The following is a 72,089-nucleotide window of genomic DNA, read 5'->3' as shown; positions in this document are numbered from 1 at the left end:
CAGACTGCACTTTGGGTAGGTTACTATCCCAGTCGGTACTGTGGATGACAATATCGTCCAGGTAAGCTGAAGCGTACCGACTATGTGGACGCAGCACTATATCCATAAGCCGTTGAAAAGTGGCAGGGACACCATGCAGATCAAAGGGTAGCACCTTGTACTGATACAGTCCTTCAGGTGTGATGAAGGCAGTTTTCTCTTTGGCAGCCTCCGTTAAAGGGTTTCTATCATTCGGTATCACATATTTAGGTGTCAGACATTAGCGATCCGCTAGTGTCTGCTCTAACAAACCATCCTAATATGATAGGTTTTGGGGCAGCCGTTTTGCTAAAATAACAACTTATATCTATATGCTAATGAGCCTCTAGGTGCTATGGGGGCGTCATTAGCACCTAGAGGCTCCGTCTACCTTCCTAAACTGCCGCCGTCCAGCGTGTCCCTCCAGCCCGCCCATCTCCTGCTGAATGCGATCCTCTCCGTGCGCGTCTCTGTTCTGCGCATGCGCAGTGAATGTCTGACCGCTTCCCTGCTCAGACATCTCCACTGCGCCTGCGCCGATGACATCATAGTGCTCCGAGGAACAGGCGCAGTGGAGATGTCTGAGCAGGGAAGCGGTCAGACATTCACTGCGCATGCGCAGAACAGAGACGCGCACGGAGAGGATCGCATTCAGCAGGAGATGGGCTTGTTAGGATGGTTTGTTAGAGCAGACACTAGCGGATCGCTAGTGTCTGACACCTAAATATGTGATACCAAGTGATAGAAACCCTTTAAGGGCACCTGCCAGTACCCTTTCGTGAGGTCCAAACAGAAAAATACCGGGCTTGTCCTAACCTCTCGATAAGCTGGCATGGGATACGCATCAAATTTAGAAATCTTGTTCAGTTTTTCAAAAATCGTTACAGAACCGTAACGTCCTGTCTGGCTTGGGTATTAACACTATAGGACTCGCCCACTCACTTTTAGACTCCTCAATTAAATCTAGTTGCAGCATTAACTGCAGTTCCTCCGAGATGTGTTGTCGCCGAGCCTCGGATTCCTGGTATGGTTTTAACCGGACTTTGGCCTGAGGTTCCGTGACAATGTCATGCTGGATTGTGGAAGTGTGTCCAGGGAGGTCCGAGAACACATCGAACTCCCTGGCCTCCTTAGCCTGTTTAGAGGAGAGGCTGTCAGCAACTTTTACGGCGGCAACCGCTTCCATGGCATCAGACAAAGGGGCCGGAACCTCTTCCCCTAGAAAATCCGGACCCGGGCTGTCTTCCGTAGAGGTCTCCCTATCCTTCCACGGCTTAAGTAAATTAACATGGTAGATCTGTTCTGGCTTTTGCCGCCCTGGCTGGTGTACCTTGTAGTTCACATCTCCAACTTTCTCGAGTATCTCGTAGGGCCCCTGCCACCTAGCCAGGACCTTACTGTCTATGGTCGGTACCAGAACCAAAACCCGATCACCCGGGTTAAAAGATCTGGACCCGAGCCTGCTGATTATAGACCTGACTCTGGGCTCGCTGAGCTGCCTCTATATGCTCCCTAACAAGAGGCAACACTGTTTCTATCTGTTCTTGCATCTGGGTAATGTACTCAATAACACTTTTATACGGAGTGGGCTGTTCCCATGCCTCTTTGACTACATTCAAGACACTGCGAGGGTGTCTGCCATATAGCAGTTCAAAGGGCGAGATCCCAGTAGAGGGGTTCCTCTCGCACTGCAAACATGATAGGGCAGAAAAAGGTCCCAGTCCTTCCCATCTTTAGCCACCACCCTTTTCAACATATTTTTTTAAGGTTTCGTTAAACCTTTCTACTAGACCGTCTGTTTGCGGATGGTAAACTTACTTCCGTAGCTGTTTTAATGTGCAGCAACTTACAGAGTTCCCTCATCACCTTGGACATAAAAGGGGTCCCCTGATCAGTCGGAACCTTCACTCGGGAGAACATATCCATTAGCTCCTTAGCTATCATTTTAGCCGAGGTATGTCGCAGTGGTACCGCCTCTGGGTACCGAGTGGTGTAGTCTAGGATGACCAAGATGTGTTGGTGTCCTCTAGCGGACTTCGGTACTGGGCCTACAAGGTCCATAGCGATATGCTCAAACGGTACCTCGATGATCGGGAGAGGTACCAAGGGACTACAGAAAAGTTGCTGGGGGCTAGTTGCCTGGCAGGTCGGGCAAGAATTACAGAATTCTGGGCCAGTAAAACTGTTGTAGAATCCGGTCCTGTGTTTTCTGTATTCCCAGATGACCCCTGAGACCATGTTGGTTGGCTAACTCTAATATGAGTTTGTTATAAGCCTGGGGCACCACCAACTGTTCAATGGGTTCACCCCGCAGCTGGTTTACTCGATACAACATATCCTGCTGAACCACAAAATGGGGGAACACCGACTCTGCCCCAGCTTGTTGTGGTTCACCATCTACTATTAATACATTTTCCCAGGCTTGGGATAGGGTGGGGTCCCGGAGGTCTGCCAGCTCAGGCCCCGGCGGCAAGTCCTCCACGTCTCCCACCATTACACTCAGTGAGGTTGTCTCCCCCTCTTCCACCAAAGTGGCGGTCACCCCTACCGCTGGCCCTTCGGACTCAGGTTCCTAGGGTTCTGGCCTCCCCCGGAGCAAGGCCACTCTGCTGGGGTTACCCCTGTCTCATGGGTATCAGTCACTTTCATAGCAGGCCACAGTGCCGGGAAACCAAGGAAGTCTCTCCCTATTATAAGTTCTTAGTGTAAGTTTCTGGCAACTGCCATTTCGTGAGTCCACCTGCCGGCCCCCGTGGTTAGAGACACCAGGTCGGTGTGATAGTCTTTTAAGTCCCCATGAATGCTCATGACACCGACTTTCCGGCCAGTATACTCAGCGGACCGTACCAGGGGAGCCCTTACTAGGGACACCAGACTCCCCAAGTCCAGCAGGGCCGCCGCTGGAGTGTCTCACACTTCCACCTGGCACAAGTGATTTAGAGCTTCTGGGGTACCCACTGCACACAGCTTCCTGGCATATAACGATAGTTCGTGTCCATGGGTTCCACCTGATGTGGACATTCAGCTCGTACATAGCCAGGCTACCGACACCTCCAACAGACTAGCGGAGCCGGGTCCATAGGTGGTAAATCCCGGGCGTGTTTGGTTGACACAAGTTGCCAGGTCTGGCGTGGAGATTTTACTGCCATCCCCTCTCAAAAGAACCCCCCTGTAGATTCCGGGTAGCCTCATAGCGTTCCACCAGGTCAACCATCTCAAGGGCATTACCTGTAGAGACCTGGCCGATCCATTGCTGGAGAGGGGGTGGCAAAGCTCTTCAGAACATATCAGCCAATAGTCTATCCAGCATAGCCATGGGACTCAGCACCTCAGGCTGTAGCCACTTTTGCAAAAGGTGGAGTAAGTCATAATACTGGGGTCTCGCAGGCTCAGCTGGCCTAAACACCCACTGATGTACCAGCGGGGCCCATACCAACCCGTTCACCCCCAGCCTTGCCAAAACCTCACCCTTCAATTTTTGGTAGTCGGCCGTTTGATCGTCCGGCAAGTCGAAATACACCCGCTGGGAATCGGATGTCAGGAACGGAGCGACGACCTCAGCCCACTGGTCTCAGTGTAGCTTCTCCCTTGTGGCCACTTTCTCATACATCACCAGGTAGGTTTCGATGTCGTCTGTGGGTGTCATCTTAGGAATTGCCACAAGGACAGCCTTCCGGGCATCGTGGACGCTCGGGGTTGCCTCTGCTGTCTGCAAAGCCATCACATGTTGTAGCAGCAACTAGTTGGTATCTTGCTGCTGCTTGTTAGCCTCCCATTGTTGCAGGTTTGTCTCTCGCTGCTGCAGATTAGCCTCCATTAGGGCCTTCACAACAGCCTCCATTTTGTTGTGGGACACGGGTTGTAATTCCGCAGGTTTGATGACATACAACCATGCCCAAAAATGCAAACAAAAAATATTTTGCCGTTCACGCCAGCCTCACTACTCATGCGCGCATCCTCCACAAATTGTGGGGATTCGCTCTGGCAGTTAGGATAAGCAGGCACAGTACAGAGGCAAAATACAAGTTCTTAATTCAAACTTCAGTGTTTATTCACACATGATGCCAAAAACAAAACGTCACTTTTGCAGTGTTGGTGTTATTTCACACCCAATGGCAAGTTAATATGACAAAAGTCACCTTGGTGGCAGTTCTGCCTAAGAAAGTTTAAATTCAGGCTTTAGACAGCCTGTTCCCCTGACACACGGGTCTCCACTCTCCAGCAAAGGCCTCAGATCCCAGAACACAGACCTCCTGAGCTCCACTATCAGACAGAGGTAATACTCTCCACTTGGCAGTGCTGGCTGGTTTTATGCCTGGCAAAACCAGGCTTGGAACGTGGGGAGTAGTCACCCACCCAGCACTTTGAGTACTTCCAGTAAGAGCTGTCCCGGATCAGCTATTACAGACAGGCTAAGTACCAAGGTGTCAAAAAGCAACTGCTGCTGACACATAAAAACCGGCTCTTACTCCACAAGGCCAGGAACCTCGGTGACACGTACCTATCATCCACAATGATTCCTTGTACCTTCTTACAACATATATATAACACAATTCCAGCAAGTGTGAACAGCACAGCAGTGGTGCCAGCGGCTGATGAAGCGATCCAAAACTTCAAACATACCAAAATCCAAGAGAATCCACGGCAGTTCCTTGCGTAAAATATGTAATTTATTCACCAAACAGCAATGTTTCGGTTCGCACACTGGAACCTTTCTCAAGCAGTGATACAAAAAGGTGAGGTGCATATAGTGTATATACATCATGTTACATATCAATTAATCAGTGAACATAATTAGGTATAAAGCATGATAAACTTCATAAATTCATGTGTAAAAAGCCAAGTAAACATGATTCAAAGACAAGTGTGATATATGTGCAATCCATACGTGACACAAGTATATATCCCAAACATATTTTGGACATAAAAACAGCTCTAAGTCATATTTCATTCTAATTGAAACATTCAACAATACCCAGGTGATTATATGCATACATGATTAAAAACAATAGTTCAGCGTTTGTGACCTGATGTGGATCTGAGCAACACATGGGGGTCTGGCGTGGTGCATCGACAACTGCGCCTGCGCGCCGATGTTGTGCATTCGTCAGCGGTATAAGTCATCTTCCACGGACACTCGTATTACCTGATCGCCAGATCAGCTGATCACAAAGTCATGTGACCGGAGTATTGCAGTCACATGTGGACTGTTTGTAAGCGTTACTGTGGAGACGATCTGATATTCTCTCTGAACTTAGTTCGGAGAGATAGACATGGGGGCAAATCCGCTCTGTCTTTACAGTTTAAGTCTGTGCTTTTATGGGGGGTTGGCTGGCACGACGATACTTGCGCTTGGGGACAAGTGCGGTATGGCCTGAGCCGCCTACTGATACAACTGGTGACGTTTAGCGATGTCCTCAGATGTTGAAGACCCCTTTAGTGCATAATTGTGATCTGACACTCATGCTCTGTCGGCCGATATTACTTTCAATTGAGATTCCTTTCTGAGGTCCGTGATTCTGCGGTGGAGGATAGAGAGCACGAACTTGGGGTGATGGAAACTATCTCTACCTCGTATTAAGCTGGCTTCAATGTCTTAAGAAGGAAAATACAATATAGATCCTGTGAAAGCTCTACCTGAAACTACAGGACCTGAGACATGTGATCGCCTCCACAGTAACGCTTACAAACAGTCCACATGTGACTGCAATACTCCGGTCACATGACTTTGTGATCAGCTGACCTGGCGATCAGGTGATACGAGTGTCCGTGGAAGATGACTTATACCGCTGACGAATGCACAACATCGTCGCGCAGGCGCAGTTGTCGAGGCACCACGCCAGACCCCCATGTGTTGCTCGGATCCACATGAGGTCACAAACGCTCAACTATTGTTTTTAATCATGTATGCATATAATCACCTGGGTATTGTTGAATGTTTCAATTAGAATGAAATATGACTTAGAGCTGTTTTTATGTCCAAAATATGTTTGGGATATATACTTGTGTCACGTATGGATTGCACATATATCACACTTGTCTTTGAATCATGTTTACTTGGCTTTTTACACATGAATTTATGAAGTTTATCATGCTTTATACCTAATTATGTTCACTGATTAATTGATATGTAACATGATATACACTCACCTAAAGAATTATTAGGAACACCATACTAATACGGTGTTGGATCCCCTTTTGCCTTCAGAACTACCTTAATTCTACGTGGCATTGATTCAACAAGGTGCTGATAGCATTCTTTAGAAATGTTGGCCCATATTGATAGGATAGCATCTTGCAGTTGATGGAGATTTGAGGGATGCACATCCAGGGCACGAAGCTCCCGTTCCACCACATCCCAAAGATGCTCTATTGGGTTGAGATCTGGTGACTGTGGGGGCCATTTTAGTACAGTGAACTCATTGTCATGTTCAAGAAACCAATTTGAAATGATTCGAGCTTTGTGACATGGTGCATTATCCTGCTGGAAGTAGCCATCAGAGGATGGATACATGTTCTCATTCTGTTTACGCCAAATTCGGACTCTACCATTTGAATGTCTCAACAGAAATCGAGACTCATCAGACCAGGCAACATTTTTCCAGTCTTCAACAGTCCAATTTGGTGAGCTCGTGCAAATTGTAGCCTCTTTTTCCTATTTGTAGTGGAGATGAGTGGTACCCGGTGGGGTCTTCTTATGTTGTAGCCCATGCGCCTCAAGGTTGTGCATGTTGTGGCTTCACAAATGCTTTGCTGCATACCTCGGTTGTAACGAGTGGTTATTTCAGTCAACATTCCTCTTCTATCAGCTTGAATCAGTATGCCCATTCTCCTCTGACCTCTAGCATCCACAAGGCATTTTTGCCCACAGGACTGCCGCATACTGGATGTGTGAAAATCCCAGTAACTGAGCAGATTGTGAAATACTCAGACCGGCCCGTCTGGCACCAACAACCATGCCACGCTCAAAATTGCTTAAATCACCTTTCTTTCCCATTCTGACATTCAGTTTGGAGTTCAGGAGATTGTCTTGACCAGGACCACACCCCTAAATGCATTGAAGAAACTGCCATGTGATTGGTTGACTAAATAATTGCATTAATGAGAAATAGAACAGGTGTTCCTAATAATTCTTTAGGTGAGTGTATATACACACTGTATGCACCTCGCCTTTTTGTATCACTGCTTGAGAAAGGTTCCAGTGTGCGAACCGAAACGTTGCTGTTTGGTGAATAAATTACATATTTTACGCAAGGAAGTGCCGTGGATTCTCTTGGATATATATATATATATATATATATATATACACACTGCTCAAAAAAATAAAGGGAACACTTAAACAACACAATGTAACTTCAAGTCAATCTCACTTCTGTGAAATCAAACTGTCCACTTAGGAAGCAACACTGAGTGACAATCAATTTCACATGCTGTTGTGCAAGTGGGATAGACAACAGGTGGAAATTATAGGCAATTAGCAAGACACCCCCAATAAAGGAGTGGTTCTGCAGGTGGTAACCACAGACCACTTCTCAATTGCTATGCTTCCTGGCTGATGTTTTGGTCACTTTTGAATGCTGGCGGTGCTTTCACTCTAGTGGTAGCATGAGACGGAGTCTACAACCCACACAAGTGGCTCAGGTAGTGCAGCTTATCCAGGATGGCACATCAATGCGAGCTATGGCAAGAAGGTTTGCTGTGTCTGTCAGCGTAGTGTCCAGAGCATGGAGGCGCTACCAGGAGACAGGCCAGTACATCAGGAGACGTGGAGGAGGCCGTAGGAGGGCAACAACCCTGCAGCAGGACCGCTACATCCGCCTTTGTGCAAGGAGGAACAGGAGGAGCACTGCCAGAGCCCTGCAAAATGACCTCCAGCAGGCCACAAATGTGCATGTGTCTGCTCAAACAGTCAGAAACAGACTCCATGGGGGTGATATGAGGGTCGACGTCCACAGGTGGGGGTTGTGCTTACAGCCCAGCACCGTGCAGGACGTTTGGCATTTGCCAGAGAACACCAAGATTGGCAAATTCGCCACTGGCGTCCTGTGCTCTTCACAGATGAAAGCAGGTTCACACTGAGCACATGTGACAGATGTGACAGAGTCTGGAGACGCCGTGGAGAACGTTCTGCTGCCTGCAACATCCTCCAGCATGACCGGTTTGGCATTGGGTCAGTAATGGTGTGGGGTGGCATTTCTTTGGAGGGCCGCACAGCCCTCCATGTGCTCGCCAGAGGTAGCCTGACTGCCATTAGGTACCGAGATGAGATCCTCAGACCCCTTGTGAGACCATATACTGGTGTGGTTGGCCCTGGGTTCTTCCTAATGCAAGACAATGCTAGACCTCTTGTGGCTGGAGTGTGTCAGCAGTTCCTGCAAGACGAAGGCATTGATGCTATGGACTGGCCCGCCCGTTCCCCAGACCTGAATCCAATTGAGCACATCTGGGACATCATGTCTCGCTCTTGCAGCACAGACTGTCCAGGAGTTGGCAGATGCTTTAGTCCAGGTCTGGGAGGAGATCCCTCAGGAGACCGTCCGCCACCTCATCAGGAGCATGCACAGGCGTTGTAGGGAGCTCATACAGGCACGTGGAGGCCACACACACACTACTGAGCCTCATTTTGACTTGTTTTAAGGACATTACATCAAAGTTGGATCAGCCTGTAGTGTGTTTTTCCACTTTAATTTTGAGTGTGACTCCAAATCCAGACCTCCATGGGTTAAAAAAATTTGATTTCCATTTTTTAGTTTTTGTGCGATTTTGTTGTCAGCACATTCAACTATGTAAAGAACAAAGTATTTCAGAAAAATATTTAATTAATTCAAATCTAGGATGTGTTATTTTTGTGTTCCCTTTATTTTTTTGAGCAGTGTATATATATATATATATTATAGATGTGTAGCCAATGAATTTTCTTCATTCTAAAAATCACATACCAGCATTACAGAACACGCATTTAAGAATTTGCTGCACATTAACATTATTATTCTTAAGACTCCACAATGTTTTTTTCTGTATAAATCTTGTCATTTTATTTAGTATCAGTAAAATGTAAAAAGTAGTATTTTTCCTATCAATGTATTTTGTCTTTCGATTTAGGAAGCAGGGAACAGGTTTCCATGGGTGTTTATGACATATTTAGTGCTAGGCTCAGTTTCTAAGAGTTCCTTTTTTATCTCCGTGCCTACTGCTGACTGAGGAAAGTGCAGGTTTAGCTCTGTATAATGGCTGTCATTACACCCTCTGCATCTTCTTCACAGCGCCAGCCTTTCAAATGAACAACATATTATACCTAGATAAGACTCAAAGAGCAGCTTAATATCAGGGTTTGGTAGAACTGTAATAAATGGTTCAAAATCAAAAGGGTGAAACCAAAAGAAATGCTCAATAAGGTAGAATATCTGAGAGTAAGGTGTCCAACGTATGGGTCACAAACAACTGATGACTCTTAAGATAAAGAAGTAGTTTAGCTAAGATTGACCTTTTGTATGCATATATAGGAAACGGTAGATAATTAATCAAAGGGTAACAAACATTTCATTTCAAACAGTAAAAAGAAAAAATATATCTCAATAAATAAAAAGTAAATAAAAATGTATCTAAATAAATAAAAAAAATATCAACAGAGTGAGGAAGTGGAAGAGAAGGTGGTGGACGATGAGGTCACTAACTCAACCTGGGACAGTGGCAAGCCGAGCGAGGAGAGCAGTACAGGAGGGGAGGGATCTGCAGCACCGCAACAGGCTGGAAGAGGCAGAGGGGTAGCAAAAGATAGAAGGCAGGCCACACCAAGCAGGTCCGCAACTTTTCCGCGAACAGATTAAGAGGTGCGATATACCTGCTTACACAAAATACTGATTAAGGGGTTTGATAAACCAGCTTCCACAAAATACTGATTGAGTGGTGTCATACTCCGGCTTCCACAAATTTTTTATTGAGGACTGCAATACACCGGCTTCCACCAAATATTGATAAAGGGATTTGATATACCAGCTTCCAGAAAATACTCAGGCAGGCCTGCCTCTTCTTCTCCTCCTCCTACTCCTTCCTCCGTCTCCTCCTCGGCTGACTCCTCCTTTTTCACTGCTAACGCCTCTTCCGCTGCACCCCCCAATCTCCTCAGAACCTAATCGACATGCCAGGTGAGATGTTGCCATGCTGTGCTGTGGCTGTTGTGCATGGAAGCCAAGAGCCACACCGGTCCTGCACTGCTTTCAGCTCTGCGGTCACAGGCCGATTAGTGGCTAACCCCACTCAATTTGACAGTTGGTAAAGTGGTGTGCGACAACGGTGCCAATCTGCTCCGCGTGCTGAAACAGGGCAAAATGACACACATGCCATGCATGGCACATCTCCTGATCTTAGCCGTGCAGAGATTCATTGCCAAATACCCCGGGGTCCAGGACGTCTTGCGGCAGGCCAGGAAATCTGTGGCCATTTTAGAAGATCTTACACGGCCATGGCTCTCCTTGCAGATGTTCAGCAGCGACACCACCTGCCTATCAGATGTCTGATTTGTCACAGCCCGATGCACTGGAACTCCACCTTGTATATGCTTGATAAGCTGCTCCAGCAGAAATGTACCGTTAACGACTACCTGTACGAACTCTGCAGCAGGACAGGTTCTGGAGAGCTTGGTTTCTTTTCACCGTGCCAGTGGCTGCTCATGCGTGATGCATGCGGACTTCTGATGAGATCACCAAACTGGTCAGTCGCAGCCAGGGCACCATCAGTGACATTGTACCTTAAGCCGCCTTTCTGGAGCATGAATTGTGTTGTGTCATTAATCAAGCCTTCGAGGAGCAGGAGCTGGAAGATGAGGAAGTTGCAATGCTGAATGAATTCCCGGGGGGCTACTCCATCTGAGACAAGTCAGCAGGAGTCTGAAGAGGAGTCAGAGGAGGATAGTGGCTGGGCGGAGGAGAAGCAAGAAGAGCAGGCTTTAAACTTTTCGGGGATCCCTGGTGTTGTCCGTGAATGGGGGAAGGAGACCAAGGACGACATTCTCCTGGGCGATAAGCAGGAGCCAGAGCGCTCCACAGCTTCCAATTAAGTGCAAATTGGGGACTTCATGCTCCAGTGTTTGAACAGGGACCCGCGTATAAAAAGCATAAAGGACAAGGACCTGTACTTAGTGGCAACGTACTTAGACCCCCAGTACAAACACAAAATGGCAGACATGTTACCAGCATCACAGAGCGCTGTCAGAATGCAGCATTTCCAGGCCTTGTTGCGAGAGATGCTGCATTCTGCTGTTGCGGGTGCTGACAGAGGAATTTCCACCCATAGAGAAACAGGTGCGTGTACCAATCCTACCGCGCCTGCAAGAAAAGAGCTGTTTGAAGATGTGTCGTTCACTTCAGATATGAGATCATTCTTGCAGCCAACCCATCGACATCCGCCCTCCAGATCAAGCCACAGGGAACACCTAGACCGACAGGTGTCCGACTAAATTGGGTTAACGACCGATATGGACGCTCTGAGAAGCGAGGAACCCCTAAACTACTGGGTGTGAAAGCTTGACCTGTGGCCAGAGCTGGCACAATTTGCCATGGAACTCTTGGATTTCCCCTCGAGTGTCCTGTCCGAAAGGACGTTCAGCACAGCAGGGGGGGATCGTGACTGATAAGCGCACTCGCCTAGCTCACGACAGTGTGGACTACCTCACATTGCTAAAAATTAATGAGGCATGGATCTCGCACAAATTCAACACCTGTGACGACCAAGTTTAATTGAATTTCCTCATGCCAGCCCACACATATCCGCCACACCAGAGAACAAAGAATGGTCCGTCTTATGTAAATACAGCCGCATAAAAGGCCTTTTCTGTTCGTTGAATGCTTAATGTTCTTTTCTGAACGGTAAATGCCTAATTATTGTGGCCTCGGATGAATTCAACACCTGTGACAACCACGTGTTATCAAATTTCACCTATCATTTGGGGTTTATTCAAGAGGGGATTTCTTTAGCCATGTTTTCATGTTTTTAATCCAATTTTATATTTTTAGTTCTATTAAACATATGTATTTAACATGTATTTGTAGTGGACTACAGTAAAATCGTTATTCAATGACCATCTAATATACCTCCAGTCACATAATCACTTGATCTTTTCTGTACGGTGAATACATAATTTTTGGAGCCTGTAATCTAACTGGCCGACAATAAAATTGTTATACGGTGACCGCCTAATGTACTTCAAGCCACATAATCTTTTCTGTATGGTGAATGCCTAATTGTTGGGGCCTCGGAGGAATTCAACACCTGTGACGATCATGTGTTATTGAATTTCACCTATTATCATTTGGGATTTATTCAAGAGGGGGGGATTTTGTTAGCCATGTTTTTATCCAATTTTATATTTTTAGTTCTTTTAAACATATGTATTTGACATGTATTTGTACTGGTCTACAGTAAAATTGTTATCCAATGACCGTCTAATACACCTCTGTCACGTACGGGAATCACCCTGTCGCGTGACCCGGGTGCGACTGCCAAGGGTCGATCTATTTTGCGCAATCTCTCGCGCCCCTAGATACACGCCTCAGATTGAGCCTCAATTACACCCTGCCACAGCCATTCGTGCACCCAATAGTGCAATAAGACATACATAAACATGCACAAAACAGTATAAAAATGAAAGAATAAAAAGAAGAAAGGTTCTTACTCAACGATTTGTGTGGTCATAGTTCCTTCTGGTTTCCGAGGACAGGAGGATAATGGAGCACAACCCAATGCTGATCGGATCCCCAAATTGTGTCAAAGAAATGTTCCCAATAGTTCATTTTTATCCCCATTTGGCAGAGGGTGGAGCTGAAAGGAGTCTCCCTCCTATTCTGCCCCAGCCTTCTGGGATGGCCCTTATGACCTGTGCATGCTCTACCTCTCTTACTTCGCTGGCAGATATGAAATGAAAACATTATAGAAATATTATCAACACTAATAGATATTCGGGACCCAGCATGTTTTAATAATGTATATTTTATGCAGCTGGTCATTTTGATACCACACATGACCGGTGTGGTTGTCCCAGAAGGTGAGATACTGGTTATGTGGGAATGCTGGCTTATCAGGGATGGGGTGTTTAGACCCCCTACGATGCCCACATCACGCGGAATACAATGATGTTGTATCAGAGATGAGGTATTGCTTATGAGATATTTTCTTCATCCCATGGCAGTGTATTTGAAAAGCTTCTGGACCCCTGTGGGGTGAGGGTCCAGGCTGTCTGAGTGTCTGCATTTGCAGGAACCACCTTCATTACCACTTGCAAAAGGGCTAATTTTTTAACAATCAGGTGATAAACTGATTTCCTCAAAGGGCAATGCGTATTCCACCTGCAGGCCCAGACAGAACGGCACAGAATGGAAAATATATAGGATCACACGACAATATAAACATATAAATAAAGTTATGAGAATTGTTGTCCGTTTCTCACACCTCGCCCCTTTATGATGTGCCACGGGAACTGACTACAAGTTGGTTCCCAAGCACATCTCCATGACAGGGTCTCTGGCTTGACCACCATCTGGATGTCAAGTTCATCACTGCCGATGACCAACTCAAAGAATTATGAGGGGATACCAGCCGACCTTTCGCACAGAGGTCGATCAGATGTAGTCCACTCAGAGCCATCATAACCAAGTTCATGTAGCAATACTGCAGCAGACGTCCCATGAGCTTAAGCAAGTCCTCTTTCCACACATATGGAAACGTCTAATAAAGGGGACCTCTCAAGATCCTTGCTGTGTATCACATTGCAGAAGAGATAACATCCACTGCGCTGACAATCGCAGAGAGGGGCTTGCCTACAATCATCATGTCCGTGATAAAAGTCTCCCGGCTGTTCCTCACCTCGGTATGCACCATTGCCTGCTCTGCAGTGATGTCAGACAATTTTCTTTCTCCTCCCATCTGTAATTTTATCCAGTCCATCCAAGGCTTGTAAAAATCCGGTAGGTCAGTTTTAATGTTTAGGGAATTATCATCCATCTTGAATTTTATCTTCTCTCGAGGTATCTGGGGAACAAGTCTTTCCAGACAGGCCAACATCCACAATATCTTGCAGTGTACTCTTAGTGTCCGCATTCAGTCCAAACTCAGGGTCCATAAGGTTGGGGTTATTTACTAGCTGCTTGTTTGACCTTGGAAGAGTCACTACTTCCTTTATTGGCAGTTCATTTGGTTCGGGACATAGGACCTGTTGGATCTCTGTCACCTTATCGATCTCCACAGTGAAAGAAAAATGGGTAATTGAAGACATGACTAGTCCACCATCAGATAACTCAAATAGATTAGCCGATTGGTTCACATCCGGTGACCCATCTGCGGAGTCCATATTAAAAAAGGCTCTGGCTGGTTCTGTCAGCTGTGTGGCTTCATTGCCCTCCTGACCAGAAGCTTTAGTGGTCAAAGTGAGGTCATCATCTGCTATGGTTGTCTCTTCTGCTACATCCAATGCGGTATCATTAACTAGGTCATTATTATCAGTCACATTTGTAAGTCCATCATATTGATGCAGTGACTCTGCCTTCAGTCCTTGCGCCATGATGACTGCTGGATAAATTGATGGGGTCTCGCTGCATAGCTCCTCCTTGCTAAGCCCCATTTTCAGCTTCGCTACAGAGAGATTGTCCTTCTCCACCACATTAACATAATTTACAGTCTCTGCCTCAAGGGATTCTTTTGTGGCTTCACTGTCTTCCATTTTGTTATCTGAATGGTCAATAACATCCTCTGAAATAATGTCCATACCTTCCTCTCGTGGTCCTTAGACAACGAAATCCTCAGCAGAACTTTCATTCTATTCTGCAACCCAAACAGAATCTTCAGCCGTGGCATCAAGGTTCCCTTTGATGCTATTATTGCCTCCCATGTCACTACCTGCTTTGTCAATGGGATCCTCTGCAATAATGTTCATATCTCCATGTCCAGGTTCTTGGACAATAGAGTTCTCAACAAGATTGTCTTCTTGTAACTCGCAGGACTCTGCTATAGCGCTGCCACTTTCCACTTTGTATGGAAGTTTTGACAAGGTTTGCTCTTCTGGAACTTTACGTTCACCAATATGATTCTCAAGACATAGTACATTTAGACTCTGTGTGTCCTCCATGCTGGGTGTAGACACATACTGGGATACCATATACCCCAAGTCAGTTCCCAGCAATACGTTAGTAGGGATGGCGTTGGTCACTCCCACAGTCCGGATTCCCTGACCAGGACCCCAATCCAGGTATAATATTGCCATGGGAATCGCAGGGTTCATCCCTCCTACTCCTTTCACAGCCAGGGTTTGTCCAAGGAGTACATCCTTTGGGCTTACTAGCTCGGGACTCACAAGGGTAACTTCTGCCCCCGTATCTTGAAGTCCGAAGTCCGTATTCTTGCGATCTGCCCCAGCCACTTACAAAACAGAGGGAATAGTCATAGGTGGCTTTGGCTAGGTGGGGCTCTTCCTTTTGGCAGGGCAGTTGCTATGTAAGTGTCCTACTTGGTTGCAGGTAAAACATCGGTGGCCATCAAAGACTGGCCTATGGGGGACAGGAGGGGCAACCCCCCTGAGGGTCGACCGATGGAGAGAAGAATACCCAGAGTGGGCTTGCCTCCTCTCCAGATGGCACCAGGAGGCTTTCATAGTGCTGAGTCAGGGTTGGCAACATAAGTATCTGCCAGTGTTGCCACCTGGGTGGCATCCTTGGGCTCCCGGTCCATAATGAATTGTCGCACTTCCAAGGGGCAAAGGTGTAAAAACCTATCTTTCATCATTAAATCCTGCACTTCCTCAAAGGTGGTGATGGATAATCCACTGACCCACTGATGAAGGTTAGTCCTCAGGCCATCTAGTAGATCCGAATAGCTATCATTGGGTCCACGTTGCAGTGTCCTGAATCTTTTGCGATAAACCTGTGGGGTGAGGTTGTATTTCCTGATCAGGGCTTGATTTATGGCATCATAGTCGCCATCCTGGTCATGAGGAAGAGCTGCAAACACCTCAAGGGCTTTTCCCATGAGGCCTGGTGTCAAGAATCGGGCCCACTGCTCCCTTGGTAGCTGGTACTGTCGGCAAGTCTTTTCAAATCCCTGCAGGAAAGTGTCCAATTCAGCATCCTTGTCCATCGTAGGGAAGTGCTCTGGACAAGGCTTGAACACAGTGGTGCTGCTGGACTCCCTGCTCCCTGATGAAGTAGAACCAGTACTTTGGAGTTGGGCTAAGTCCAGCTGGTACTGTCTCTCGGCTTGTCTATCTGCAGCCTCCCGCTCTGCAATCCTATCTGCAGCTTTTTTCTCCTGACATTCTTGCATCAACTATAACTTTGTATCAAGATCCACAAGGCCAAGAAATTTTAAAACACTTTTTAGATAAGCCTACATAGCAATATCCGTACGTGAACTGTGACAGTTCTCAGAAAATGTTTCACCTGCTGGGGTATCTTCCACAGCCATTCCAGTTTCTGAAGCAGGACTGCAACCTCCCTCGTCCCACTGGCGGATCCGGGGGGGGGCACCGGGGCAATTGCCCCGCCCCTGAGCTGCTCAGAAGTGGAGGGCGGCGGCCACAGGGCACAGGGAGATGAGCGCTTCCATTGTGGAAGCGCTCATCTCCATAGACATCTGTATTGCCGTCCTCAGGACAGCAATACAGATGCCTGTGCTACGACAGGGGAGGGAGAGGAGTGTCCCTTCCCCTTCCTCTGATAGGCTGCCGGCCTAGTGCCTGCAGCCTATCAGAGGCCAGCGCAGGTGGCGTGATGACATCATCGCGCCGCCTGAGCCGTACAGCGCGAGACACAGGCCGGAAGAGGCCTGCATCGCATCGCTGACATGGAGGTAAGTATAAGTGTTTTTATATATATATATATATATATACACACTCACCTAAAGAATTATTAAGAACACCTGTTCCATTTCTCATTAATGCAATTATCTAGTCAAATCACATGGCAGTTGCTTCAATGCATTTAGGGGTGTGGTCCTGGTCAAGACAATCTCCTGAACTCCAAACTGAATGTCAGAATGGGAGAGAAAGGTGATTTAAGCAATTTTGAGCATGGCATGGTTGTTGGTGCCAGACGGGCCGGTCTGAGTATTTCACAATCTGCTCAGTTACTGGGATTTTCACGCACAACCATTTCTAGGGTTTACAAAGAATGGTGTGAAAAGGGAAAAACATCCAGTATGCGGCAGTCCTGTGGGCAAAAATGCCTTGTGGATGCTAGAGGTCAGAGGAGAATGGGCCGACTGATTCAAGCTGATAGAAGAGCAATGTTGACTGAAATAACCACTCGTTACAACCGAGGTATGCAGCAAAGCATTTGTGAAGCCACAACACGCACAACCTTGAGGCGGATGGGCTACAACAGCAGAAGACCCCACCGGGTACCACTCATCTCCACTACAAATAGAAAAAAGAGGCTACAATTTGCACGAGCTCACCAAAATTGGACTGTTGAAGACTGGAAAAATGTTGCCTGGTCTGATGAGTCTCGATTTCTGTTGAGACATTCAAATGGTAGAGTCCGAATTTGGCGTAAACAGAATGAGAACATGTATCCATCCTCTGACGGCTACACCCAGCAGGATAATGCACCATGTCACAAAGCTCGAATCATTTCAAATTGGTTTCTTGAACATGACAATGAGTTCACTGTACTAAAATGGCCCCCACAGTCACCAGATCTCAACCTAATAGAGCATCTTTGGGATGTGGTGGAATGGGAGCTTCATGCCCTGGATGTGCATTCCTCAAATCTCCATCAACTGCAAGATGCTATCCCATCAATATGGGCCAACATTTCTAAAGAATGCTATCAGCAACTTGTTGAATCAATGCCACGTAGAATTTAGAATTAAGGTAGTTCTGAAGGCGAAAGGGGGTCCAACACCGTATTAGTATGGTGTACTAATAATTCTTTAGGTGAGTGTGTGTGTATATATATATATATATATATATATATATATATACACACACAGTACAGACCAAAAGTTTGGACACACCTTCTCATTTAAAGAGTTTTCTTTATTTTCATGACTATGAAGGCATCAAAACTATGAATTAACACATGCGGAATTATATACATAACAAACAAGTGTGAAACAACTGAAAATATGTCATATTCTAGGTTCTTCAAAGAAGCCACATTTTGCTTTGATTACTGCTTTGCACACTCTTGGCATTCTCTTGATGAGCTTCAAGAGGTAGTCCCCTGAAATGGTCTTCCAACAGTCTTGAAGGAGTTCCCAGAGATGCTTAGCACTTGTTGGCCCTTTTGCCTTCACTCTGCGGTCCAGCTCTCCCCAAACCATCTCGATTCGGTTCAGGTCTGGTGACTGTGGAGGCCAGGTCATCTGGAGCAGCACCCCATCACTCTCCTTCATGGTCAAATAGCCCTTACTTTCAAAGTTTTCCCAATTTTTCGGCTGACTGACTGACCTCCATTTCTTAAAGTAATGATGGCCACTCGTTTTTCTTTACTTAGCTGCTTTTTTCTTGCCATAATACAAATTCTAACAGTCTATTCAGTATTCAGTATTCTGATAGAGCTGTGTATCCACCTGACTTCTCCTCAACGCAACTGATGGTCGCAACCCCATTTATAAAGGCAAGAAATCCCATTTATTAAACCTGACAGGGCACACCTGTGAAGTGAAAACCATTTCAGGGGACTACCTCTTGAAGCTCATCAAGAGAATGCCAAGAGTGTGCAAAGCAGTAATCAAAGCAAAAGGTGGCTACTTTGAAGAACCTAGAATATGACATATTTTTAGTTGTTTCACACTTGTTTGTTATGTATATAATTCCACATGAGTCAATTCATAGTTTTGATGCCTTCAGTGTGAATCTACAATTTTCATAGTCATGAAAATAAAGAAAACTCATTGGCCCCTTTCACACGGGCGAGTATTCCGCGCGGATGCGATGCGTGAGGTGAACGCATTGCACCCGCACTGAATACCGACCCATTAATTTCTATGGGGCTGTTCAGATGAGCGGTGATTTTCACGCATCACTTATGCGTTGCGTGAAAATCGCAGCATGCTCTGTATTCTGCGTGTGCGGATGCGGATGCGGATGCAAGTGCGGATGCGGTGCGATTTTCACGCACGGTTGCTAGGAGACAATTGGGATGTAGACCCGATCATTATTATTTTCCCTTATAACATGGTTATAAGGGATAATAATAGCATTCTGAATATAGAATGCATAGTAAAATAGGGCTGGAGGGGTTAAAAAAAATAAAATAAAAATTTAACTCACCTTAGTCCACTTGATCGCACTGCCGGCATCTCCTTCTGTCTCCTTTGTTGACTAGGACCTGTGGTGAGCATTAAATACAGTTACAGGACCTTTGATGACGTCACTCCGGTCATCACATGGTACGTCACATGATCTTTTACCATGGTGATGGATCATGAGATAACCGGAATGAAGTCACCAAAGGTCCTGTTGCTGCACAGAGATCAGATGAAGCCAGAAGGAGATGCCGGGCCGCGAACAAGTGGACTAAGGTGAGTTAAATATATTTTTTTTAACCCCTCCAGCGATGTTTTACTATGCATTCTGTATTCAGAATGCTATTATTTTCCCTTATAACCATGTTATAAGGGAAAATAATACCATCTACAGAACACCGATCCCAAGCCCGAACTTCTGTGAAGAAGATCGGGTTTGGGTACCAAAGACGCGTGATTTTTCTCACGCGAGTGCAAAACGCATTACAATGTTTTGCACTCGTGCGGAAAAATCGTGGGTGTTCCCGTAACGCACCCGCACATTTTCCCGCAACGCCCGTGTGAAAGGGGCCTTTGAATGAGAAGGTGTCTCCAAACTTTTGGTCTGTACTGTGTATATATATGTACAATAGTTTTACTGGCACATTAGGGGGTGGCCCTCCTGTTACTGGCACATTGCGGGGGCCTCTTGTAGCTGGTACATGATGGGGGATGCCTATTACTGGCACATGATGGGGGGGCTCTTATTACTGGCACATTATTGGGGCACTTATTACTGGCACATTATTGGTGGGCACTATACTAGAAGGGGCATTTTATATGGGGGCTCTGTACAGTAGCATTTTATACAGGGAAACATTATGGTGGGTACTATGGGGAAGGGGGGAGAGGAGTACTATGGTGTCATCTACGGGGGCACTAGGAAAGGGGTATTTTATACTTGCAAATTATGGGGGACACTGAAGGAATCTACTGGGGCATTATATATGGGGCATTTTATACTGGTACATTAAGGGGGGCACTAGGAGGAAGGGGGAGAGGAGCACTATGGGGGCATTTACTGGGGGCACTATATAGGGGTATTTTATACTGGAACATTATGGGGGCACTATGGGGACATTAGCTCAACTGGGGGCTTTACAAGGGGGTATTTTTTTGCACTGTCACATTAGGAGAATTATTTCTACTGGGAGGGCATTATGGTGGGCTTTATTACTCCCCCATGGTATGACCCCCTATTAGCAGCACCAGCCTCTCCCTGCTCTGCTATCCCTCTGCCCCTCCAAATCCTTATTATGAAATCTTTCTTATTGGATAAAAACACAACTTCAGCTCCACCAAACCCCCCAGCCAAAGTGTTGAAGTGGTGTCCGAAATCCCCAAGGGCCAAGCCAAGTAATTGTAAGCTTCCATGTGAAATATGTTTATGTTATACGCAAATAACATACACTGTGCCATACACAATATACAGTTTACCTCTACACTGTGTAGTCTGTTCTATAAGCACCATTGTTTTGTGACGGCAGACAGAAAATAATCTGGAAGTGCCCCTCCCGAGACCAGGCCCTGGATCCGCCACTGCCAGGTCCAGAGTACTCTCTTGGGTCTGATCCTCCCTAACAAAGGCTTTGATTAGCTGCTCTTTAGTGTCAGGAATAATTGCGTAAACTAAGCACTAACACACCAGTCAAAGAAAAACAAATGACTATCCCACCGCTGCACACCAATTTATGTCATTTACAGGAACCGCCCTGTCACGTGACCTAGATGCGACTGCCAAAGGTCGATCTACAGGGTGGGCCATTTATATGGCTACACCTTAATAAAATGGGAATGGTTGGTGATATTAACTTCCTGTTTGTGGCACATTAGTATATGTGAGGGGGGAAACTTTTCAAGATGGGTGGTGACCATGGTGGCCATTTTGAAGTCGGCCATTTTGAATCCAACTTTTGGGAATTTCACAAGAAAAACAATGGTGTGTTTGGTTTTAACGTAACTTTATTCTTTCATGAGTTATTTACAAGTTTCTGACCACTTATAAAATGTGTTCAATGTGCTGCCCATTGTGTTGGATTGTCAATGCAACCCTCTTCTCCCCCTCTTCACACACTGATAGCAACACCGCAGGAGAAATGCTAGCACAGGCTTCCAGTATCCGTAGTTTCAGGTGCTGCACATCTCGTATCTTCACAGCATAGACAATTGCCTTCAGATGACCCCAAAGATAAAAGTCTAAGGGGGTCAGATCGGGAGACCTTGGGGGCCATTCAACTGGCCCACGACGACCAATCCACTTTCCAGGAAACTGTTCATCTAGGAATGCTCGGACCTGACACCCATAATGTGGTGGTGCACCATCTTGCTGGAAAACTCAGGGAACGTGCCAGCTTCAGTGCATAAAGAGGGAAATACATCATCATGTAGCAATTTCGCATATCTAGTGGCCTTGAGGTTTCCATTGATGAAGAATGGCCCCACTATCTTTGTACCCCATATACCACACCATACCATCAATTTTTTTGTTCCAACAGTCTTAAAGGGATCTATCCAATGTGGGTTAGTGTCAGACCAATAGCGGTGGTTTTGTTTGTTAACTTCACCATTCACATAAAAGTTTGCCTCATCACTGAACAAAATCTTCTGCGTAAACTGAGGGTCCTGTTCCAATTTTTGTTTTGCCCATTCTGCAAATTCAGTGCGCCGATCTGGGTCATCCTCGTTGAGATGCTGCAGTAGCTGGAGTTTGTAAAGGTGCCATTTGTGAGTAGCTAATATCCGCCGAAGGGATGTTCGACTAATGCCACTCTCCAGTGACATGCGGCAGGTGCTACGCTGTGGGTTCTTGCTGAATGAAGCTAGGACAGCCACTGATGTTTCTTCATTAGAGACAGATTTCATGCGTCCACATTTTGGCAAATCCAACACTGAACCAGTTTCACGAAACTTAGCAAGCAGTTTGTTAACTGTAGCATGGGAGATGGGTGGTCTCGTAGGGTGTCTTGCATTGAAATCTGCTGCAATGACCCGGTTACTGCGTTCACCAGACATCAACACAATTTCTATCTGCTCCTCACGTGTTAACCTCGGCGACATGTCAATGGCTGTAAACAAAGAATCGCCTGATCCTCGCTAGATACGTCGAGGAAGGTAAGAGCGTCTTAGCTGAAGTCATAAGCCACAAATACATGGGGACTTAATTATAAAAATCACTAACTACTATTGGAGCACTCAAATTAAGAGACGGATCTCCCAAACTATTTCTGGAATATTTGAGTTCCTGAATACCTGCAGAGCAACCATTTGGGATACACACCCATATTCATATATATATGGACGTATCTCCAAGGGATCGTAACTAATACTATCCACAATTGGAGTACAATAGAGTTGAGCACTGTGCGAATTAGGAACTATTTCAACAGCAACTTTAACATCTTGTGGACTTTGCTGGACTCTACTGTTAGCTTTATGAAGTATATACCCTACAGATGGTCTTTTATTAGATTTTATTAGATTTTTAAGCATTTTACTATTGTTTTATTTTCCTATGTTATACACGTGTACTACTATTGTGTGATTTAATTAAATTTTATTCACATTGCCAAATGAAGTGTGCTCGCCTATCACTATAGTTTGCATTTCTTTGTTTCTAGAGGGTGGGTGTCCTTCTAATTAGGCTAGTAGCACCTGTTCCTACATTTCGTTTGAAGTGAGCCACCACCTTTGATTCTTAGATTATATCCGGCTGGTCATTTTGATACCACACATGACCGGTGTGGTTGTCCCAGAAGGTGAGATACTGGTTATTTGGGAATGCTGGCTATCAGGGATGGGGTGTTTAGACCCCCTACGATGCCCACATCATGTGGAATACAATGATCACAATTATTAATACTTGAGTTGTATCAGAGATGAGGTATTGCTTATGAGATATTTTCTTCATCCCCTGGCACTGTATTTGAAAAGCTTCTGGACCCCCACGGGTTAGGGTCCAGGCTGTCTGAGTGTTTGCATTTCCAGGAACCACCTTCATTACCACTTGCAAAAGGGCTAGTTTTTTAACATTCAGGTGATAAACTGATTTCCTCAAAGGGCAATGCGTATTCCACCTGCAGGCCCAGACAGAACAGCACGAACAATCACAGAATGGAAAATATATAGGATCACACGACAGTTATAAAAACATAAACAGATAAATAAAGTTATGATAATTGTTGTCCATTTCTCACAAACTCCAGCCACATAATCACTTGATGTTTTCTGTACGGTGAATGCCTAATGTTTGGGGCCTATACTCCACTTCTAATATACCTCCAGCCACATAATCACTTGAACTTTTTTGTACATTGAATGCCTAATTGTTGGGGCCTCAGAGTAATTCAACACCTGTGACGACCACGTGTTATCAAATTTCACCTATTATCATTTGGGGTTTATTCAAGAGGGGGGGATTTCGTTAGCCATGTTTTTAATCCAATTATATATTTTTAGTTCTTTTAAACATATGTATTTGACATGTATTTGTACTGGCCTACAGTAAAATTGTTATTCAATGACCGTCTAAAATGCCTTTAGCCACATAATCACTTAATCTTTTCTGTCCGATGAATGCATAATTTTTGGGGCTTGTAATCTAACTGGCCAACAGTAAAATTGTCATATGGTGACCGCCTAATGTACCTCCAGCCACATAATAACTTGTTCTTTTCTGTACGGTGAATACCTAATGTTTGGGGCCTGTACTCCACTGGCCTGCAGTAAAATTGTTATCCAATGACTGTCTAATACACCTCCAGCCACATAATCACTTGATCTTTTCTGTACAGTGAATGCCTAATGTTTGGGGCCTGTACTCCAGTGTGCTACAGTAAAATTTGCATCCATTGACCGCATAATGTACCTCAAGCCACATAATCACTTGTTCTTTTATGTCAGGTGAATGCCTAATTTTTAGGGCCCGTACTCCCGTGGCGTAAAATAAAAAATTTCTAGGCTCCACAGGGCACATTTTTGAGAATTTCCCTTTAAGACGCATAAAAATGGCCGCTGATTAAAATACATATTTTTTATGGGAATTTTTGTCATTGATCCCCCTCTAGTTTGTCACTGTCCCTGTTGTGGGACTATTTGTGCACTTCTAGTAAGCTGAAAATATGACCTGAAGTTTTTCCAGGTTCGTCTGCCATTAAAGTGAATGGGCCCTGGGGCCTGCCGCGAACTTGCTGTTCGCGAACATTTGATCGCATTCACGAACCATTACTAGTTCTGACCAACCAGTTGTAAATCATGCGAAAGATTGTCTAATGATGCACTAACCTTCTGAAAAAGCTGCCACGAAGGAATCAACTTGGTTGGCCACAGGGCTTAGGTAAGCCCTACTGTCCAAACATCCATCTATTGGAATCAAGGTGTGCCAAAAAACTTTCCACACACCAATACTCCATCTACTCCAGCCTGGACTATTCACACCTGATAGGAAGTGCTCATGGGTTCATGTTGCTTGCGCCCCATATGACTAGACAATATTTTTCCACTGTTCAGTGATTGTGTTTCTGCCTCCCTTAGACAGCAAAGATACTCCAAGGATTTGTCTGCTGTTATAGCCCATCCATGATCCATGCTAAGGACCAATGCAGTTTGTTTACATTCAGACATCTTAGTTGGAGCACCAGCATTGTATTTGGTGGCAATTTGTTTGACTGTGCACTGCCTATTTATCAGTATCAGACATTTTTCTCTGACTCCTTTCTTCAATAAGCTGTTTATGTCCTCAGGATCCCCTTTCGTTATATGTTTATCCTCAATTTAACACCATTCTCTATATATTTATAATAAAAAAAAAAAGGATTTCCAAAATGTTGGATGGATAGATTCTCAAGGATGACCATGCCTTGTTCAAAGTCACTCAGATTTATTTTCCAATTCTAATGTAGATTCATGCGGAAACTAATCCACACACAACTTTCTCACTTGAGTTTATGCTGCACTCTGAGGTAGGGCGTACATAGAAATCATTGAACCCCATAGCATGACCTTGCCCCTGGTCCCTCTCAATACCCACCCATAGACCATACCACTACTTGCCTGGCTCTTCCCTGCCCTTCCCTTTTTACCAACAAAGAAAAAATGCACCATTCAATCTTCTCAACTAGCACCCAGCCATTCATGCACTGCAAGTCTGAATTCCCATCAGATGACTTCCCCCACCCCATATTGGATAACTTACCAGCCACTTCCCCTCACCCACCATCATGAACTACTGCAATGTTATCATGCCTCCCCATGAATTGTGTCAATAGTCCCATCAGCTCGATGTGGCTACAGCCTTACGAGCTACCCATAGTAACCCTTAGGGCTCATGCAAACGACAGTTGTTGTTTTGCGGTCCGTTTTTCACTGATCCGTATCTGAGTTTTTTTTATTCTCTGATTTAAGTAATCTTCTGTTCCGTTATTCCACAAAACATATCCGTATGGTTTCAGTATGCGATCGGAAATGGAAACAGTAACTTATTAATCACCAAGCACATGAGCCATATAGGCTGGGCATAGCATTTCTACAGTATGGATCCGCAAAATACGGATGAAATACGGATGTGTTCCGCGTGCGTTCCGTATTTTTTGCTGACCCATTGACTTGAATGGGGCCTCGGACTGTAATTTACGGACAATAATAGGACATGCACTACTTTTTTGAGAAACGAAAATACGGAAACGGAATGCACACGGAGTACCTTCCGTTGTTTTTGCGGACCCATTGAAGTGAATGGTTTCGCATATGGTCCGTAAAAAAAAAAAACTGAATGGAAGCGGAAAGAAAATACAATTGTGTGCATGAGCCCTTAGGCTACATCCATATCTGTTGCAGAGTTTCCAGCAGGATCTTCCATCACAGATTGCAGCAAAAGAACACTGTATGCAGCAGTATTTCATGAGACAAAATGCCTATATTCACGTCTGATCCAGATGGACCCCATTTTTGTGTATGGGATGCAGCGGGTGTCGGCAATATTCAGCATATGCAGGATCCAGTGATTCCGGTATTCTGCTCCTATGCTGGAACAGACTACTGGAATGTGCATGCTGGCAGAGGAATAAGGCTGGGACAAGATAGTTTAGTGCCCTAGACTGATTAGGCAAATGGCGCCACCTTTGTAGAATCAATTAAAGTGACCTTACTTGCTAATAAAATAAATTGTCAAACATTTTACAAGGTGCATACACAGAATACTAAAGTATTTTATCATCATAATACAAACCTCAGCTGCTGAAGAACACAATAATACACACCTCATCTGCTGCAAAACCTCACAATATACACCTCAGCTGCAGCAGAACTTCATAATACACCCCTCAGCTGGTGCAGAACCTCGTAATACACCCATCAGCTAATGCAGAACCTCGTAATACACCCCTCAGCTAGTGCAGAACCTCGTAATACACCCCTCAGCTAGTGCAGAACCTCTTAAAACACCCCTCAGCTGGTGCAGAACCTCGTAATACACCCCTCAGCTGGTGACTGTTACCCAGTCCTTTGGTGCTTTGCACCAGTGTCTCATTGCCGTGGGTCAGCTGCCAACTACAGTGGAACTACTCCAAGAAGTAGCAGTCTGGTGGTTCCCTTACAGAGAAAGCCAGATTGAATGTATAGGGGTTAAAAGGTGAATACCAGCGGACTACCAGGACAACACCCAGTGGCGTACATACAGGGGTCGCAGTTGCAACCGGGCCTGGCACTCCAGGGGGGCCGGCCGCCTGTGGACCCCCTCCCAGGCCGCTGACAAGGGCCCCGCTGTACTCACATGTAATGGAGCACTCTGATGGGGCCCGGCATGAAGTACAGTGGCAATTTCGGGCCCCATCAGAGCGCTCCATGCCTCCATTACATGTATGATATGGGGAGGGGGGGTTAAGGAAGAGTGGGGGGGAGCGCGCACTCACTCACTCACACGGCCAGGCAGTTCCGTTTCCATAGTGAAGCAGGAAAACCTCTCTGCTCCCTTCGTCACTGATCTTCAGAGCTCAGGAGCTCCCCCTGCTGGCCTCACATCGCGCTGCTGGCTGTGGGAGGAGAGCTGAAAGCCCGGGAGTCTGCCTCCTGTCATCAGGGAAGAAGGTAAGTATGTGGTGTTGTTTTTTTGTTTGTTTTTTTAAACTCTGCAGACTGGGGGCGGGAAGGGGGGTGTTTGATGGGCACAACTAGAGTGAGGCGGCACAAAAGTTGGCATATCTAATGAGGGGCACCTAATCTGCCATAACTAATTTGAGGGGGCACCTAATCTGGCATAACTATTGTGAGGTGGGCACATATGAAGGCATAACTACTGTGAGGGGGCATGTAATCTGGCATAACCACTGTGAGGGGCACATAATCTGGCATAACCACTTTGAGGGGGAACATATCTGGGCATATCTACTTTGAGGGGGCACATAACCGGTCATATCTACTTTGAGGGGGCACATAACCAGGCATAAATACTGTGAAGGGGCACATAATCTGGCATTACTACTGTGAGGGGACACATAATCTGGCATAACCACTCTGAGGGGCACATATCTGGGCATATCTACTTTGAGGGGGCACATCATCTGGGCATTACTACTGTGAGGGGGCACATCATCTGGGCATTTCTACTGTGAGGGGCACATATTTGGCATTACTACTGTAAGGGGGCACATAACTGGCCATTACTACTGTAAGGGGACACATATTTGGCATAACTACTATGATGGGGCACATATCTGGGCATAACTACTGTGAAGGGCCACAATGTGGGCATTAGTACTGTATGGTTGCATTTAGAGCAAATGTCCTAGATTATCCTGCTATACATTGGCATGGCTCAGTCTTACAGGCCAGCACAGCGCCCCCTGCTCGTGATTTCACAGGGGCAGTCATTATCCCTTCCTTATGTGATTATTCTATTTTTTCTCACCACAGGGACCTTGTTCTGGATCCAGTGGACATCATGCAGCCAGCCAGTCACAGGGGCAACACATGAGGTGCATGGTGGACCGATGAGAGGCCAAATCATATAACACACAGTTCATCAGTTTACTCACGGTTAGCAGATAGCCTCCCTGGGCTGGCAGCACAGTGTTGAGGTGGACAGCACGAAATCCTCCGGGGCACGCTCTGTGGTAGGAAGGAAGCATCAGCCAAGATGATGGTTGAGGTGCCCTTGATGTTAGAGGTGCTTAGGGTGCTTGTTGCGGCTGAGTCCCTTGATGGTTTTTGTCGTGACGCCAGTACCGTTAATGGTGGTACAACCATAGGTAGTAATAATGAGGTAGATAGTGGTAAGGTGCAACTCACAACTTTTACTTTGGATATCTTTTGGTTGCAGCAGTACAAATATGCAGTCTCTAGATGGTACAGAGTTAATTCTGCAAATCCCCTGTTTTAGGCTGTTTAGGTTTCTTGGTTTTGGAGCAGTGGGTTAGGTGTACCTGGTTCCTTTAGATGTGCTGAATCCTATTCCTTGTCTTTCTCTACAAGCTGAATAATTTAGACAGGAAAACTCAACTGTCTCTCAGAAGTATGGTGTGGCTGCCTGAAGCTATAAAACCTCCACCATGCAAAGGTGTCTGTGGCCCTCAATAATGGCTCTTATCACCGATGAATTCCTAGGAATGCTTGTTTCTTTTCCAGGGAGGCAAACTTTTCTCCTACTGGTCAGGGATGCAAGTATATAGTCCGGCCACAGAAGGAAAACGCTCTTCTGTGCCTCACATCTGAGTATTACCTCCTAGCGAAGTTGGCTCCACTCACTAATCTGTGTTGCGAAGTCTTCACTCTATCTTTCCTCCCACTAACTTGATCTGACGACCTCAGATCTGCTCTCTTCTACATTTTCCTAGCTATCTTGCTCAGCATCTCCCCTGGTATCAACTGTCTAACTAGGCCTGACCTAGGTATATATAGGACCTGAACTTTATCCCCATCTAGTGGTGGGATGTATAAATTACACCTAATAGGCCTGTTAACAGTGATTTTGCAGATACACAAATGCAGTTATACATGACAACCTAGTGCTCTTAATAATGTAAAAAGTGCTTTTAAGCAGTGCCCACACACACGTAGTATGACGCTGCAATCACGCCGACGCCAGTGACACCCTGGATGAGGTAGGACCAGATTTTATTAGGACTGGGCGATTGTAGCCATGCATTGGGCTTAGGGCTCTTTAACACGAGCGGATCCCGTGCGGGTAATCCGCTGCGTGAAAGACAGCCAAGCCCTGTTCCGGACAGCAGAGACACGGAGCATTAACATGATTGATAATGCTCAGTGCCTCTTTGTGATCTTTTTACTACTAAATCACAGTGAGATAAAGTTATCACCATGATTTTGTAGTAAAAAGATCACAGTCAATCATGTTACTGCTCCGTGTCTCTGCCGTCCAGAATGGGGCTTGGCACTCAGTCAAGCAGCGGATTAGCCGCACGGAAAGAGCCCTTAGTAAGAAAATCTGCCGCTTCTTTGTAAAAATGTTTGCACTGTGACCCATAACACTATAGTTACACCACTGGTAGTGGAGGTAGTGTGGGGTGGAGGGTGGATGCAGGTTGTGGGGGGCGACGGGGAGGGGGCCCCATGGATCAGTTTCGCAATGGGGCCCCAGGCATTGTGTGTACGCCACTGACAACACCCTTAATTTTAGCTCAAAGCCAAACTGGTTAGTTGGCACAGTGGGTTCATGCTCACTGCCTGTTACACTTTTATAGTAAGGCAGATTGATGGAGTATCTAGTAAACACAGGCTTTGGACTACTTGGTTTATCTTTCTGACCAGCTGCTGGCAGCCTACTTATCACAATAATATGTTAAAAAGATTAATTAGTAAGGCTAAAGTTCATACTTGGTCACTATATTCAAACAGTTTATTGGATGACTCCGGTAAAAATTAAGCACCTAATCGAGATCTCTCGGCAGCACTGTCTACCTTACCTTAACTCCTTCAACTACTGTGACGTACCCATACATCAGTGGTTGAGGAAATGTATGGAGTGGGCTGCTGCTGTGAGCCCGCTACATATGCAGCAGGTGTCGGCTGTATCATACAACAGGCACCCGACTGCAATAACAGGAATGGCGATCACACCGAACCCCGTCATTTAACCCCTCAGGTACCCCAATCAACGCTGATCGCGGCATCTGTGAGGCACGGCAGAGGGTATTAGCTCCCTCTGCCTTCTGATGTCAGACCCCACAGTGAAATTGTGGGGCTCCGATTGGTTACCATGGCAGCCTGGACGCTGTGTGTAAAAATCCTATTTACCCTAATAGATTTCTATTAGGGTGAATAGGACAAGGGATCAAAAGATCCCAGGTTCTAGCCCACTAAGGGGGGTAATAGTTATTAAATAAAAAGTGAAAAAAGTAAAACTAAAATAAAAAAAAAACATTAAAATGTTAAATGTTTAAATCACCCCTCTTTCCCAATTTTAAAGGTAACAGTATATTAAGAAAAATCACAGAAGAGAGTTGCCTTAGGCCTCATGCACACGACAGTTGTTTTTTGCGTCCGCAAATTGTGCGTCCGCCCCAAAAAACGGATGCGGCATCCTTTTTTTTTGGAGGATCCGGTTTTTTTCACAGATCCCTTGTAATAAATGCCTATCCTTGTCCGCAAATGTGAAAAAAGTAGGACATGCACTATTTTTTTTTGCTGAAGGGAAACACTGACAACGGACGCGGAACACAAACGGATGAACTATCAGCATTTGTTAGCTGACCCATTGAAATGAATGGGTCCCCATCCTATCCGCAAAAAAAACGGAACGGAGGCCGAGAAAAACAACTGTCGTGTGCATGAGGCCTTACTGGGAGGAAATGCATCTACTCTGTGATTTTTCTTGATATGTATTGAATGTGCGGACGCTTATCGTTGGTAACATTCTATTGCACCTGGTAGTCTGTGTCACATGGCCTGCTAAAGGTGGGGCTCGCAGCCTCCTCCTTCTTCCCATTGTATTAGTGATCTTACTTTGGAGATATGTGGGAGTTTGGCTGTGAGTCGGACCTTGGCACCTATCGGACAGTGTTCACACACTATAGGTAGGTTAGCGATAGGTCCCGCGCTACACTGAGATACCTTGGCGGGGTGTGCGGGCTCCGATATGTTCCTGACATGAATGTATTGGCTAAAATCTAATTTTTTTACATCGGTGCGAGGGTTTAGCCTTGTATTGTCAGTTGCATATTAGTGTGGTGCACCATTTGCAGTGATCTATTTACTCTTATATTTTCATCCACACATTATTTCATCTTGTGTAGGATGTTTTTATGGTACATGTGGTCTGCTGCCGGCATCCTCCATTGTATGCATTTTTGATGGGGATTGCCATTAGCAACGGATTACATGTGAAGGATCTGCTCCCCCGGTTATAAATAACAGTATATTAACAATAAAAATTCCTGTGCGGAGAAAGCCGTAAAGGAAAACAAAAAGAAAAAAACACACGAAAAAGTCGCGCGACAGATAGGGCACAACTAGACTGCAACATTTGACGCGCAACACTTTGTCGCACCAATGTCTCCCGACAATTTTTATAATGATAGTCTATGGCGTCGCAATGCGACATGCGACATGCGACATGCTGCGACTGCGACGTGACAGTCGCATAAAAATACATCTCCAATGGATCTTTTACGACTGTCGCGTCGCAGTTGCAGCATGTTGCAGTGCGACACCACAGACTACCATTATAAAAATTGGCACGCGGCATTGGTGCGACAATGTTGTCGTGTAGATCTAGCCCTAGGTCTGTTGGGCATAATACACTGAAATGAAACTATTTATTTTGCAGTGTGTCCTGTCACAGGTGGAAAGAAAAAAATGTAAAGGCAATAGCACCAAATTACACTGATTTAATTGGTAGTTTGCTCTCCATATTTCATAGATGAAAATGCAGTAATGATCCAAACACAGTTCATTGAAATTACACTATTTTCCCGGTGGTTTCATCTCTTTGTATCAAAGATAAAAAAACACTAGACTATTATAATTCTCATTGGCGTACTTTGCAATACTAAAAGTTAAAAAATCAAGAATGATTTTAGACCGAGGAATAATAGCAAAGTGAAGTAAATTTAGAAAGTCAGGAGTCACAAGATTTAATGCACATTAAAGGGAACCAGTCCCCATGAAAATGCAGTGTAATCTGCAGGCAGCATATTACATGGGACAGGAGAACACTACATACACTAACCTAAAGAATTATTAGGAACACTATACTAATACAGTGTTGGACCCCCTTTTGCCTTCAGAACTGCCTTAATTCTAAGTGGCATTGATTCAACAAGGTGCTGATAGCATTCTTTAGAAATGTTGGCCCATATTGATAGGATAGCATCTTGCAGTTGATGGAGATTTGAAGGATGCACATCCAGGGCACGAAGCTCCCGTTCCACCACACCCCAAAGATGCTCTATTGGGTTGAGATCTGGTGACTGTGGGGGCCATTTTAGTACAGTGAACTCATTGTCATGTTCAAGAAACCAATTTGAAATGATTCGAGCTTTGTGATATGGTGCATTATCCTGCTGGAAGTAGCCATCAGAGGATGGATACATGTTCTCATTCTGTTTACGCCAAATTCGGACTCTACGATTTGAATGTCTCAACAGAAATCGAGACTCATCAGACCAGGCAACATTTTTCCAGTCTTCAACAGTCCAATTTTGGTGAGCTCGTGCAAATTGTAGCCTCTTTTTTCTATTTGTAGTGGAGATGAGTGGTACCCGGTGGGGTCTTCTGCTGTTGTAGCCCATCCGCCTCAAGGTTGTGCGTGTTGTGGCTTCACAAATGCTTTGCTGCATACCTCGGTTGTAACGAGTGGTTATTTCAGTCAACGTTGCTCTTCTATCAGCTTGAATCAGTCGGCCCATTCTCCTCTGACCTCTAGCATCCACAAGGCATTTTTGCCCACAGGACTGCCGCATACTGGATGTTTTTCCCTTTTCACACCATTCTTTGTAAACCCTAGAAATGGTTGTGCGTGAAAATCCCAGTAACTGAGCAGATTGTGAGATACTCAGACCGGCCCGTCTGGCACCAACAACCATGCCACGCTCAAAATTGCTTAAATCACCTTTCTTTCCCATTCTGACATTCAGTTTGGAGTTCAGGAGATTGTCTTGACCAGGACCACAACCCTAAATGCATTGAAGCAACTGCCATGTGATTGGTTGCCTAGATAATTGCATTAATGAGAAATAGAACAGGTGTTCCTAATAATTCTTTAGGTGAGTGTATATATAGCAGGTTTATCATCTGTATATGAATCTAGTGACTAAGCAAGACATTGATTAACTAAAACCTTACTGTGACAACAGGACCAAGATTTTACTGCAATTTACCAATTGCAATATACTGTAATGAACAAAACACCTAAATCAGCAGATACAGTTGCAAGTAAAAGTATGTGAACCCTTTGGAATGATATGGATTTCTGCACAAATTGGTCATAAAATGTGATCTGATCTTCATCTAAGTCACAACAATAGACAATCACAGTCTGCTTAAACTAATAACACACAAAGAATTAAATGTCACCATGTTTTTATTGAACACACCATGTAAACATTCACAGTGCAGGTGGAAAAAGTATGTGAACCCTTGGATTTAATAACTGGTTGAACCTCCTTTGGCAGCAATAACTTCAACCAAACGTTTCCTGTAGTTGCAGATCAGACGTGCACAATGGTCAGGAGTAATTCTTGACCATTCCTCTTTACAGAACTGTTTCAGTTCAGCAATATTCTGGGGATGTCTGGTGTGAATCGCTTTCTTGAGGTCATGCCACAGCAGGTCATGTTCACATACGTTTTCCACCTGCACTGTGAATGTTTACATGGTGTGTTCAATAAAAACATGGTAACATTTAATTCTTTGTGTGTTATTAGTTTAAGCAGACTGTGATTGTCTATTGTTGTGACTTAGATGAAGATCAGATCACATTTTATGACCAATTTGTGCAGAAATCCATATCATTCCAAAGGGTTTTTCTTGCAACTGTATGTTCCAAAAATATAATCTGATTTGTTCTTGGGTGTTACAGTGGGAACAATGGAAAGGGACTGCTATGCAGTATGATATATTAGCCAATATAACTTCATAATAGACTAACTTTACTGCTTTTTAAATAGTTAATAGAGATCAGCTAATTTTTCAAAAATTCGATTTGCCGGTTCCCCGAATTTGTGGTTAAAAACTGCTATTTCCTGGCTGCGGAGGGCCTTTATAGTGCTGTAGAACACTGTGCCTTGCAGTAACACGCATAGACATATATATGGAATCAATGGAAAATAAATGGTGGCTCTCTCACTGTTCCACTTCTGGAATGGTGCACTACCCCACAGCACTCCCAGATGCTGGTATATTTAGCATTTCATGCAGTGTATTTCACTTTAGTGCATATATACAACTTAAATTATATAAAATAGATAAAATCCGGAAAAAACGCATGTGCGGTTTTTGTGCGTTTTTGATGCGTTTTTTCAGGAACAGGGCTAAAATGGATCCCAACATAAAACTGGATGCTTGAATCAAGTTAAAAATTGAAGAAATACATTGTACACATATAAAATTTCAGGAATAAAATAGTGCTCTTATATCAATATACATACATATTTTTTTCATATTTTTATACCATACGGCAATGTTGAATGGGGTGTCAGTACTATTCTCGGATTCAATAACTTGATTTCAATTACTTATTTGGATATAACGATGTAAAGGGGACGCTGAGCTGACGGGAGAGAGAGATCTGGGTGCTGGTAAACAGCCTAACACAGATGTCTCTGTCCCACCAGGCCAGACGACCCAACTATAGAAATGCAAATAGTTCTATGTCTGCATTTAGACCTTTTGGCAACAGGGTATTGAACTCAAATATCCTCTTAGATTCTATCCTGGACATCTGGAGGATATGATTGCCTCCTCTCCATGTATATTTGACTTTTTCTAATGCCATATATTTGAGGCTGGATGGGTCACTATCATGATGATCTTTATAATGTTTTGATAATGAATGCAGTTCATATCCCTTTTTAATATTTGCGACATGTTCCGACACCCTCTTTTTCAACGTTCGTTTTGTCCTGCCAATATACTGTTTACGGCACGGACATTCAATTAAATAAATGACACTCGTTGAATCACATGTCAGGCCTTCTTTAATGTCTATAGAAAATGAGTTTTGTGTCGACTGGGCTTTAAAAGTTTTTTTAGGGAAATTAGTGATTTTACAGTTGGAACATCGTCCACATCTGTAAAAACCACTAAAGGCCAACCAATTTTGTTTTTCTGCTATAGTACAATTCTTCTTTTTTACTGATGGGGCAACCTTGAGACCCAAATTGGGGACCCTAGTGTATGTTATTTGAGGTGTGGTGTTTAATAGGGGACCAACTATCTTATCCTCAAGCAGATGATGCCAATATTTCTTAATCACTCTCTCCATGCCTTTATATTGTGCATGGAAAGGTAAAATGATTCTCAGTGTGTCTTCTATTGCCTCCCTCTGCCTGGGGACAAAGAAGTCTTCACGCACAAAAACCGCACATGCGTTTTTTCCGGATTTTATCTATTTTATATAATTTAAGTTGTATATATGCACTAAAGTGAAATACACCGCATGAAATGCTAAATTGAATGACAAATCCACTAATATTGAGACTTTAGAATCAGAAACATATTGAATGCAGATTAGCTATGAGAAAATAATTAGTTTCAATATCTGGATCCAATTTCCTGGTCTTCATGATGTCCCTCACTAGTCCAACCCATGGTTCAATCCATGTCCCAACCCACTTTTGTCAATTATGGACACTATATAAAATGGGACATTACACCTCCACTGTCAAGCCACTGAGGAAAGGGTCTCTTTACCCCGAAACGCGTTTGGTGAATGACAGTGAGGGACCATTAAGAAGAAGAACCTACAATCGCATATCTACATGAGTATGGAATAAGCTATTCACGCTTATGGAGTTTGAAAACCCCGCCTGGAAATACAGATCACCTGACCGCCCAGTAAACCACGTGGGACGCCACACAGGTCCTGGAAGGTCAAAGCGGTAATACAAGCAGCACCGCTACAACGAACATCCGGGGAACTTCATCATAGAGCCGACTCACAGGTCCTTACAGCTCACAACAGAGCATCCCATTTGAAAAATTTGGCGTACAAGCGGACCAGCTACAGGAGCGGTAAAGTACCGTGTATAATGTGGATTTATTGACATCTGTGATTTATCAGTTATAACAGTCTCTGGACTATAGAACGTGCAGCCTACTGGTAATAGTAACAACTCCTGGAAATATACCAGTGTCTTTGCAAATAGCCTTTCAGAGACTCTTAGTGCTATTGAATTATAGGTCTACACCCAATGACCGTCTAGTGCGGTGCTATTTTTATACTATCTTTATACAGTTTTTTATCAATTGATTTTTTATGAAATGTTTTATGTGTAATATTGTAATGTGGTTATTTTCAAACCTATAAAATCTATGTGGATACTCATATCGTGTGTTTGCCTAATATTTGAGTGACCCCCAATCCAAACTTTACATTTACCTCTTTATACCAGCATCTGGGAGTGCTGTGGGGTAGTGCACCATTCCAGAAGTGGAACAGTGAGAGAGCCACCATTTCTTTTCCATTGATTCCATATATATGTCTACAGAACCTGTTCTATTAAATGCTTATACAAGAGTGGAGAGGGTGTCAGCAGTAAGTTTGTGTTGACGTCACTGAATATTTTGCCCTTCCTCTGATCCATCAGAACAATAACCCCCAAAAAACGGATCCTGTCTGTGGAGCATCCTCCTTCACTCGGTCAGCATTTGATCAGTAATCCATCAGTATTGCTAATGCCAAAAAGACAGGAGTGGATCCAAAACAGAGATGACACATGAACGGAATAGTTGCATGTATTCTGTGTTTTGTACCCACTCCTGCTTTTGGCTACCAAATCACAAGCCAATTTTATTTTTATTTTTTTACGGGAAAAAAAAACAATGTTTATTTAACAAACAGGATATTAACACACATTAAATACATACAGAAGGGGCAAAACCACAAGATTTAAAAGACAAACTGGAAAAACAAAGAATGGATTGACGACCAGTGTCGGAGTGACCACGATGGTAATGCATACAGATCAAGAAATGTATGGGGTTATGGCTAATAACTGAAGGACAGTCCAGCAAACAAGCTGACTCCAGCTCATTCTGTGACGAGCTGGGTTGCTGATAAGTGGATTCTAAAGTGTCTGAAGAAATGTGAGTAAAGACATTGGAATAAATTGTCCACTTTCTCCAATGTGACCTTGTCCTTTGATTTATGAATATAATTCCATAAAGTCTTGAAGTCCTCTGCGTGGATAGCATAAGAAATGTCAATGCGAGGTTTGACGGGTACAGAAAAAACAAGCTCTGTGGCCGACACTTATCCAGACACTTCATACCCAGTCCACATCGCTGCTCGCTAAGTAAGGTCCTGAGAACTGAACACTAGAGATGGCCTTGCGGTTCGCCCGGTGGTCATTTTGCGGCAAACTTTGCTCGTTCGTGATTCGCCGAACATATGGCGATATTCGCAAGTGCCTTATTTTTTTGCATAGCGCCGAACTTTGAACCATGACACATCCATCAGGTGGGACAGGACAGCCAATTGAGACGTTTCAGCACATGGACACACCCCCAACCCTATAACAGAACCCGGTCTGGCAGCCATTTTACATTATGTGTTTTGCCAATGTAGAGAGAGGTTGCATTTTGGAGCACGGACAGTTAGGGACACCAAAAGGTAGCTAATAGGACCACAAAAGTCCTTTTAAGGACTGGTATAGGTGTGCTATCGATAGGTGTGATATACTTATAATATACTTTCTAACATAGAAATGATATCATAGTGTATTTGTATTGTGCAGCAGTTGTGGTCGGATCTTCTGCAATACCGCAGCTAGATAGAGGGACAAACGCTATTGGAGTAACGAATTGCAACTGGTGTGATATACCTGTTGTCCCCCAAAAAAACAGCTTGAGGGCTGCAATATACCTTCTTCCACAAAATTCCTTTAGAGGGGTGCTATATACCTGTTTCCGCCAAATACTGATTTAGGGGTGCTATATACCTGTTTCCGCCAAATACTGATTGAGGGGTGCCATATACCTTCTTCCACAAAATTATGATTGAGGGGTGCTATATACCTGTTTCCGCCAAATACTGATTGAGGGGTGCAATACACCATTTTCTGCCAAATACTGATTGAGGGGTGTCATATACCTTCTTCCACTAAATACTGATTGAGGGATGCTATTGCTATATACCTTCTTCCACCAAATACTGATTGAGGGGTGCAATACACCTACTTCCACAAAATACTCATTGAGGGGTGCCATATTTCTGTTTCCGCCAAATACTCATTGACGGGTGCAATTTACCAGTTTCCGCCAAAAACGGATTGAGAGGTGCTATATACCTTCTTCCAGAAAATACTGATTGAGGGGTGCTATATACATGTTTCCACCAAATACTGATTGAGGGGTGCTATTGCTATATACCTTCTTCCACCAAATACTGATTGAGAGGTGCAATACACCTGCTTCCACAAAATACTGATTGAGGGGTGCTATATACCTTCTTCCACAAATACTGCTCTTCTCTACGGACTTAAGGCAGAGGGTCATTTAGAAAATGACAGGCAGATGAAGAGGCAGACCATTCCACAGGAATGGTAGGGGTCGGGCAGGTGCACCAGGCCGGAGCCTAAGTGGGAAATTGGAGAAGGCGCATGCGATAACTTCAAACGGCGCACCAGAGTTGGCTGAGTGGCTCATTCAGCCTTCTGCATCCACCTCATCCTCTGTATCTGCATCCTCCTCACTCTCTGCTGCATGCACACCCAAAGACACCACCACCACCATAGCCCCTCCACTCGAGTCAGAATAATTATTTTCTAATCCATTCACAGACCATACCAATGCGCAGCCATTCTTGGCATCGGATGATGAAGAGGAGGTAGCAACGGCCGCCACCCAGCGGTCTGACGACAGTACCCAGATCGGCCCAAGGATGGTGGTCCCCGCTGTTGCTGCCTACTCCGAGATCTCTAATGTCAGTGCTGGTGAAGGTGACGATGATGACGTGTCGATGGACGTGACGTGGGTGCCCACAAAAGAGGAAGAGGAGGGGAGTTCAGAAGGAGAGACGGAGCAGAACTCGCTGTGCACAGGAGGCAAAAAGCAGACTGCAAATGTATCTGGAGTAAGCCATACATGGTCACATCTTGCGATCCCGGCACATGGCTCCACAGTGTTTTTTTTTTTAACGTGTAAGCTGCTAATAATAGTGTTGCCATCTGCAGCCTGTGCTGTCAACGCATAAGTTTGTACTTATGCTTGTACTTCGAAGCCTGGATCATCACAGAACCACCAGGTAGGATTGGTTCATTTTTATCATTGTTAGTTAATTGTTTATGTAATGATGTACATTCCTTTTTTAACAGTGATTTGGTTATGTCCTTGTCCTTTGATACCAGTGTTTGGTTGCCTGTAATCCATGCAGCCACACGGTGGTTCTTTTTCTTCTTGTTAATTGTTTTAAATGGATACTGATCTTCTGTGTATTCCTTTCTTCGTTTTTGATTCCGGTTTTTCTTAGTATAGTTTGAAGGTCTGGACAACATGCATTGAGCTCCCTGGTTGATGGGGGGTCTTGAGATACACTCACAGCACCAAATACGTATAATAAGTGTGAGAGAGAAATGAAAAAGAGGGAAAAAAAGAGACAACAAAAGGGAAGAAAAAAGAAAAAAGGATATATATAAAAAAGAAAAAAAGATGCGGAGAAGACTAAGGTGGTCTGGACTTTCCTATTTGATGGAGGCCCCCGGGGATATACTCTGTGTGTCTGTGGTAATACACAGAGTCAAAGAAGTAACCGAGGATATACACTGTGCTTCTGTGCCTATACACAGAGTTGGAGAAGTGACTGGGGGGTGCCTGGAATGGGGTATATGTTGTTTTGGGGTTCTTATATGACTATAGTGATGAAATATGAATAGGCGAGTTGGATTTGGATACCATCAATAGAATTTTTTCTTATAGCACTGGCACTGGCACTTTCCTAACACTTCTTCTGTCCTTCACTTTTTTATTTTGAGCACATGCACCAGCACTTTTATTATTGATGGTATTGGAACACATCTGGCGTATGGGTTGCTATTGGAGGGTGGGATCTGCAGAGTATCAACTGGATCCTATATATTAACGTAATGGCCTGGGTGCTTGGATACCTATATGTGGAATATTTGACGATGGTAAACAAACACCTGACCCTTAAAATTGTATAAATATATATAAAAATGTATATACACTGGCTTTTATGTATCATCAACATGATGCAATTTACACTGTGGAATCAAGATAATGTAAATTACACTGTAGCACTTTAGTTAGTTTTTTACTCTGTCCCTTATTGTGTTCATCTATCATGAGGTATATTGTAGTAATCATATTATACTGAATGTATGTTATTTTATTGTACAATGTAGGTAGATTATTAAATTGTATGTGCACAGGTCACTTTTATCACTTGGAGATAATTACTCCACTTCTATGTTTATGTAGAATGTCCAATCTCCGATAATTATATGTATTCAACTATAGTTATGCTTGCTTATATCATCATTATTATATTTAATTGTCTGCAGATATGATAGAGAGTGTTGACAACATACCATATGATGTGGTCTCTATCTGCAAACAATAACATTGCTGTTTTGAGATGCCGCTGGTCCGATCATGTGACCCGCCTCGTGACTCGGTTGCTAGGAAACATGCTGGCCGTGTAGGCGGAGTGGTAGTGCAGAGGGTGACGTCACTCCCTGGCGCCATCGGCTGACGTAGCCGAGTCATGACGCGGATCGCGTGACGGCAGCGGATCATCCGAGCACCACCGGGGATCTAATTTATGCAGCCTTGGGGAGCGATGTGGAGGTAGAGTGTGAGGATAGGTATAACAGTATTCTAGCGCAGGATGAACGGTGCCGCTATATGACCTGGAGAGAGAGGTAGGCGGTGCCGATACCATCCGATCAGGTGACTGATGACGAGTTTGAACACGATTGACTATTGGTTGGGTATGTTCCCCACGGCCAGGAGTAATTGATTTGACTAATCATGGAAAGCTGAGTAGGTATGTGTTGATTGGATGAATGTGGATGTTTGGAGTATATAGGAGATCAGTATGGAGTAGTTCAGTAGGCCCCAAGAGGAAGCACTTTGCGAAACGATCGTCGGGCGGCTGTTTCAGACCAGGGTCAGTAGGTATTTATTGCACTTGCACTTTACTAGTGTTTTATTCCTCCCTTATTTCTTGCAGTCTCCGCTGGTTGTGGGCGGCATCCAGGCTTACACTCCCTTAATTGTTTGGAGTGTTGGTGTATGTATGCTCTGGATGCCTTTATTGCTACATGCGCCCCATCTAGCTGACACTGCGCCATTATATACGGGGGGATATTAGTCCCTTATTGGTTTGGAGCGTACTCTGTTTTTTTATACATTTATTGTAACACTGATCTGTTCCCAGTATGTACTGTCTTTTGTATATGTTTTTTTTAAATTGATATACCATCCATCATGTTGGATATCTAATAAAGAATAATTAATTAGAATTACTCTCTGTGTGGTTGCTCCTTGAGCTGTGTAGGTGATAATAAGTTGCGGTAAGCCCAACACTCAGCCCAGTGGGAGCAACGCCGTAAGAAACCACAAAGCCACACTCCCGGTGCTCCACATCCTGGCTCTACTCCTTCTCCTTCTCGTCTCTCCTCCAATTTGTCCTCCACTCCACCTTTCACCGTGCCATCATTGCGTTCATACGGCACAAGGCAGTCTTCTGTGGCTCAAATGTTCGAGCGTTAAAAAATTATGCCGGATAATCCTCTTGCCCAACGGCTGACCGCTGCCTTGACGGAACTGCTAGCCCTCCAACTACTGCCATATAAATTGGTGGACTCTGAGGCCTTTAGAAAATATGTGGCCATTGGCACACCGCAATGGAAGGTCCCCGGAAGGAAATATTTCTCCCAGAAGGGCATCCCTGAGCTATAAGGCCACATTTAGCGGCAAGTTAATATATATCTGGCACACAGTGTCGGTGCCAAGATGCATCTGACCACAGACACGTGGTCTAGCAAACATGGGCAGGGAAGGTACATAACTTTTACTGCCCACTTGGTAAACCTTCTGACGGCCGTCAAGCATGTAACCCGTGGCATCTGTGTGGATTTGGTGCAGGCAGGGCTGCCTCTTCTTCTCCTCCTCCTTGGCTGACTCCTCCTTTTTCACTGCTACCGCCTCTTCCGCTGCACCCCCTAGCTCCCCAGAACCTATTCGACGTGCCAGGTAAGACTTTGCCATGCTGTGCTGCGGCTGTTGTGCCTGGAAGCCAAGAGCCACACCGGTCCTGCACTGCTTTAAGCTCTGTGGTCACAGGCCAATCAGTGGCTAACCCTGCTCAATTTGACAGTTGGTAAAGTGGTGTGCGACAACGGTGCCAATCTGCTGAGTGCGCAGAAACAGGGCAAAATGACACACGTGCCATGCATGGCACACATCCTGAACTTAGTTGTGCAGCGATTCGTTGCCAAATACTCGGGGGTCCAGAACGTCTTGTGGCAGGCCAGGAAAATCTCTGGCCATTTTAAAAGATCTTACACAGCCATTGCTCACCTTGCTGACGTTCACCGGCAACAGCACTTGCCAGTCAGATGTCTGATTTGTGACTGCCCAACGCGCTGGAACTCCACCTTGTATTTGCTTGATAGGCTGCACCAGCAGAAACGTACCCGTAACGACTACCTATATGAACTCTGCGGCAGGACAGGTTCTGGGAGCTTGTTTTTTTTCACCGCGCCAGACTTCTGCGCCAATTTGATAAAATCGCCAAACTAGTCAGTCGCAGCCAGCACCAAAGGATCATCGACAAGGTGGACGACAAGAGGAAAATGACCACCCCGGGTGTCGCACCGTTGGCACTAAAAAAGTAGGGAGGTGAGCGCCAGTCTCAAGAATATCAGATAAGAAAAGCAGGTACAGTTTAGGATTGCAACACCCACTAACACATGTGAGGTGAATTATAGGTTATGAAAGGAAATGCAAACATTTTTAATAAATTTAAATTAAAATCAATTTAAACTGAATAGATTTAGTTTTTTGACCAAAATACTTTAATAAAGATTTTACCACATAAAACCACAGCGCTGAACGCTGAATAAAATTATTTTTTCGACTGAAATACTTAAAAAAAGATTTTACCATATATAACTGCAGCGCTGAACGCTGAAAAAATTATGTTTTTTGACCGAAATACGTCAAAGGTTTTACCACATATAATTGCAGCGCTTAACGCTGAATAAAAATAGTTTTTCAACCAAAATACATCAATAAAGATTTTACCACATATAACTGCAGCACTGAATGTTGAATAAAATTAGTTTTTCGACCGAAATACGTTAATAAAGTTTTACAACAAATATTACTGCAGCGCTGAACGCTGAATATATTTTGTTTTTGCACTGAAATAATAATGCTCCTTGAGCCCTGCTGGCCAGTGGCGCAAAATTCCAGGGGGCGCTAGCAGGGACGCACCACCAAATAGGCAAAGTGAGGCGCGGCCCTGGTGACAAGTGGGGGGAAGCGGCAGGGCACAGGGAGATGAGCGCTTCCATTGTGGAAGCTCTCATCTTCATAGTCCTCTGTATCGCCGTCCTCACTAAGCCTGCAGCCTTTCAGAGGCTGGTGCAGGGGGCGCGATGACGTCATTGCGCCACCTGAGCCGTACAGCTGTACAGCGCGGGACACAGGCCAGAAGAGGCCTGCATCGCATCACTGCCAGCCTGATGGAGGTAAGTATAAGTGTTTATTTTTTTATATGGTACTACTTACTGGCACATGATTGGGGGGCATATATGGGGGCACTTGTTACTGGCACATGATTGGAGGGCATCTATTGGTGCACTTGTTACTGGCATATGATTGGGGGCATCTATGGGGGCACTTGTTACTGGCACATGATTGGGGGGCATCTATGGGGGCTCCTGTTAATGGCACATGATTGGGGGGCATCTATTGGCGTATTTGTTACTGGCATATGATTGGGGGGCATCTATGGGGGCACTTTTATTAGCACATGATTGGGGGCATCTAGGGGGCACTTGTTACTGGCAGATGATTAGGGGGCATCTATGGGGGTACCTGTTACTGGCACGATTGGTGGGCATCTATGGGGTACTTTTTACTGGCACATGATTGGGGGGCATCTATGGGGTACTTGTTACTGGCACATGATTGGGGGGCATCTATGGGGGAACTTCTTACTGGAACATTATTGGGGGCACTATGGGGGAATCTACTGAGGCCACAAAGAAGGGGTATTTTATATGGGGGGCTCTGTATAGGTGCATTTTATACTGAGGCACATTATGGTGGGTACTATGGAGAAGGGGAGAGAGTACTATGGGCTCATCTATGGGGGGCACTAAGAAGGGGTAGTTTATACTTGCAAATTATGGGGGACACTGAGGGCATCTACTGTGGCACTATATATGGGGCATTTTATACTGGTACATTATGGGGGTAGTGATGTGCGAGCATGCTCAGTCAAATACCTGTTCGGCTCGAGCATTGCTATGCCCGGCACATGGCAGTACTCGGCCGAGTACCACATGTGCTCGAGCTCCATGCTCGAGTCTCCTTCCCGCACATTTTGCGGCTGGTAAGCAGCCAATAAACGTGCAGGTAAGTACTGCCATCACTGTAATGCCAGTAGCAGATAGTGTAAGGAGATTGTGATCGCAATATATTCCAGTGAATAACGTTTCAAAGACCCAAAAGTCCTTTTAAGGACTATTGTGTGTGGTGGCAGCAATTTAATTGTGCAAAGTAGTACTAATATTTTTTTTTTTATACTTTGCGAAATAGCGATTCTTTTACTATATCGATGTCTGCAGTGACTTTTGACATGTGTGCAGTAATACCTTCTGTGTCAGGGGCAGAGATAGGAAGAATATTAGTGAAAACAATTTTTTTCCCATTATCTATACACATTTTTGCTGTCAACGGTGTAATCCGTCAATTGCGTGATCTGTGCTTCAAAACCTTGTGTGGTTGTCAGGCCCAGATATAGTGAAAAAATTATAATACAGAAAACCCTTTTTTAATTTTTTTTATAATCTATCCACATTTTTGCTGTCAACGTGTTGTCACAGCCAGACAGCTGAGAAGCGCTCACAGGAGCTTCTCAGATCCTCCTCCTTGAATTTCTTTGTTTTGGTTTAGTTTCTCATCTCGTTAGTCTATCTCAGCTGTCATGCAGTCAGACTGATCGCTACCCTTTAAGTTCCTCCCCATAATGCAGTAGTGTGCGGCGGATACAACTTCCTGGAGTGTGTGTGCATGCTGTTCCCAGTTCCCTGTTCCCAGTTCCCAGTCGTCAGTCGTCATTCGTCTGCAAGATAAGTGCTGTTTATGTATTTATGATTTTGTCTTTTCTGGATCCAGGTGACCCTGACTCCCTCCGTGTCAGTGTAGGGAGCCGGTGGTCGTGTCCCTTCACTATTGTAGGGTCTTCAGGTAATAGATAGCCGAGGAACGTGGATATGCGGACATCCACATTTGGGGTGTTCGCATAGGCTGAGCAGTGAGGGAGAACGGCAGGTCTATTGCAGGGGTCTCCCTTTGTTCCTTAGTTGTGGATCCAGAGAGACATTGTTTATATGGTATTGTCTTGTTTCCTGTACACCATCCGTGACACGTGTGTAATCCGTGAAATGTGTGATCTGCCCTTCAACACCTTGTGTGGTTGTCAGACCCAGATATAGGGAAAAAATTATAATACAGAAAACACCAATTTTTTTCCCCCATAATCTATCCACACTTTTTCTGTCAACTGTGTAATCCGTGAATTGCGTGATCTGTGCTTCAACACCTTGTGTGGTTGTCAGGCCCAGATATAGGGAAAAATATAAATATAAATATAAAATACATCAGAAAACAGTGTCTGTACTGCAGATTCCAATAATCTGGGCCTAAAAATGTGTCCATATTCTGTGGTGTTCTGTGACATATACTGTCCTGCATCCGAAAACTGTGTCTTTAGCGTACAGTAAAAAAAATCTGTGCCACATCTTGTGACAAAACCATTATTATGAAAAAGGCGAGCACTAAGGGACGGGGAATTGGACGTGATGCTGATGGTGCACGCAGAGGCCGTTACCCTGGGCGCAATGAAACTGTGCCTGCTGCCAGTGCACCAGGAAAAAAAAAATACACCGTACCCAGCTTCATTTCTAACTTAGCTGGGCGGCGCAGGACAACACTGTCCAAGTCGGACCAGTGCGAACAGTTGGTCGGTTGGATTGATGAAGATAATGCTTCCAGTCGGTTAAGCATCACCCTCTCTTCCACCAAGTTCAGTCTCTGTAGCCAAGAATCTGGTCAACCGAGTGCTCACTCTGATCATCGTTCCTGCCACCATGGAGAGGCGTGCCAAACGAGTGATCCCACACTCGGATATTCCGAGGAGCTCTTTCCAGCACCACTATTACATTTGTCCCTCGCGCCCAGCATGCTTGAAGAGGGACCTAAGATTTGTGCCCTGATTCCAAACCTCTTGAGTAGGGATGAGCGAACCCGAACTGTACCGAATTTTGGGGTGTCTGTGACACGGACCCGAACCCGAACATTTTCGTAAAAGTCCGGGTTCGGTGTTCGACGCTTTCTTGGCGCTTTTTGAAAGGCTGCAAAGCAGCCAATCAACAAGCGTCATACTACTTGCCCCAAGAGGCCATCACAGACATGCCTACTATTGGAATGGCTGTGATTGGCCAGTGCAGGATGTGACCCAGCCTCTATATAAGCTTGGGTCACGTAGCGCTGCACGTCACTCTGCTGTTACAAGTGTAGGGAGAGGTTGCAGCTGCGACGTTAGGGCGAGATTAGGCAGTGATTAACTCCTCCAAAACACTTAAGACAGTGATCGATCTACAGCTGTGGATCATTGAACTGCTGCTATTCAATTGCTCACTGTTTTTAGGCTGCCCAGAGCGTTTTTCAGTCACTTTTTTCTGGGGTGATCGGCGGCCATTTTGTGGCTTGTGGTGTGCCAGCACAAGCTGCCACCAAGTCCATTTAACCATCAATAGTGTGGTTATTTTTTGCTATATCCTACATCAGGGGCAAGCTGTCAACAAGTCCATTTAACCATCAATAGTGTGGTTATTTTTTGGCTATATCCTACATCAAGGGCAAGCTGCCACCAAGTCCATTTAACCATCAATAGTGTGGTTATTTTTTGGCTATATCCTACATCAGGGGCAAGCTGCCACCAAGTCCATTTAACCATCAATAGTGTGGTTATTTTTTGGCTATATCCTACATCAGGGGCAAGCTGCCACCAAGTCCATTTAACCATCAATAGTGTGGTTATTTAAATCTATCCCTAAAAGGGTATATTAGATTCAAGGTGCTGATAGGGTCATTCTCAATAACTTCACACACACGCTACTGTGCAATTCCAAGTCTAATTCTGTGTGTAAACGTATACCTGTCACCCAGCGCCTAAAAAATAGGCCTCAAATTTATATTCATCCAAATCTGTCATTATTGCTTTAGCTGGTCAAGTTATTTAGTGTCCGTCAAAGCACAGTTTTTGTTCTGGGTTGAAATACAATTCCCAATTTTGCAATTCTCTAAATTAGTAGTTTCTGATGTATCAGGCCTACTTTAAATCTATCCCTAAAAGGGTATATAAGATTCAAGGTGCAGATAGGGTTATTCTCAATAACTTCACACACACGCTAATGTGCAATTCCAAGTCTAATTCTGTGTGTAAACGTATACCTGTCACCCAGCGCCTAAAAAATAGGCCTCAAATTTATATTCATCCAAATCTGTCATTATTGCTTTAGCTGGTCAAGTTATTTAGTGTCCGTCAAAACACAGTTTTTGTTCTGGGTTGAAATACAATTCCCAATTTTGCAATTCTCTAAATTAGTGGTTTCTGCTGTATCAGGCCTACTTTAAATATATCCCTAAAAGGGTATATAAGATTCAAGGTGCAGATAGGGTTATTCTCAATAACTTCACACACACGCTAATGTGCAATTCCAAATCTAATTCTGTCCGTAAACGTATACCTGTCATCCAGCGTCTAAATACTAGGCCTCAAATTTATATTCAGCTAAATCTGTCGTTACTGCTGTGCCTTTATTAGTGTAATACGGTACCTAAATAGATAGCCAGATAGTGTTAGGTGTCTGTAAAAAAAGCCCTGAATTTGAATTTAATACATTGGGCCAAATAATATTTTTCTTATTGTGGTGAACGGTAACAATGAGGAAAACATCTAGTAAGGGATGCGGACGCGGACATGGTCGTGGTGGTGTTAGTGGACCCTCTGGTGCTGGGAGAGAACGTGGCCGTTCTGCCACAGCCACACATCCTAGTGTACCAACTACCTCGGGTCCCAGTAGCCAGCAGAATTTACAGCGATATTTGGTGGGGCCCAATGCCGTTCTAAGGATGGTAAGGCCTGAGCAGGTACAGGCATTAGTCAATTGGGTGGCCGACAGTGGATCCAGCACGTTCACATTATGTCCCACCCAGTCTTCTGCAGAAAGCGCACAGATGGCGCATGAAAACCAAGCCCATCAGTCTGTCACATCACCCCCATGCATATCAGGGAAACTGTCTGAGCCTCAAGTTATGCAGCAGTCTCTTATGCTGTTTGAAGACTCTGCTGGCAGGGTTTCCTAAGGGCATCCACCTAGCCCTTCCCCAGGGGTGGAAGAGATAGAATGCACTAACGCACAACCACTTATGTTTCCTGATGATGAGGACATGGGAATACCATCTCAGCACGTCTCTGATGATGACAAAACACAGGTGCCAACTGCTGCGTCTTTCTGCAGTGTGAAGACTGAACAGGAGGTCAGGGATCAAGACTGGGTGGAAGACGATGCAGGGGACGATGAGGTCCTAGACCCCACATGGAATGAAGGTCGTGCCACTGACTTTCAGAGTTCGGAGGAAGAGGCAGTGGTGAGACCGAGCCAACAGCGTAGCAAAAGAAGGAGCAGTGGGCAAAATCAGAACACCCGCCACCAAGAGACTCCGCCTGCTACTGACCGCCGCCATCTGGGACCGAGCACCCCAAAGGCAGCTTCAAGGAGTTCCCTGGCATTGCACTTCTTCAAACAATGTGCTGATGACAAGACCCGAGTGGTTTGCACGCTGTGCCATCAGAGCCTGAAGCGAGGCATTAACGTTCTGAACCTTAGCACAACCTGCATGACAAGGCATCTGCATGCAAAGCATGAACTGCAGTGGAGTAAACACCTTAAAAACAAGGAAGTCACTCAGGATCCCCCTCTACCTCTTCTGCTGCTGCTGCCTCGGCCTCTTCTGCTGCTGCCGCCGCCTCGGCCTCTTCCTCCGCCTCTGGAGGAACGTTGGCACCTGCCGCCCAGCAAACATGGGATGTACCACCAACACCACCACCTGCGTCACAAAGCATCTCAACCATGTCACACGGCAGAGTTCAGCTCTCCATCTCACAAACATTTGAGAGAAAGCGTAAATTCCCACCTAGCCACTCTCGATCCCTGGCCCTGAATGCCAGCATTTCTAAACTACTGGCCTATGAAATGCTGTCATTTAGGCTGGTGGACACAGACAGCTTCAAACAGCTCATGTCGCTTGCTGTCCCACAGTATGTTGTTCCCAGCCGTCACTACTTCTCCAAGAGAGCCGTGCCTTCCCTGCACAACCAATTATCCGATAAAATCAAGTGTGCACTGCGCAACGCCATCTGTGGCAAGGTCCACCTAACCACAGGTACGTGGACCAGTAAGCACGGCCAGGGACGCTATATCTCCCTAACTGCACACTGGGTAAATGTAGTGGCGGCTGGGCCCCAGGCGGAGAGCTGTTTGGCGCACGTCCTTCCGCCGCCAAGGATCGCAGGGCAACATTCTTTGCCTCCTGTCTCCTCCTCCTCCTACTCAGCTTCCTCCTCCTCTTCTTCCACCTGCTCATGCAGTCAGCCACACACCTTCACCACCAACTTCAGCACAGCCCGGGGTAAATGTCAGCAGGCCATTCTGAAACTCATATGTTTGGGGGACAGGCCCCACAACGCACAGGAGTTGTGGCGGGGTATAGAACAACAGACCGACGAGTGGTTGCTGCCGGTGAGCCTCAAGCCTGGCCTGGTGGTGTGCGATAATGGGCGAAATCTCGTTGTAGCTCTGGGACTAGCCGGTTTGACGCACATCCCTTGCCTGGCGCATGTGCTGAATTTGGTGGTGCAGAAGTTCATTCGCAACTACCCCGACATGTCAGAGCTGCTGCATAAAGTGCGGGCCGTTTGTTCGCGCTTCCGGCATTCACATCCTGCCGCTGCTCACCTGTCTGCGCTACAGAGGAACTTCGGCCTTCCCGCTCACCGCCTCATATGCGACGTGCCCACCAGGTGGAACTCCACCTTGCACATGCTGGACAGACTGTGCGAGCAGCAGCAGGCCATAGTGGAGTTTCAGCTGCAGCACGCACGGGTCAGTCGCACTGCGGAACAGCACCACTTCACCACCAATGACTGGGCCTCCATGCGAGACCTGTGTGCCCTGTTGCGCTGTTTCGAGTACTCCACCAACATGGCCAGTGGTGATGACGCCGTTGTCAGCGTTACAATACCACTTCTATGTCTCCTTGAGAAAACACTTAGGGCGATGATGGAAGAGGAGGTGGCCCAGGAGGAGGAGGAGGAGGAGGAAGAGGGGTCATTTTTAGCACTTTCAGGCCAGTCTCTTCGAAGTGACTCAGAGGGAGGTTTTTTGCGACAGCAGAGGCCAGGTACAATTGTGGCCAGACAGGGCCCACTACTGGAGGACGAGGAGGACGAGGAGGACGAGGATGAGGAGGAGGTGGAGGAGGATGAGGATGAAGCATGTTCACAGCGGGGTGGCACCCGACGCAGCTCGGGCCCATCACTGGTGCGTGGCTGGGGGGAAACGCAGGACGATGACGATACGCCTCCCACAGAGGACAGCTTGTCCTTACCTCTGGGCAGCCTGGCACACATGAGCGACTACATGCTGCAGTGCCTGCGCAACGACAGCAGAGTTGCCCACATTTTAACGTGTGCGGAATACTGGGTTGCCACCCTGCTGGGTACAAAGGCAATGTGCCCACCTTACTTCCTGCACTGGAGCGTGATAGGAAGATGCGCGAGTACAAGTGCACGTTGGTAGACGCGCTACTGAGAGCATTCCCAAATGTCACAGGGGAACAAGTGGAAGCCCAAGGCGAAGGCAGAGGAGGAGCAAGAGGTCGCCAACGCAGCTGTGTCACGGCCAGCTCCTCTGAGGGCAGGGTTAGCATGGCAGAGATGTGGAAAAGTTTTGTCACCATGCCACATGTAACTGCACCACCACCTGATACGGAACGTGTTAGCAGGAGGCAACATTTCACTAACATGGTGGAACAGTACCTGTGCACACCTCTCCACGTACTGACTGATATTTCGGCCCCATTCAACTTCTGGGTCTCCAAATTGTCCACGTGGCCAGAGCTAGCCTTTTATGCCTTGGAGGTGCTGGCCTGCCCGGCGGCCAGCGTTTTGTCTGAACGTGTATTCAGCACGGCAGGGGGCGTCATTACAGACAAACGCAGCCGCCTGTCTACAGCCAATGTGGACAAGCTGACGTTCATAAAAATGAACCAGGCATGGATCCCACAGGACCTGTCCATCCCTTGTGCAGATTAGACATTAACTACCTCCCCTTAACCATATATTATTGTACTCCAGGGCACTTCCTCATTCAATCCTATTTTTATTTTCATTTTACCATTATATTGCGGGGCAACCCAAAGTTGAATGAACCTCTCCACTGTCTGGGTGCCGGGGCCTAAAAATATCTGACAGTGGCCTGTTCCAGTGGTGGGTGACATGAAGCCTGATTCTCTGCTATGACATGAAGCCTGATTCTCAGCTGAGTCGCTGACATGAAGCCTGAATCTCTGTTATGGGACCTCTCTCCTCTGCCTGGGTGCCGGGGCCTAAATATGTGACAATGGAGTGTTCCAGTGGTGGGTGACGTGAAGCATGATTCTCTGCTATGACATGAAGACTGATTCTCTGCTGACATGAAGCCTGAATCTCTGTTATGGGACCTCTCTCCTCTGCCTGGGTGCCTGGGCCTAAATATGTGACAATGGACTGTTCCAGTGGTGGGTGACGTGAAGCCTGATTCTCTGCTATGACATGAAGACTGATTCTCTGCTGAGTTGCTGACATAAAGCCTTAATCTCTGTTATGGGACCTCTCTCTTCTGTCTGGGTGCCGGGGCCTAAATTATATGACAATGGACTGTTCCAATGTTGGGTGACGTGAAGCATGATTCTCTGCTATGACATGAAGACTGATTCTCTGCTGACATGAAGCCAGATGCTCTGCTATGGGACCTCTCTCCTCTGCCTGGGTGCCTGGGCCTAAATATGTGACAATGGACTGTTACAGTGGTGGGTGACGTGAAGCATGATTCTCTGCTATGACATGAAGACTGATTCTCTGCTGACATGAAGCCAGATTCTCTGCTATGGGACCTCTCTCCTCTGTCTGGGTGCCGGGGCCTAAATATATGACAATGGACTGTTCCAGTGGTGGGTGACGTGAAGCCTGATTCTCTGCTATGACATGAAGCCTGATTCTCTGCTATGACATGAAGACTGATTCTCTGCTGACATGAAGCCAGATTCTATGTTATTTGACCTCTCTCCTCTGCCTTGGTGCCGGGGCCTAAATATCTGACAATGGACTGTTCCAGTTTTGGCTGACGTGAAGCCTGATTCTCTGCTATGACATGAAGACTGATTCTCTGCTGACATGAAGCCTGATTCTCTGCTATGGGACCTCTCTCCAATTGATATTGGTTAATTTTTATTTATTTTATTTTTATTTTTATTCATTTCCCTATCCAGATTTGTTTGCAGGGGATTTAACTACATTTTGCTGCCTTTTGCAGCCCTCTAGCCCTTTCCTGGGCTGTTTTACAGCCTTTTTAGTGTCGAAAAGTTCGGGTCCCCATTGACTTCAATGGGGTTCGGGTTCGGGACGTAGTTCGGGTCGGGTTCGGATCCCGAACCCGAACATTTCCGGGAAGTTCGGCCGAACTTCTCGAACCCGAACATCCAGGTGTTCGCTCAACTCTACTCTTGAGCCTTCACAGTCTCAAGAAGATGACGGTGGTGAACAGCAGTCATACATTCACGAGGTGGATGATGATGAGACACAGTTGTCAATCACTGAGGTTGTAGTTAGGTCAAGTCAGGAGGATCAGCAGAGTGAGGAAGTGGAAGAGGAGGTGGTGGACGATGAGGTCACTGACCCAACATGGGAAGGTAAAAAGCCGAGTGAGGACAGTAGTACAGAGGGGAGGGATCCGCAGCACCAATACAGGCTGGAAGAGGCAGTGGGGTTACAAAAGGGAGAAATCAGCCCACACCAAAGAGGCCCGCAACCATTTCACCGAACACCCCATGCATAAATCTACCTTGTCAAGGGGTAGGTGTTCCGCAGTATGGTGCTTTTTTGAGGAAAGTTCAGATGACAAAAGAGTGGTAGTTTGCAACCTGTGCCGTGCCAAATGAGACGGGGCGTGAACACTAGCAACCTCTCTACCACCAGCATGATCCGCCACAATGCAGCCAAGCACCTTAATAAGTGGGCTGAACCCCTGGGTCCACAATCTGGGTCTGCGGGTCACACCACTGCCTCCTCTTCCCCTGTGTTACGCACAGCTGGCCAATCCCCTGTCGAAAGCGTCGGCCCGGATGCCCCTTGCCCTGCACCTGGACCTTCGCATGAACCATCAGCAACAACATCCACTTCCCTGTCCCAGGTCAGCGTCTGAATGTCCATAACACAGTCATTTGAACGCAAGCGCAAATACCCACCCACAGGTCATAGCACTAAATGCGCAACTTTCAAAATTACTGGCCCTTGAAATGTTGTCATTTAGGCTTGTGGACACTGAGGCCTTCCGCAGCTTGATGTCGGCGGCCGTCCCTCGGTACGCAGTCCTCAGCCGCCACTATTTTTCACCCCGCGTTCACCAGCATGTGTCCCAGAACAGCACCCGTACCCTGACCAACGCAGTTACTGGGAAGGTCCACTTAACCACGGACACATGGACAAGTGCTGGTGGCCAGGGACGCTACATTTCCCTGACCGCACACTGGGTGAATGTTGTGGAGGCCGGGAGTGAGTCGTACCCTGGGATGGCACCGGTGCTACCCACGCCCAGGATTGCGGGCCCTACATCCATCAGGGTCTCCGCCAGTAGCTATGTTACTGGCTCCAACCCCCACTTCTCCTCCTCCGCCGCCTCCTTCTCCACTTCCACCTCCAGCAGCAGTCAGCCATCAGTCACTAGCCGGAAGCAGTGTAGCACTGCTGTGGGTAAGCGTCAACAGGCCGTGCTGAAGCTGATCTGCTTAGGGGACAAACAGCACACCGCCGCAGAGCTATGGCAGGGAATAAGGGATCAGACGAGCTGTGGCTCTCCCCACTCAACCTGCAACCAGGCATGGTTGTGTCTGACAATGGCCGTAACTTGGTGGCGGCTTTGGAGCTCGGCAACCTGACACACATCCCATGCCTAGCCGACATCTTAAACTTAGTGGTTCAGCGGTTTATCAAAATCTACTCCAATTTGCCAGAGCTACTAGTGAAGGTGTGCCGCATGTGTGCCCATTTCCGCAAGTTGTCCACAGCTTCAGCCGGTCTGTCAACGCTGCAGCAGCGCTTGCGGCTTCCAGCTCACCGACTGTTGTGCGATGTGAGCACACGCTGGAACTCTACGTTTTACATGTTGGCCAGGCTTTGTGAGCAGCAGAGGGCAGTTGTGGAATACCAGCTAAAACATGGTCGTCGCCTTTTGAGTCAACTGCCACTATTCACAAGCGAGAAGTGGGCATTGATGTCAGACCTCTGCATAACCATCCCACTGCTGTGTCTACTCAAACAATCACTGCTCACAATTAAGGACGATGCTCTGAATGTGGCTGACGAGGAAATGGGGGAAGACATTATACAGGATGAGAGCCAGCCCACCCTCAGTTCGTCTTCTCAGCGTGAATTGGATCATGAAGAGGAGGAGGAGCTGGAGACAGTTGCCTCTGCTACAGAGGGTAGTACCTGTGGAACTTTAATTCCATTGGTTCAGCGTGGATGGGCATAAAAAGAGGAGGAGGATGAGGAGATGGAGTCATCCTGATGTCGACATCGACGTCTTGCCTGTTGGTACTCTGGCACACATGGCTGACTTCATGTTAGGCTGCCTTTCCAGCGACCCTCGCGTTATACACATTCTAGATAACACGGATTACTGGGTGTTCAGCCTTCTCGACCCCCTCTACAAAGAGAACTTCACATCTCTCATTCCTGTGGTGGAGAGGACGAGTAAAACGGTGCAATACCAGAAGGTACTTGTTGAGAGATTGCTCAAAATTTTTCCATCTGACAATGCTGGCGGCAGAGTCCGTACTTCCTTAGGCAACCAAGGAATGGAGACAAGGGGAACACACAGCAGTTCCAACAAAGGCAGGGCAACACTGTCCAAGGCAGGGGACACTTTCGTGAAACCCCGCCAGCAGGTTTGGAACTAATGGTGGTCTGTGGATGGCACTATTACTGGGGATCTGTGGATGACGGACACTGTTATGGGGGGATCTGTGGATGACGGACACTGTTATGGGGGGATCTGTGGATGACGGACACTGTTATGGGGGGATCTGTGGATGACGAACACTGTTATGGGAGGATCTGTGGATGACGGATACTGTTATGGGGGGGATCTGTGGATGACGGACACTGTTATGGGGGGATCTGTGGATGATGGACACTGTTATGGGAGGATCTGTGGATGACGGACACTGTTATGGGGGAGATCTGTGGATGACGGACACTGTTACAGGGGAGATCTGTGGCTGGCACTGTTACAGGGGGATATGTGCCATCCACAGACCCCCCACCCCATAACAGTGCCATCCACAGAACCCCCCCCAGCCCATAACAGTGCCATCCACAGACCCCCACCCCTTAACTGTGCCATCCACGGATGTTATCCACAGATCCTCCCCCCGCCGCCGCCCCAGTATACAAATATAAAATGTCTTATTCAATTAAAAATGATTACACATGCCCCCTCACTCCTAATAGTACCGTACATCCTAATAGCTTCTGTACAATGCCGACAGGCAGGCCGGGCGGCCGGCGCGTCACTCAGTGACGTCACTTACCTGCGCCGCCTGCTTCAGTCATAAAGTAGGCGGCACAGGCACGTGACATCAGGGAGTTATGCTGCCGCCCGCCCGGCCTGCCTGCCGGCATTGTACAGAAGCTATTAGGATGTACGGTACTATTAGGAGTTGGGGGGCATGTTTAAAACCTTTTAATTGAATAACACATTTTATATTTGTGCAGCACTGGAGCGGCGGGGCGGGGCTATAGTACAGTGACTGCACCGCCCCGCAGCAATTGCCGGCCCCCAGCTCCTCCTCCCAGTCCCTCCCCCGCTCGCTCATACATCGCAAACTGCGATGTTAAATTGTCAGCATTCGCTCCATAAGACGCAGGGGCATTTTCCCCCATTTTTTGGGGGGGGGGAAGTGCGTCTTATGGGGCGAAAAATACGGTATAATTTATAATGTACTCAATCTACTGTAGTGTATTCCACCACAAACAAAGAGTATATGGTTGAATCTTTTCTCCTCCTCCTCCTCCTCATCCAGATTGTATATATTCCCTCCACTCAAATTTTTTTTAATAGGGTCAGCCCAATTGCAGGCCCTCAACTAAAATTTCTTTATAGGGTCAGCTTAACTGCAGGCCCTCAACTCAAATTTTTTTATAGGATCATCCCAACAGCATGCACTCGCATATAATGTTTTAGAGCGTCATCTCACCTGCAGTCACTCACATATAATGTTTTAGAGAGTCAGCTCACCAGCAGGCCCTCGCCCCTAATGTTTTAGAGGGTCAGCTCAGCAGCAGACCCTCACATATAATGTTTTACAGGGTCAGCTCAAATGCAGGCCCTTGCATATAATGTTTTACAGGGTCAGCTCACCTACGAGCCCTCGCATATAATGTTTTACAGGGCCAGCTCAACTGAAGGCCCTTGCATATAATGTTTTACAGGGTCAGCTCACCTGCAGGCCCTCGCATATAATGTTTTACAGGGTCAGCTCAACTGCAGGCCGTCGCATATGATGTTTTACAGGGTCAGCTCACCTGCAGGCCCTCACCTAAAATCTTTTACAGGGTCAGCTCAACTGCAGGCCCTTGCATATAATGTTTTACAGGGTCCCCCCACCTGCAGGCCCTCCCCTAAAATCTTTCTTTTACAGGGTCAGCGCACCTTCTGATGACGACAGCGAAGTCTTGCCTATTGGTACTCTGGCACACATGGCTGAATTCATGTTAGGCTGCCTTTCCCGCGACCCGCTGGTTATATGCATTTTAGACAACACAGATTACTGGTTGTTCACACTTCTCGACCCCTGCTACAAAGAGAACTTCTCATCTCTCATTCCTCTGGTGGAGAGGACAAGCAAAACTGTGCTATACCAGAAGGTCCTTGTTGAAAAATTGCTCCTAAGTTGATATGGCAGACATCCAAATGCATCGTCACCGTCACGGGGACGTGCGATCTCCTAGAAGTTATCTAGAGTCCACAAAGTGGCAGCAGGCCATCACCTGCAAGTTCAGTCTCAGTAGCCAAGAGTCTGGTCAACACAATCCTGAGCATGATGGCACACTGGCTGAACGTTGTGGAGGTCGGGAGCAAGTTAGCTGCTGGCACCAGACTTGCCCTCTAATAGATCCTCAGTAACGGAAAGTGTACTCATTCCAATAACAGGGCCGCTTAGGACTGCTGTATTGTTATTTATCGTCACTACCTCCCTGAGTCAGGAGTGGGTAATTGCTGCGCGCCTGCTGCCTTCCTTGGAATCTTGTGCTTTACTAACTTGACCCACCCTCTCTGGGTCAAGAAAATGTGGCAAAGCAACAACAGCCAATCGGATTTCAGCCATTGACCTCCCATGGATGTGGTATCCCTTTCTCAAGCTCCCTCTCTGGCATTGAACCTTGATTCCCCGTTACCCATTATCATCATGGTAGGCGCAGAAAAGAACATCGAAAGTTGATAGGGCAGACATCCAAATGGATTGTCGCCGTCACAGGGAAATGCGATCACCAAGAGGTTATCTAGAGTCACCAATGCGGCAGCAGGCCCTCGCCCCTAAGGTTTTAGATGGTCAGTTCAGCAGGCCCTTGCTCCAAATGTTTTTGAGGGTCACCAGCAGGCCATAAATCATAATTTTTCAAGAGTGTGTATGATGCCCTCCTTTATGTGTAACAAAGGGTGTTTTGGAATGCCGGTTCATTGTAATTTTTCGGAGGCCCTTTCACTTAGTGCATAGGCTTTGAGTGTAGGAGTCCCACTACCTGAACAATTGTAATACAATGCAAATGAGGCCCTCCTTTATGTGATATACAGGCTGTTTCGAAGTGCCTCTTGCTTATAATTTTTTGCAGCACTTTATATGCAATTGAATATACAGGAAAGAATGTTTCCTAACAATCTTTCCTGTAAAATTGATTTTTTTGGGGGGGGTTTTGTGCGTATTTTTGTCAGTCTGTAAAAGTGGCATACAACTCTACTAACATGGTTCCCAGCAGCGACCTGGGAGTCCAAGATGCATCCAGACATCGTCCCAATGCTGTTACCGATCCATTTCGCTGGTGTTTCTGTCACCCTTGTCCTTGTCTGCATCTGTACGTGTGAAATTCAAGCGTTATATACTGCTGTCATATTCTGTTATTCAAAAAACACCCATTTTGGCAAAATACTTTATTTGCGGCCTTGTCTGCATCTGTCCGTATAAGATACACGCTTTAGATACTGCTGTGCTATTCTGGTTTTAAAAAAAAAACTATTTAGGGCAGAAATCTTAATTTTGCAGCCTTTGCTGCATCTGCCATTGTGAGATACACCCTTTACATACTGCTGTTCTATTCTGGTATTAAATAAACACCCATTTTGGGCAAAAATCTTAATTTGCGGCCTTGTCTGCATCTGTAAGTGTGAGATACACGCGTTAGAAACTGTTGTTCTATTCTGTAATTTAAAAAAATCACCCATTTTGGGCAAGATCCTAAATTTGAGAAATATGAGGAGAGCGTCAAATAAGGTACGTGGCCCCGGTCGTGGTGCTGCTAGTGGAACTCCTGTTGCAGGGAGAGGACGTGGTCGATCTGTGCTAGCTACACGCACAAGTGAAACACCTTCCTCAGGTGCAAGTAGGCGTCAGAACCTTCAGCGGTATTTGGTCGGGCCTAATGCGGCTCTACGAATGGTGAGGCCAGAACAAGTACAGGCGATAGTAGATTGGGTTGCTCACAGTGCCTCCAGTTTCTTTACATTGTCTCCCACCCAGTCTCCTGCTAATAGATCAGAGTTAGCACCTGCAGCCGATGTCCATCAGTCTTTCACCTCACCCCCTTGCAAATCAGCCAAGCAGTCTGAGCCTAAAGTCATGCAGCAGTCTCTTCTGCTTTTTGATTACTCTGCTAGCAGGGTTTCCCAGGGCCATCCACATAGCCCTGCCCCAGAAGTGGAAGAGATTGAGTGCACCGATGCCCAACCACTTATGTTTCAAGATGAGTAGTGAAGAGCGGGAGGTGCCATATTCGATTTAGGGATATTTTGCGAATATTCGATTGAATATTCATCTTATATTCGTCGAAATCGACTATTCGTCATTATTCTATTTATCGCGAATAATATGCTATTAAATTTTTTGCGTATTGCGATTTTCTTTTAACTGTATAAGGCAACTTTCCTATTGGTTGGCTATTTAGAATATACGCTTTTTTTTTTTCCAATCTGCACAGTTGTTCGCATACTCCTCCCCGACAAGCGTCCCCGTCACCATGGGAACGCCTGTGGGTTAGAAAATACCATCGGATCTGAGTTTTACCCCGAGATCGTGAAAAGTCAGATCCAGTGATATACTCTAACCCACAATATTGCGAATATTACGAATATAGTGCTATATATTCACTATGGGAATGCCGCTGGGTTAGAATATACCATCGGATCTGAGTTTACACGATCTCAGGGAAAACTCAGATTCAATGGTATTTTCTAACCCACAGGCGTTCCCTTGGTGATGGGGACGCTTGTCGGGGAGGAGTATGTGAACGACCGTACAGATTAGAAAAAAAAGACGAATATTCTAAATAACAAATATATTTCCTATATTCCTATATATTTGTTTTTTAGCATATTCGTCATTTTATTTTCCATATGAAAACATGATTCCTTCCTGCTTAAATTGCTTGTGGGCCAAAGACGTATTGACCCACAAGAAAGAAGCAGGGAGGAATCATGTTTTCAGATGTTAAAAAATGACGAATATTCGAGATAGCGAATATATAGCACTATATTCGTAATATTCACGAATTAGCGAAGTTGCAATATTCGCGATTAATATTCGCTATTCGAATATTCGCGCTCAACACTAAAAATTAGTACATTAGAGGACCATCGCAACACGTCTCGGATGATGACAAAACTCAGGTGCCAACTGCTGGGGCTTTCGAAAGTGTGCAGACTGACAAGGAGGGCAGGGGTGAAGACTGGGTGGAAGATGATGTGGAGGACTATGAGGTCCTCGACCCCACATGGAATCAAGGTCATGCGAGTGTAGTTCGGAGGAAGAGGCATTCCCACCTGAAAGCGGGTGCACAGTGGAAGTACAAGGCGAAGGCAGAGGAGGAGGAAGAGGTCGCCAACGCAGCTGGGGCACCGCCAGCACCTCAGAAGGAAGGGTTAGCATGGCCAAAATGTGGAAAAGCTTTGTCAGCACACCACAACAACCAGCACCACCAGCTGATATGGAACGTCCTAGCAGAAGGCAGCATTTCAGCAACATGGTGGAGCAGTATGTGTGCACACGCCTACATGTACTGAATGACTAGTCTCAACTTCTGGGTCTCCAAATTGGGCACATGGCCTGAGCTTGCCCTTTAAGCCTTGGAGGTGCTGGCATGCCCTGCAGCCACTGTATTATCTGAACGTGTATTTAGCACGGCAGGGGGCGTTATCACAGACAAGCGCAGCCGCCGGTCCACAGCCAATGTGGAAAAGCTCACGTTCATTAAATGAATCAGGCATGGATCCCACAGGACTTGTCCGTACCTTGTGCAGAATAGACATGTATACCGGCCTTAACCAGCCATTTTTATGCTACAGCGCAATTGCTAATTCTTGTATTTTGGATATTTCACACTTTTCAAAAAAATTTTTTTTTTAAATTAAACAAAAAAACAGTGTTGGCTACCTCGTCCTCCCCCACCGCCGCTTCCACCTACAGCGCATCAGACTTCCACCACCTCCTCAAACTCCTACTCCATATGGACCTCCACCTCATAAATCAATTTTTTTTATTTTTACGTTTTTAATTTTATTTTATGTCATTTCACTAATTTGTCTGTTAAATTTTTGGGTGAAATTAACCAATTTTTGGGTGTGATATACCACTCCTCTAGCTAGTAGACAGGTAAAAAAAAATACTAATTTGTCTGTTACATTTTCGGGTGAAATTCTCAATTTTTTTAGTGTGATATACCCCTGCTCTACCTAGTTGACAGCTTAATAAATTTCACTATTTATTCTGTTACATTTTCGGGTGACATTAAAAAATTTTTGGCTGTGATATACCCCTGCTCTACCTAGTAGACAGGTTAATAAATTTCAAAAAATTTTCTGTTACATTCTTGGGTGACATTTTACAATTTTTGCCGTGAATAAACCCCTGCTCTGCATAGGTGACAGGGACCAATTTTTTTAAAAATAATCTGTTCCATTGGTGGGTGACATTAACCCATTTCTGGCGATGAAAAACCCCTGCTCTGCATAGGCGACAGGGACTCTAAAATTCTAAAATTCGTCTTTAATTGACCCTTTCGTTCGATCCTTCTGTTAATAACTTGTCCCACATTTCCACTCCATCCCATTTGCAGCCATTGACCTCCCTTGGATGAGGTCTCACTTTCTCACCAGAGTGGAACCCTGAGTGGAACCCTGATTCGCCGATAAACATGATCAAAATGGTAGGCTCAGAAAAGAACATCGAAAGTTGAATAGAGAAGATATCCAAATGGATCGTGGATGTCAGGGGACGTGCGATCAGGCAGAAGATATCTAGAGTCAACAAAGTGGCAGCACCTCACCTGTCTAACTTTTCCAAATCCAAAATACCCCAGTGACATTCCCTATAATTTTGTATTAATCATTCCAATAACAGAGCATCTTAAAAGTCCTATATTGTTATTTATCGTCACTACTTCCCCGAGTCGGGAGTAGGTACTTGCCGCGCGCCCCCTGCTTTAATAATTTGTCCCACATTTCCACTCGATCACAATTAAATTTCCTCCATTGATCTCTCTTGGATGTGGTCTCTCTTTCTCATGCTCCCTCTCCAGCGTGGAACCCTGATTCGCCGCTAACCGTGATCAACATGATAGGCGCAGAAAAGAACATTGAAAGTTGATAGAGCAGATATCCAATTGGATCCACTGCAGCCAGTGTATTGTCTGAACGTGTGTTTAGCACGTCTGGAGGGGGTTATCACACTTTATATTTCCCAATGTTTTTGGGTGTACCCTAATTTAAACAAAAAATAAATAAATAGAATAAATTAAAACCAAAAAACAGTGTTGGCTACCTCCTCCTCCTCCACCGCTGCTTCCACCTACACCGTCACATCCACTGCCTCCTCAACCTCCTACTCCATATGGACCTCGTCCTCCTAGCTCAAGATTATTATTTTTTATTTTTGCGTATTTTATGTTATTTTAAGCAATTTCCCTATCCACATTTGTTTGCAGAGCACTTGCCATGCTCTTAACCACATTTTGCTGCCATTTGCAGCCCTCTAGCCATTTCCATGACATTTTTAGAGCCATTTTAGAGCTCAAAAGTTCGGGTCCCCATTGACTTCAATGGGGTTCGGGGTTAATTTCGGGTCCCGAACTTGAACTTTTTTGTGAAGTTCGGCCGAACCCGTCAAACCCGAACATCCAGGTGTCCTCTCAACTCTATTTGTTAATTAATAAATTATATGTACCTCAAAATCGTTCCACTGAAAAATATGACTTGCCCTCCCTCCAAAAAATAAAATAAACTAGCCCTCTATAAAAAAAAATTATAGCTCTTGCAATAGATGAAAGGATGAGAAAATAAATAAAATATGTCAGCGTTTCAAAGGGATTTTCCAGTTTGCTTCAACAACCCTTAAAATAATCATTTATGAAGGTAGCGGTAATTTTATAATGTATTTCTTTTAACCTTTATTGCTCCTATTTTCTGTTCTGGGTTGTGGTCACATGACCATGTCCATGCAGCACTTTATTATTTCATGTGATGTTATATCCATGGGCATGTTAAATCAGCAACAAGAGCAATGATAGGGGAGTGTCTATGTAACTAGTTGGGTTGGAGGAGCCAAAAATGAGGAGAAGTGCATCATGAGAATGGTTGGATACAGCAACAGGAAGTGCTAGATACAGGATGTAAGGAACTCTAGGTGATTATTAAACTATAGTAAGTCCAGAAAATTCCTTTATGGACCAAAATAGGCAGGTTGTTAAGGAGTTAAAATAATAACATTACATGTTTGCACAGCTCTTTGTGCCCACAGGCTGCTACAGCACTTTTGTGTTTGTTAATGTTAAAAGGGTTGTCTGGTTTAGAAAAATAAAATGCCCCGTTAGATTATTCTGAATGAAAGACTCTCCTACCATATTCGGTCATTACACTATATACACATAGAGCTTCATTTCATCAAAACACAATGAAGGAGATTTATCAAAACTATAGCAAAAGAAAAGTGCATTTTTCAAAGACCATTCAAAAACGCAGACAGAAATATGATTGCTATGGGGTAATACACCACTTTTCCTTTGCACCAATTTATCTAAATCTTTCCCAGAGTCTTTGCATATAAAGTAGGTTGGAGAAATAAACAGGGATGTTCTGTCGGCATGTCAAGTGCACTCACTTTGTATCACCAGCAAATATTGTTCTTTAATTGCTATAAATAACATATTTTCACGAAAGACATATTTCAGACCAAAACTTTATTCATAAGTAGACATAAATGTAGCACATTGCACCAAAAAGGTGAAAGATCTTAAAAAGGCCTCCTTTGACTGATCAAGTTTTCTATTCTATTGCCTTTTCTTGTTGCTTTGTCCTACCTCTGCAGGTTGCTCATTTTTAATTGATATTTCATGAATAATTCACTCTCAAACTGTATTTTTTAAAGATGACTGTGGTTACCATTATTTTTTGAAGTCTGCCAAACCTTTACAGCCATTAAATGTGGTATGAAGGGGGTCTCATTAATTTAGCTGGAGTGAAAGTTAAAAGCAGCAGTGAAATGACAATAAGAAGTTGTTTAGGTTTTCATTTATTCATACGCCTATACACTTTGTTTGAATTAGAATTTTTTTTTGCTTATTTATGACAAATGTTTGATTCTTGGACACAATGGGAATCCATTAAAATATATGATTTTGATGTTTTACATGAGGTTGAATGTGTACATAAATAGATATAGTAATAGACTAATAAATGTAAAAAAACAACAAAAAAAAACACATGCTCAATTTTAACAGTAATATTCTTATTCTGCCATGTGGGATATTATGGGCGCAAAGTAGGGCACTAGGGTTGAGCGAACCCGAACTGTAAAGACCCTGGACCCGAACTCCAACATTTCGGTAAAAGTTCGGGTTTGGTGTTCGGTGATTTCTTAGTGCTTTTTGAAAGGCTGCAGAGCAGCCAATCAACAAGCGTTTAACTGTGTGACCTTAGAAGCCATCACAGCCATGCCTACTAATGGCATGGCTGCGATTGGCCAGTGCAGCATGTGACCCAGCCTCTATATAAGCTGGAGTCACGTAGCGCTGCACGTCACCCTGCTGTGCTTAGTGTAGGGAGAGGATGCTGCTATGAGGGAGAGAAAAAGACAGAATCTGTTATCAGAACTCCAATCGAACTCAGCGATCTACATAGATTTAGTTGTGTGGGTGCAGTGCACAATCTTTTTGCCATGCCCTGAGCCCAGTGACAGAGAAAAACAACTTTTATCCGTCTGTTAGTTAGGTGGGTGGCAGCGGCCATTTTATGCAAGCTCAATGCACCAGCACTGCATCTGTGCTTTTGTGACATTCAAATCCAAGCTTGAAATACTGCAATAATAATCTGGTTTTAAAAAAACTAAATTTTTGGCAATATCCAACAAATGGTGCCTTTGCAGGATTAGTCAGTGTGCAATTTAGGCTAGAAATACAGCTTTAATTTTCTGGGTTTTTAAAAACACCCTTTTGTTGCTAAATACACAATTGTACAGCCCTTGCTGCATCTGAAATTGTTAAAAACAAGTTTGAAATACTTCAATAATTTTCTGGCTTTGAAAAAAACACAAATATTTGGCAATAACCTTCATTTTGGGCCTCTGCCGCATTAGTCAGTGTGCAATTTAAGCTAGAAATACAGCTATAATTTTCTGGGTTTTAAAAAACTGCCTTTTTGTGCAAAATACACAATTTTACAGCCCTTGCTGCATCTGCACGTGTGAAATTCAAGCGTTATATACAGCTGTCATATTCTGTTATTAAAAAAAACACCCATTTTGGACAAAAAAACGTAATTTTGCAGCCTTTGCTGCATATGTCATTGTGAGATACACCCTTTAAATACTGTGGTTCTATTCTGCTATTAATAAACCACCCATTTTAGCCAAAAATCTTTAATTGCGGCCTAATCTGGATCTGTACGTGAGAGATACACCCTTTACATACTGTGGTTCTATTCTGCTATTAAAAAAACACCCATTTTGGCCAAAAATCTTTAATTGCGCTCTAGTTTGCATTTGTACGTGTGAGATACACACTTTACATACTGTGGTTCTATTCTGCTATTAGAAAAACACTAATTTTGGGCAAAAATCTTTAATTGTGGCCTAGTATACATCTGAACGTGGGAGATACACACTTTAGATACTGTGGTTCTATTCTGGTTTTTGAAAAACAGCCATTTTGGGTAAAATACTTAAATTGCGGCCTAGTCTGGATCTGTACGTGTGAGATACACACTTTAGATACCGTGGTTCTATTCTGCTATTAATAAAACACCCATTTTAGGAAAAAATCTTTAATTGCGGCCTAGTCTGCATCTGTACTTGTGAGATACACCCTTTACATACTGTCGTTCTATTCTGCTATTAATAAAACACCCATTTAGGGCAAGATCCTAAATTTGAGAAATATGAGGAGAGAGTCAAATAAGGGACGAGGCCCAGGTCATGCTGCTTCTGCTGGAGCTCCTGTTGCAGGGAGAGGACGTGGTCGATCTGTGCCAGTTACACGCACTAGTGAAACACCTTCCTCATGTGAGAGCAGGTGACAGAACCTGCAGCGATATTTGGTCGGGTCAAATGCAGCACTATGAATGGAGAGGCCAGAACAAGTACAGGCGATAGTAGATTGGGTTGATGACAGTGCCTCCAGTTCCTTCACATTGTCTCCCACCCAGTCTCCTGCTGAAAGATCAGAGTTGGCACCTGCAGCCGATGTCCATCAGTCTTTCACCTCACCCCCTTGCAAATCAGCCAAGCAGTCTGAGCCCCAAGTCATGCAGCAGTCTCTTCTGCTTTTTGATGACTCTGTTAGCAGGGTTTCCCAGGGCCATCCACCTATCCCTGCACCAGAAGTGGAAGAGATTGGGTGCACCGATGCCCAACCACTTATGTTTCAAGATGAGTACATGGGAGGACCATCGCAGCACATCTCGGATGATGACGAAACACAGGTGCCAACTGCTGGGGCTTTTGAAAGTGTGCAGACTGACAAGGAGGGCAGGGGTGAAGACTGGGTGGAAGATGATGTGGAGGACGATGAGGTCCTCGACCCCACATGGAATCAAGGTCATGCGAGTGACCTGTGTAGTTCGGAGGAAGAGGCGGTGGTCGCACAGAGACACCAGCACAGCAGAAGAGGGAGCAGGGTGCAAAAGCGGAGCGACCGTCCTCTAGACAGTATGCCTGCTGCTGCCCATCGCAGCAAGGGATAAAGCACACCAAAGCCAGCTCCAAGGAGTTCCCTGGCGTGGAAGTTCTTCAGACAATGTGCTGACGACAAGACACGAGTGGTTTGCACGCTGTGCAATCAGAGCCTGAAGCGATGCATAAACATTCTCAACCTGAGCACAACCTGCATGACCAGGCATCTAAGTGCAAAGCACGAGCTGAAGTGGAGTAGACACCTCAAAAACCAAGAAAGGGCTCTGTCTCCTCCTGCTTCCTCTTCTGCTGCAGTCTCGGCCTCTTCATCCACCTCTGGAGTGACAGTGCCACCTGCCACCCCGAAAACAGAGGATCTGCCAGCAACACCACCACCTAGGTCACCAAGCATCTCCACAATGTCCCACGGAAGCCGAACCCATCGAACCCGAACATCCAGGTGTCCGCTCAACTCTATAGGGCACCCTTAGAGCACCATGGCTTTTCCACTCTGCACTTAGACCACCTCTATGTCTCACTGATTGACAAGGGTCTGGCATTCAAAAGGGCTCAGTTCTTTGTTCCTAGATCGAAAAGCAGGACCAACTCAAGTACTTGTATTTTGTACATTTGCAGCAAGTATTGGAAGACTGCCCAAAATGAGAAAACAACTCACAACAGAAAAAATTTTTCCCTTAAAACTTAACCTTTATTATAAATGAAAAAAATATATAATTCTAATTGCTAACTTACTACCCCAACGGTACAAATCCCTAAAATGACCCTGAGTATGCCTACCTGAAGCGAAACACCTGTCCTGATAAGGGGCTAACGTACTGTCTTCAGAACTCTCCCAAGAACGCCCTAAACTATATCTATTGGGGTGTGCCAAATTAAATCAGGACAGCAGGGGAACGACCAATACCTAGCAAGGTTGGGATCTTGCTTTAATGCAAATACATTTCCACCCACTCCGAAGTAGGTTTCACCAGGGGCTGTGATGATAAGAGATAATGAATACCCAAGAGAAAGATATCACACAAAGATATGATACAATTCAGTTGCAAAGGAGACACCACAGTCGACAATAGGGCTCCTTATTGTTATATATCTACTGCCCAGTTTCCCACTAAAAAGATAAGGGGGACTTCAACAAAGATGGCAGTCAAAACCACTGAACCCTCGGAAATTACAATAAGGTTCATGATAAATGCTCTATGCAAGGCTCCTGATTTTCTCATGCATCACTGTAAAGATGACAGCATTATGGGCAGCGATGTATGGGCTGATGTCAGTGATGTGCAACCTGTATTTTATTGTGCCACCAGACCAAAATGCCAAAGGTGCCCGTAGCCAATGTGGCTTTATACTAAGAGTGGAAGTAGTATAAATGCCCTGCACTGCGACTGCGCAAGCTGTTGTATAGGAGTGAATACAGCACTGAAGTGTGGGGGGGAAGTGATGTAACTGGGCATACACATCACTTACTTGTAATCACATCGGTTACATCTAGAGATGAGCAAATTTTATGAAATTTTTTTTTTGGTCTGATTCTAACAGATTGGTCAGAAGATTCCGTTTTGGTACAAATAAATTTTATCAAAAGTGCTCCAATTGGCCAGACATGTTTTGCACAGCCCTCTGAGGTCTCCTAGGGCTTTATTTTTTAATAAATGTTCTTTCTCTTTCCCTTTTCAAAATCTTTAACAACATTAGTAATGTAAGAGCGATGTGATATATATATATATATATTTGTAGTAGGAGCTGAGCGAGGAACAGAGGAGGCATGCCTACGTACTGCCGTGACCTATCTGGCTGGAGTGTGCCCGGAGCCAGAGACGAGGTAAGGCCTAAATATGTGGGCCACCCAAGGAGGAATAGATGAGAAAAGGGGATGGGAGGGAGAGGCACAGGAACGAGCGCCCTCATCCTCCGGACCGCAGAGTATAAGTAGGGGATGGAGCTGTACACAGCCTTCACTATTTGTAGTAGGAGCTGAGCGAGGAAAAGAGGAGTGTGCCCGGAGCCAGAGTGTGGAGTGTGCCCGGAGCCAGAGACGAGGTAAGGCCTAAATATGTGGGCAAAAATGAGGACGACTGGCACAGTGTAGGGTGCAACAGTTTATTGAGCAAAAGAAACCTATAATGCTAACGAACAAAAGGCTCTGGAAATTTCAACCTGGGGATTAGGAATGTACCTTGCATAACATGACGACCGCCAACGACCCATCTTGCGGATCACATGAGCCGGCACCTGATGTCTGGATGCTGCAGAAGCGGCCCCTATGTGGAAGGAGTGCCCGGAGATGGAACTGGGATTGTAACCCAAACCCGCCGCTAGTGTTCGAACGTTGGAGATGAAAAGGGCAGAAGAAAGGGGCCTACCGTCTATTGGGAACAACGGGCCGTCTAAGGCGGGAGACTGGAGTGAGGCTAAAAGTTCCTTGAGAACTTTGACGGGACACCAGCAATTGGACGTGGGGAAGAACTCTACCTCGGTGGGAGGACCTGCCTGGTTAGTTTTGGTAGAAGGGATGGACAGCGTGAAATGGTAACTATGCCAGACAAGATGCCGCTGAGCAGGGTTGAACGATTGACCGAGCCACAGGTGAACTCCCCAGGCCTAAGAAACCCATAGAACCCAAGGTACATGGCCGCTTTGGTGGTGATGCTGGCCGAGTGCCCAAAAGGGAGACCGTCTAGGGCTACGGACAACTTGCGGAATAGCTCACCTGAAACTGGTTGCCTGCGCACCTGAACCCCCGTGCTATCCTTCTGAATACCCCTGAGAGTAGCCTTAATGGCCTGATTAGCCAGGATGGATTTGGGAGAGGGGTCACTGAGCATCCGATGGTGCTGGATACCTGCCAGATATAGCTTGATGGTATTGAATGATAGATGGCGGTCAGAATGGCAATGAGCTATAAATGCCATGAGGAATGTGACCTCGTCCACATTCCCCTGAGGATGGGTGTCAACGAACTGGCGAAAGACCTTGAACCCGGCATCATAATTCCTGGCGGTATTGGCGGCTAAAGAATGCTGGACTAGAATCCGAACGGAGGCTATCAGGGGCCCTAGTCCAACAGGAGGGAGCTGAATGGCGGAACTGGAGTACCGACGGGGTCTGCCTCTGGAAGTTCCTGAAAAAAGATGTCGTAATTAAAGCGGGATAAGGCATCGGCCGCGACGTTCTTTGCCCCCTGAATATGAAATGCAAATACATGGAAATTGAACTGCAAGGACAGCCAAACTAACTTGCGCAGGAGGGACATAATTTTCTGAGACTTCGCCCTCCCTTTTGTGATGATTTCTGCCAACACCTGGCTGTCTGTCATAAAAATTACCGACTTGTTAGCCCAGAGTGAACCCCATACCTGGGCGGCTGCCGGTAAAGCTCCAATAACGGAGATGACTGCATGGAACCTTCATCGGATATGAATTCCACCGGCCAACTGCCGACCAACCAGTGCGGATGGAAAATGGGTGCAGCGTCGGTGAAGACTGTGGGGGACGCGGAATACGGGTACGGCACGAACTGGGAAATGCCGTTCCACCTGGCAAGGAAAGATTGCCACATCTGGAGATCCTCCATGGCATGTCTGTCCAGTTGGACGGTGGAATCCTGATCCGGAGCTGACGGGAGGAGACTGAGAAGCCGAGAAGTGAACGATCTGCCCTGGGGCATGATCCTGAAGGCAAAGTTGAGTTGACCTAACAGGGAATGGAGCTCCCGCTTGGACAGGACCTTAGACAATGCCGCGGAGGAGATAGCGGCCTGAATCTTCGCCAGCTTCGCCAAGGGGAGGCTGGCTGCCATGCGGACGGAATCCAGGATGATGCCCAAGAAGGTAACCCTGGTGCCTGGCCCCTCCGTCTTAGCAGCCGCCACGGGGACCTCAAGCCTGGCGAAAAGCTGGAGCAAACTAGCCAAGCCCGAGGGGACGCCCTGAGGCCTCTCGACGATCAGGAAATTGTCGAGATAATGGATGACCATGTCCAAAGCCCCGTGATGAACCAGGATTCAATGCAGGCGCCTGCGAATCTGTCAAACAGCCAAGGGCTGCTCTTGGATCCGAAGGTGAGCCGGTTGGCGAAGTAGTACCCGTCCGCCCAATGCAAGCCATAATATTTCCATAGCTGGGGAAGGATAGGGAGCAGCTTGAATGCATCCGCTATGTCGGCCTTGGCCAACCAAGCTGCTTCCCCAGCCAGCAAGACATACTGGATGGCCTCATCGATGGACGAGTACCTCCATAGAGAATTCTTCCGATGGGATTAAGGAATTCAAACTGGGAATAGGAGACATGTGAGGAGCAGACAAATCGTTTATTAATCGCCTTTTATTGGAGGACTGCTTGGTAACCAGGCCAATAGGGTTCACCCTCCAAGTCGCGAAGGGGATGGACTGGAACGGGCCCAGCAGGAACCCCTTCTGAACTTCGGCCTGCAACAGGGTATCCACTGCCGCCGGCTCCTGGGTAGCCGACAGCAAGTTTCTTCCCTCCCCGGAAACTTGAGGGAGGGCAATAAAGCCCGTGTGGAAACCCCTCTCGAATCCGGAGAGAAGAAACTGGGACAACTGGCGGTCAGGATGGTCTTGCAATAGAACGCCCAAGA

General features: G+C 45.6%; 1 pseudogene; it reads right to left on the bottom strand.

Moving 5' to 3' along the window:
* Positions 1–14,824: 14,824 nt before the first annotated feature.
* On the bottom strand, positions 14,825–71,466 carry LOC120993852 (annotated as a pseudogene).
* Between the last annotated feature and the right edge of the window lie 623 nt (positions 71,467–72,089).

This window comes from Bufo bufo, chromosome 3, assembly GCF_905171765.1.
Source record: "Bufo bufo chromosome 3, aBufBuf1.1, whole genome shotgun sequence".
NCBI classification, from domain to species: Eukaryota; Metazoa; Chordata; class Amphibia; order Anura; family Bufonidae; genus Bufo; species Bufo bufo.
The sequence above is the reverse complement of the archived record's forward strand: the minus strand, read 5'-3'. Positions and strand labels throughout refer to the sequence as shown.